This window comes from Aedes albopictus, chromosome 3 (assembly GCF_035046485.1).
Source record: "Aedes albopictus strain Foshan chromosome 3, AalbF5, whole genome shotgun sequence".
Lineage (NCBI taxonomy): Eukaryota > Metazoa > Arthropoda > Insecta > Diptera > Culicidae > Aedes > Aedes albopictus.
The window spans coordinates 84655169-84727257 of record NC_085138.1 but is presented as its reverse complement, the minus strand read 5'-3'; the positions used below and the strand labels follow the sequence as shown (position 1 = coordinate 84727257).

Genomic DNA, 72089 nt, shown 5'->3' with positions numbered 1-72089 from the left:
AGCGGGAATCGAACCCTCATCCACCCGGACTCTAACCGCATGGCTACGAGGTTCAACCAATGACATTCTTGAAGAAACCGAGGAAGAAACTTTGAATAATTTTGGATGGATCTTCAGGAGGAGTCCAGCGAGAATCTCTGAAAGTACAGTGGTTTTTCGGTTTTATCACGATCAAAAAAAATTTTACCGTGATATAAACGAAACCGTGAATTTGGTGAAACGAGAAAAAAATGTAATTTTTTTATTCAAAATTGTTCAGCTGCAAAATATATGAGTCGTAGTTCACATTTTTTAACAGTTTTAGTGGAGTGGGCAATGTTGTATTGGTTTTATGTTGATTTCGGAATGTTTTAGAACAAGTGTGATAAAAACGAAACGAAAATCGTGATAAAATTGAACAGAAAACCGTGAATTTGAGCGAGTAGTGATTAAAACGACTAGTGATAAAACCGAAACGCCACTGTATATCGGAAAACCTTTGCAAGAAATATCGGGACGTACTCAAATATATCTCGTGTGAAAGAATCCTACGGAGAGACAGGAATAAACTTTGGATGAATTTTTGAAGAGTAGGGGAACTTACGTATTATCGGCAGTTTTGTTCTCTTCGTCATGGGGTTTTTTTTGGAACCTGTTGAACTCAGAGTTGACATCAAATCCTTCCCAACCAAGCTGAATATGATCAAGTTTCAGGCAATTTGGCCGGCATAAATCCCTCATGACGAAGAGAACAAACCTGCCGATGATACCCTAAGTCACCCATTATAATTTTTAGAATATTTGGGTTGTTTTATAATTTATTTAAGCTTATAATTCAAAACTTTCAAAATTTCATCTGGAAAAAAACCTGGAAAACTCAGGGAATTTTATTTCGAGTTATGAGTAGACACCCTGTATACCTAAGGTGGCAGCCCCACCTCGGTGGATTGGGGACCTTAGGCCAACAACCTCCTCCTCTCCTCTTCTCTTCTTGGCGTAACGTCCTCACTGGGACAAAGCCTGCTTCTCAGCTTAGTGTTCAATGAGCACTTCCACAGTTATTAACTGAGAGCTTCCTCTGCCAATGACCATTTTGCATGTGTATATCGTGTGGCAGGCACGAAGATACTCTATGCCCAAGGAAGTCAAGGAAATTTCCTTTACGAAAAGATCCTGGACCGACCGGGAATCGAACCCGTCACCCTCAGCATGGTCATGCTGAATACCCGTGCGTTTACCGCCTCGGCTATATGGGCCCTAGGCCAACAACCTACTGTCTCCGAAACCCAAAAAACTTTACTGCAACCGAAAATGAAAGATTAAGAACTGATCCAACGGCAACGACTTTTAGCGCGAAACAACGGACAAGAATTGGAACTTGGAATGTATTAACTCTAGCCCAGCAGGGTAAACTGGTACAACTAGCCAATAAGGCATGCATGCCGTATGAAGCTTGAGATCTTAGGACTGAGCGAAGTCCGTTGGCCGAACTTTGGAGAACACAGATTGGCGTCGGGTCAAATGCTGCTATACACGCTCCTCGCCACCGTGGAGTTGGTTTCCTGCTCAGCGCTCACCATTGGCGTATCTAGGATTTTTCCCTAGGGGGTGCCTGAGGGGTGCCAGTTTCAGTGGCTTCCAGGCTGTTTCGATTCTTTTTTTGAAAAAAGAAATATAGACCCACCCTTAATTTCTTAGTACAATGATATGCTGCGTCGCTTCGGGACAAATTAGACCAAAAATTTACACACGCTATATTTTAAATTTCGGTTTTTTTTTTAATCCGAATCGTTGTACTGACTTAAGACTCTCCCTGCCATGTGAGGTTTGGGAACATGATAACTTGATTACGTATAATACATGGAATTTGTATTTTATGTTTGAACTTTACAATCATCACAAAAGGGGTTGTGGACAGTGAAGAGAATTGTCAGACAAAAGAGGCACAAAACAAGCAACAAAGAAGGTGCGACGATTAGTCTTAATCCCTACTGGTGACAGATAATGACATGATCTCGAAATTTTTTGTTGCAGACAAAACGGAAGCTGATTTTGTTGCGTACTTTTCAACTCGTGAATAATCAATTATTACTAACCCAAAGTCGAAACTGTTTGATGATAGAGCTTCACCAGAGTTGCAGTGTTTACCGACTCGAAGTTACCGTTCGAAAATCGCAATGCAAGGCTTAAAAATCTCTAAACTCGTGGTGTGCGATGTTAATCCCATTATTTTCAAGTTGGGACAAACTTATGCCGCATGGGTTGTTTTGTCGCAACAAATACAGGTTGCGACATTGTCATTATTGTTGCGCGATGGTTGAATTTTGATTCACTGGTTGTGGATTGAATACATTGATTAAGAATACATTTTCGGAGCAATTATCAGAAGTGTAAATCTCGGAAACTATCAAATATCCACAAATTTTCGTGTAACTTGTATTTATCGTGACATCCTCTTTGTTTTATTGCATGATAACAACCCTTATAAAATAGTTTCCAAGAACAATTGTAAGAGTCTCTTTTCCTCACCTGTTGTGAAAATTAAGCCACTGCGTCTAATAAGCTGTACTTTTGTGGCATTGAAATTGAAAAATCAGGATACATATTTGCATTTTTGGTTTGACCACAACATTAATAGCGAACTTCGATTTGCCTCTTCGGTATTCTGATTCTATGCTATACTATAATAAAGAAATTTGTGTTTTCGACAAAACATCGGTAATTCCTCAGGAAATATTCCCGGCAATTTATTTGGAAATTGTTTTGCAATTTATTTGATTTAAGAATTGTTTTAGAAATCTCTTAGTAATTCCTTTGCATTTTGCAAATTTCTTCGGCAATTTCTTTAAGAAATTATTTGGTAATATGTCTGGAATTTGATACTGAACACCTTTTACGCATTCTTTGAAAATTTTATCGGAAATTACTTTGGAAATTTCGTTGACAATTCCACTAGGAGTTTATTTGGCTTTTTTTTTTATTTCATTGACAAATTCTTTGAAATGTTTTCTCGGGAGTTCCTTCACCAATTTTTTGGTAGTCTTTCAAGCGATGGACGCAGTGGCTTATTTTAGCCGACAGGGAAAGAAAAATAAAGCGATGTTTTGTTAATTTCAGCGATTCCATTGATATTTGCTTTTTAAAATTCTCCAATTTCTCTTTAGGCAATGCCTTTGGGAATTCTTTTAGTAAAGTCTTTGGTGATTCATTCGACATTGACTCTGGAAACTTCCTCACATTTTTTTGTGTAGAAATGTCTTCGGCAAGTTATTCTACTTTTTTTTGGATTATCGTCGATTTTTTTGGACTTCCATTATCTATGCTATTAGGTGTTTCTTCACCAAATCCTTCGAAAACTCCTTCGGAAGTTCTTTTATAAATCGCTTCTATAATTTAAATAAAGATTCTTTAGACAATTTCTTCTAGATTTCTTCAGTCATTATGTAAGGAATTCCTGCAGCAGATGATTTCGGAACATCTTCGGCATTTTCGATGTTACTTGCATTGAATATTTATTTGGGAATTTTATCAGCAAATCCTTTAGAAATCTTGGAAACTTCCATTATTACTTTAGAAACTTCTTCGGTTATTCCTTTGGAAATTGATTCGGCAATTTTCTTAAAGTTTTCTTTCGGGAATTTCTTTGAAAAAAATCTGGCGGTTCTTTAAAAAATCTGTCACTGCAATCACTTTTGGAATTATTTCTAAGTTTTCATCAGAAATTCCTTTGATGATTTCGGAATTTTTTTTGAGAATTTCTTCGTTTTTTTGTTACTGTGGAAATTTTTGTAGAATATATTTTGGTAATTTATTTTGAGATTGGATTCGGCCAATTTCTTTAAAAAGCCATCAGGAAATCCTCTGGTAGTTCTTATATGAATTCTTTTGGCAACTTCTTTGAAAACTCTTAGGTAATTTTGATTGATTTTTTTCCGGCAAATTCTTTGGGAATTTTTCAGGAAATTTTTCGTGAATTTCAGAGGATTTTCTTTTAGCAAGTCTAGTTGAGAATTTCTGAATTTCCAGTTCAGCAATTTTTGGAAGCAATAAATTTAAATACAATTCTTTAGTTTATGTATTTATAAATTTAAATACAGTATACAATTGAGAATTTCAGAATTTCCAGTTCAGCATTTTTTGGAAACAATCAATTTAAATACAATTGAATCATAAAGAATTTCTAAAGTAATCACTGAAAAGAAATTGCTAAAATATTTAATTACGGAGGAATAGCCATTGAACTATAGAAAAAAAATCAAAAGAAATTGTTGATTGCATTTCCAAGAAACGTACTTAACTAGCTGAATATCAGCTTAAGAGTGGTTTGTTACTTTCCTATAAAGCTAAAATTTTTGTTGGGCTCCAATGAAACTACCGTAGGAATTTTCAAAAATAAAAAATACAACCATGCCGAAAGAATTCTCAAAGAAATGGCCATACTGCGGTTTAGCAAATACGGAGCCGTGTGTTCCCGAATTTCATCAGAACGCGATTCTTTTTCCACAAATTCAGCTCTTATTTTGTCAATTTTGTCAATTTGTGCCTTCTAATTAATTACAAGTTTTTCCCGTACATTTCTATAGGATTTCACTAAAGATTTCTCTAGTAATACCTTCTAGGATTTCTCTGGAAATTCCAACTGTTCCCAAAATTCGTTTAAGGATTCCTTTAGAGATTTCTATTGGGATTCCTCAGCTAGAATTCTTTGAAGAAGGCCAAGAGGAGTTTCAGGTATAATATCATGATTAATTTCTAGAGTAATCCATGAATTCCTGGATGAGTCTTTAGAAAAATCCCTGGAAGAATTAAAGGCATTTCTGGAAGCATCCTAGGAAAACTGACTTAAAGAATCCCGGCAAGAATTCCAGAAGAAATCTCTAGAGGAGTTCCTGCAGGTATCACGGTAAGAATTTCTGGAGTAGACCTAAGAGGCATTCCTGAAACATTAGAAGCTCCAGGAATCGCTTATGGAATCCTAAGAGGAGCTCCTGGAGAAGTCCAAAAAGAAATATTTGGAAAAATTCCAGATTTTTTTAGGATTTCCAGGAGGACACACCGAAGATACTTCTGCAAGACTCCTAGGAAGATTGTCTTCAATAATCCCAGCAAGTTTTTGATGGAATCCCTGGAGAAATTCTTAGAAGAATCTGTTGAGAATTCTGGGAAGTATTACAGTAAGCATGACTGGAGGAGTCCTAGGAGAAATTGATGGGAGAACCACAGCAGGAAGAGCTTGAGAAATCCAGCTGGAATTCCTGGATGAAGGCCAAGAGGAGTTTCTGTAGGAATCCCATGGGAAATTTATAAGAGAATCCGTGGACAAAATATCTTGGATAAAAAATCCTGGAGGAATCACCGTAGAGTTTCTGAAGAAATCACAGGAAAAATCTCAGGAGGTATTCATGGAAGGATTCTTCTTCTTCTTCTTCTTTATGGCTCTACGTCCCCACTGGGACTTGGCCTGCCTCGCTTCAACTTAGTGTTCTTTGAGCACTTCCACAGTTATTAATTGAAGGGCTTTCTTTGCCTGCCATTGCATGAATTTGTATATTGTGAGGCAAGCACAATGATACACTATGCCCAGGGAGTCGAGAAAATTTTCCCGACCGGAACGGGAATCGAACCCTCCGTCTCCGGATTGGCGATCCATAGCCTTAACCACTAGGCTAACTGGAGACCATGGAAGGATTCTGGGATGTATCACTGTAGAAACCTCATCTGAAATCCTAAGAAAAAATGCTGGAGAAAACTGTACAGGAATTCCTAGAGAAACCCCATTAGGAATGCCGGGGAAAATAAAAAAAATCCTTGGAATACGTAGAGAAGTCCCTGCAAGAACCGGTAGAGGTGTTCTGGAAGAATCTACAGAGAAGGCCCTGAAAGAATCGCAGGAGGATTTTCTGAAAGAATCTCAGGAAGAACTCTAGCCATAATGCTAGGATAAATTCGTATAGGAATCACTAGGAAGAAATTTTGGAGGAATTGATGGAAGAATCACAGGAGGAGTTATTTGAGGTATTCTTGGAGGAAGGCCAAAACGAGTTTCTGCAAGAATTCCATAAGGATTTTCTGGAGAAATGTTTGGATAAAATCTCTGGAGGAATTTCTGGATGAGTCCTTGGAGAAATCTCTGGTGGAACAACCAAAGGAATTTCTGCAAGAGTTCCAGGAAGATTGCTTGGAAAGATCTCAGCAAAATAGCCAGGAGAAAGCTCTAGAAGAATCCGAAGCATAATTTCGGAAGTACCACAGTTAGAATTTCTGGAGGAAGAATAGCTGGATTGTTTGAGCAGTCACAGCTAAAATATCTGGAGGAATTCTTAGAATTCCGGGAGCAATCATAGAAGTAATTTCTAGAGAAATCCTAGAATCAGCAATGCCAGGGGTATCTTAAAAGAAGTTCTTCTAACAAAGAGGAGGAAGACATTGCTGGAAGAATCGCAGCAGGAGTTGCTTGAGGAATCCTACCCACAATTCCCGGAGGAAGGCCAATATAAGCGCCTGGAGAAATTTCTGGAAGAATCTGAAGAATTTCTGGAATGAAATCTCTGAAAGAATTCCTGAAAGAATCGCCGGAGGAATTTCTGAAAGGACCCCAGGAAGTTTGCTTGAATAATTCCACCAGAAATTCTTGAAGAAATCCAAATAGAAATTTTTAGAGGAATCCCTAGAAGAATTCCGAGAAGAATCATAGTAAGAATTTCCAAATAAATTCTAGCAGAATTTGCTGGATCAGTCTCTGTAGAAATTTCTAGAATGTACAACCTCATCAGGACTGCCTGGAGAAAGCCTGAGGAAAGTTTATTGAAGAAATATCGGGAGGAATACATAAAGGAAGCCTGCAAATGTGCCAATAATAAATATTAGAATTATTTTGTAAAGTTTCAAATTTTAGGTGACTGTCCAGGAAAAATTCTAGGGGGTGCCAAATATGTTCTAGGGGGTGCCAGGCACCCCTGGAACCCCCCCTAGCTACGCCAATGGCGCTCACGCCCACGCGGCGCTCATGAAGTGGGAACCTATTAATGAGAGAATAATTGTAGCCAGATTCAGAACACGGGTTCGAAACCTTACCTTGATCCAATGTTACGCGCCAACCGATGCTGCCGAATTGCAAGATTAAGAGAACTTTTACAGTCAACTGAATGCTGTCGTGGACTCCGAAAGGTGATATCAAGATCCTCATGGGCGACTTCAACGCAAAGGTTGGTTCCGACAACTCGGACTATGAGCACGTCATGGGACACCATGGTCTCGGAGAAATGAGCGAAAACGGAGAGCTGTTTGCAGAGTTTTGTGGCAACAATGATATGGTGATTGGGGGATCGCTCTTTCCTCATCGACCAGTGCACAAAGTGACATGGGTTTCCCGTGATGGCGTCACGGAAAATCAAATCGACCACATCTGCATCAGCCGAAAATGGAGACGGAGCCTTCTTAATGTGCGGAACAAACGTAGCGTCCGACCATCATCTCCTAATCGGCGAGATCCGACTGCGCATTGCCAGGATCCAGCGACAAGAGGAGAAAATCGGGCGTCGGTTCAACACACGCCGACTGGAAGACGCTGCAGTGAAAAGGTCCTTCGTCGAGGAGCTAGAGAACCGTGCTGCGAATATTCCAGAAGGTGGAAGCGTATATGATCAATGGAGCGCCATCAAGAACGCCTTCATCGCCACCGGCGAGAATGATTTGGGTGAGCTACGCACCCGAAGAAAGCAATGGATCACAGATGATACCACAGTTGGCCATTGTGGCGGCCATGTTGGGATTCTAACAAGTCTGTCCTTAAAGACACGTCTGGACAGTTACTGACCGACCCGGCTGACCAGTTGAAACGCTAGTTCGAGCACTTTGTAAACCTTTTTCAAGTATCGGCCACGCCATCAACACCCCAACATGATCCGCCAAGGGTTCGACGCATTACCCGTATCAACACCGAAGCTCCATCACTGCAGGAGATAAAAACAGCCATCCGTAGCATGAAATCGAACAGGGCCCCAGGGGTCGATCGCATATCAGCTGAGATGCTCAAAGCTGACCCCGCAGTATCCGCACTAGAGATGGGCAATCAGATCCGGACCCGTTCAAAAGATTCGTATCAGTAAAGTGAGTGAGTGAGCCGTGGATCTTTTACAGACAGAGCCGGGTCACTAGTTTACATGCTTCTGTGAGATAGAGCCTAAAAGAACTGATAGGTTCTCTTTGTTTTGCTCTGGTTCATTTCGAAAATACAGCTCTACGAAATGTAGTTTTTCTCGCGCCAAGCACACGCTATCGACAGCATTGTTCCAGTTCCCTCCCCCTGGCCTTGCAGCCGTAAACAAACGCACACGATCTCTCGCTCTCAGCTCAAGCGGGATAGCAGTCCGGAAAGAGCTGATCCCAACGACCCGAACACGAACACAAACTCACACATCATCATTTCTTTCGTTCGGTTCTTCAGCAGTATCCAGTAATGTTGTGTGGTGCTGGCGCTGGGAGAGAGATAATGCGGATATATGTTATAACGGTTATAAGAGATCAAGAGAATGAGTGTCGCTTGCTGTGTTTGAGAGAATAAACTGGAAGCAAGCAATCCTATTTGGTTCGAAGAAGCTTGGTCATTCTTTCCACAACTGAGCCGCTGATCTGATCAAAAGATCCGGTTCACTAATGTGATGGATCCGATTCGGATCCGATCACTGAAGTGAGTCGTTTTGCCCACCCACTAATCCGCACAACTACTGCATCAATTATTCTGCAACATATGGGAAACCGCGACATTTCCGGCCGACTGGATGCAAGATGTCTTAGTAAAAGTACCCAAAAAGGGTGACCTGACTGAATGCAATAATTGGCGGGGCATCATGTTACTGTATATTGTTCTCAAAGTCCTCTGCAAAGTGATCCTTAACCGGATACAGGAGAAGATTGACGCAACTCTCCGACGGCAGCAAGCAGGATTCCGTGCCGGACGATCCTGTGTGGACCATATTGTCACGCTCCGTATCATTCTGGAGCAAATCAATGAATTCCAAGAGTCTCTATACCTGGTGTTCATTGATTACGACGAGCTTTCGACCGTCTCAATCACGGAAACATGTGGGAAGCCCTCAGGCGCAAGGGTGTCCCTGAGAAAATCATCGGCCTCATTGAAGCACAGTACAGAGCATTTTCGTGCAGAGTACTGCACAACGGTGTTTTGTCCGATCCCATCCGGGTCGTTACTGAAGTGAGGCAAGGATGTATACACGCAGGCAAATAAACCTAAGATTATCATAAGGTCTAACTTGAGACTGACTGAGGCTTACCGATTGCTCAATAGACCCAACGGCTGAACCAAGACTCCCGGATCAACTAGCTCAGTAGCATGAGACCCCTCGAGCTGGGTCTCAGGGCCGGCATGCTACTGGGTAATTCGGAGTAGTACGCGGATCAAGGTGTGCGGAAACTATGGTCTTTCTTTGGCTATGGAAGAGTGTATGTGTTTGGGTAGAAAAAAGGCAAATTTATTAAAAAGCTACTGTGTGGTCTATAATGTTTATTGGGCTATGGCGGTTTGTGGTAGATCAGGATCGTTGGGTACGTACCGGTGATGTGCTGGCGAGCGCTCGCTGATGGCTGCTAATGGCAATGGCGGCTGGCGGTGTCGGTCCCTTTTGTTACGTACCGACTGGAATGGCGGGTCTGGCGGTCTGATTGGCAAGTGGGATGGCGTTCCACTGCTGTAGGGCCACTTTCGTGACCTGGGCTTGGCTACGGCGTCTTCCTTCGTTGGCAAGATCGACGGACCACGGACGAGACCGTATTGGCCACGCCGAGAAGGGTCCTTCTTAACGTTTAGGGCTGTAAGCCCGAGGCACTCTCTATCGGTCGGTTGCTGTGACCCGAGAGTCAGGTCTTTTACGTTTAGGCGTAGATCGGTAAACCGATCTAGGCCGAATCGTGTGGATAGTGAGGTGGCGCTTCAGTGACGGTACCAAAAAGGTAGGTCAAAAAGGTCCTGATAGGTGAGGTAACCAGGAATTAGGCACTAGTGTTACCAAGGCGCTGAACGTAGGCTGCTTTTTCCAACTACGCAGGTTCACAGAACAAAAAACTATCCAAAGCCACTTTTCAAAGAAACTCACTTCTATCACACACGAACGCCGTTTTCAAAGTGATCATGGCGATCGCCTCAAGCCTTAAAATGCCCTCCATTCCATGCTTTCCATCTGTTCCTTCGTCCTTACTCCATGTTGCCTATCCTTGGTAGCAAACAACCACCCATTATGCTACCAGGTTGCCTACATTTGTATTCACAGCTGAGTTTTCGCCCGCCGCCCATTTTGACCACAGTTGATTTAAAATACAATTAACATTCAGATTTCAACATTCGAACAAACTAATACAAAATTACATTTTTTTCATTTAACTAACAAAACCTATTATTAAGACCAAACACTAATCAAACAAACACTACAGTTTCCTTGACAAAATGCACAAAATTAAAATAAATCTGGGGATCTTGTAACTGAACGGTTACACTATCCTCCCGCCACGGTAAATAATTGAAGATCTTCAATTATTTAGTTATTTTTACCTACATAAAACGCTAAGAAACAAATTAAAACTGAAAGACACATGCAATTTTTATTTTATATATTTTTGTTTTTTTTTTAATCGAATCGCGAAGCAGTATAAAATCGATAAAAGTTTATGAGGACATGACACAACAATTTAAAATCAGCTGGCAACTAAAGGTCAAATTCCCCTAAAGAATTTGCCATAATTACTCACGTGTGATTTTAGCCTGTTAGTATACATGAAGATAAGCACGAACACATTTTATGGTTAAATGATCAATCTTACTCTCTTTCATCCAGTCCTACCAACGGTAGGCAATGAAAAGATAGGCTGAATAGTTATTTTGCACACGTTAATTGGACGGACATGATACTTGTAAAACAAATGAACTTTGCTGCCAGACAAGTGAAGCTAAATCGGACGGGACAAAAACATATTAAAAATTGTGGTGATTCTAAAAGGAAAAACATTGAAACTATGTGGACGAACATCGGACTCTACGAACATTGGACACTACCTAATCGTAAGGGTTATTCTCAACATAATTCAGTCGGTTGGCCACCCGACTGGCGCGGAATAATGCTGAGAACGAGCCTACAATAAGTTTGACGGATAACAAAAGGCCGATTCTATTGTTCAGAGTAAGTGCTCTGTCTGACTGTTCGCGATTGACCAATTTTATCTTTTTGACGAATATTCATAATGACTTAATTACTATCTACGACATACGATGAAACATTATATATAAAAATTATTATCTCTCCTTTTTATTTAGGAAAGCATTCCCCCTCTACGTGCTAGCACGGTTCTTTTGTACGGCGCCTTATCAAAAGAACAACTCTCCTTTCTTCCTAAACTATCTCCTAATTTTACTAACTCATATGTGACGTCACGATATCTTACAATGATTCTAATTCAAATTATGATCAATTTTCTTTTTGCAAGCAAACATCGATCAAAAACGGATCCGAGGATCTCAAACAGAGAACTCATGCTCACGTAGGATCTCTCTCGCTCAAGTTTCATCTCACTCCCATCCCATGAGTGCATTTCCCTCGCTTCAATCAGGAGGCGCGAGAGTGGAGCGACTGTAGAGGATGATCTCCAAAAGCATCCGAGAGTGCAATAACCTTTGGTCGGACGATGACCCCGCTCTGTTTACAACCATCTGATGAGGAATGGTTCACGCACCTACAGCGTTGGTAAACCGAAGATGATTTATTATTCTTTGAATATTAGTATGATCTTTGTATCTCTTTTAGGGTTCCACATCACTGCCCGGACGAAGGTCTGCAGCGGAAAACACCCCTAAGATCTTGCCAGCATCATCGGCGACCTCGTATGAGCTGGTCCCTCGCCTCGCCACGATCACGCATGGGATATACATCGGCCCATACTTGGCGTTATAGCGTTCTGCGGCCGAGGATTGTTTAAAGTTACGCTTGTAGACCTTCTGTCCTACAAGGTAAGTTGGGCAAAATTTTCTATGACGCAGATTATACGTTTTCTGACTTTTGTCATGACTCCTTTTTAAGTTATCGGCCACTACCTTGAAGACATTTTCGTTTAATTTTCGCCGCAGTTCATCTCTTTCTTCCATGGGGATATCCTTATCGTCCCTTTCCAGTCGATGCTCATTCCCCATGGTGATCTTTTCATGCCCGTATAGGATCCTGTACGGCGACAAACCAGTTGAACTATGGATGGTGGTATTTACCATCTCCTCTACCTCAGCTATTCTAGTGTCCCATAAGCGCTGATCCTTATCCATGTACGAACGCAAGCAGGCATTTATGGTCCGATTGGTTCTTTCCACGGGATTGGCCTGGCTATGATGACGCGAATTGGGCCAATGCTGTATTCCTCGTCTTGTCAACAACGCCTGAAACTCCTTACCGATGAACGTGGTCGCATTATCGGAAATAACGACTTCCGGAGTTCCGAACCGCCTGAACCAGCAATCTTCAACTAGGCGACACACCTCTTTACTCTCAATCTTTCTTATCGGAATGAGAAGAGTCCATTTAGAGAACAAGTCCATCAGGACCAACAAATGGCTCTTCCCATTTCGACTACGAGGAAGATTTTGAATAAAGTCTAGTGCCAGAATCTGAAACGGTTTGCTGCTCAATCTTTGGTTTCCCATGACAGGCGCTGTTGGCAACGTTGACGGTTTGCATTGCTTGCAAACGTTGCACGACCGTATGTGTTTATTCGCCTGTGAGGCCATTTTTGGCCAATAGTACCGAATTTTCAGTTTTTTAATAAGTTTTTCGAACCCTGGGTGCAACGACTGGTCGTGTTCCTGTTTTATTACTTCTACACGCAAATCCTCCGGCAAACACAGCTTCCATTCAAAGCGGTAATCCATTGTGTCCGTGGGCGACGAAACAAACTTGTACAGTTTTTGCTGTTCAATTTTAAAATCTGGATAGCTATCAGGAGAATCTAACACTTTCTTGTAAATCCTGGTGTACCAATCATCCTTGCTCAAATCTATAGCTTCCACAGCGCGCGAAAGTGCATCCGGAACCACGTTTTCGGATCCTTTCCTATGCTTGACGAGCATGTCATACTGCTGGAGTAACATGCTCCAACGACTTAGCTTGGATGATGGTTTCCACTTGGAATTCATTATGAAGGACAGCGCCGACGAATCCGTGATTAACGTAAATCGTGCCCCCTCGACGTATGGCCTGAATTTTTCGATTGCCTCCAGTGCAGCTACACCTTCTTTTTCTGCTGCCTTCCAGGATCGCTGAGATGTCGTGAGCTTCCGGGAAAAATACGCAATCACATGTTCGCTGCCGTCTACATCCTGTGTAAGGACTCCTGCTATAGCTGTATCACTCGCATCTGTCTGAATGGTGAAGGGTCTTCCAAAATCCGGGCAAGCTAAAATCGGCGCTGTGATAAGTTTTTCCTTCAGGACGATGAATGCATTTTCAGCTTCATCGCTCCACTGAACTATTTTCGGCTTTCCTTTGAACAAATTTGTTAATGGAGCCGTTATTTCACTAAACTCCGAAATAAAGCGCCGATAATAGTTTATCATCCCTAGGAAGCGCCTCAGAGACCTTATGGATGTGGGTCGGTCGAAATTTACAATGGCTTCGATTTTATCTGGATTTGGACGAATTCCGTTTTTCGACAGGACAAATCCCAAGTATGGAAGCTCAGGCACGCAAAACTTTGACTTTTCAATGTTGATTGAGAGATTTGCGGCCTGGAGACGCCTAGCGACTTCCTCAAGACTCCGGAGATGCTCCTCAAACGTGTTGCTTACAATGACGATGTCGTCAAGGTAAACAAACACGTTTGGCTCCAGTTCGCCATAGCCCAGCACTTGGTCCATTAATCGCGATAAAGTAGCTGGACTGTTAACCAATCCAAACGGCAGTCTTGTGAACTGGAACAGTCCCCGTCCAAATATTCGGAATGCCGTATACTTGCGCGATTCGGGATCCAGCGGAATTTGCCAAAACGCCTTGGACAAATCAATCGTTGACAAATATTTTGAAGCTCCCAATCTCCCCAGTATACGGTCCTGGTGTGGCAGGGGGTATGCATCTAAACACATCCGTACTTTTATTCGTCCCTCAGCTCCAGACTCACCTTTCTTTGTCACCGGAACTATTAGCAAAGCCCAATCACTGTTGGATCGTTCCACCACTCCGGACGCCAACCATTTGTCCAATTCCTCATTCACACTCCTCTGGATTTCCGGAGACCATGGGTATGGGTTTAACCGGATTGGGCCTGCATTTTTGTACTGATCTTCGAACTCAATTTTGTGGGAGATCAGCGGAGTTATATCCAACTTATCCCCTTCCTCGAAACCCTTGAACTTCTTTTTCACGTCCTCCAACTTCTGTTTTTCTTCTTCCGTTAATCCTGAATCCTCTTCCAGTTCAGCTCCAATTTCCTCCACAGCAAATCCGTCCTGATTTATTGTTGGTTCTATTCCAAAAACATTCCAAAAATTCATCCCTAATATTAGACGGCGCTTCAGAGTCGGTGCCACAACCGTTGTGACCAGTTGCGTTTTACCATTGAAAGTTAGGGTTCATTCAAATATTACGTAACGCGAAATTTGACAATTTTAGACCCCCTCCCTCCCCCACGTAACAACTTTTGTATGGGGAATTTTTGAATTTTGTATGAAGCGTAACACAACACTAGACCCCCTCCCTCCCCCCTTTGCGTTACGTAATATTTGAACGAACCCTTACCGGCAGATCAACGTATCCCTTCACCTCCAATCTGGAACCCCCAGCAGTGGTCAGCTTCAAATCTGTAGACTGCAGCTTCAGTTTCAAGTCCCGCAGCAATTTGTCGCAGCCAAACCCTAAAACTGTCATCTGCGCTCCGCAATCCAACAAGCCGATTACTGGAATCCCCATAATATCAACTTTAGCAAAGGGACGGTTGTCTCCATCTACTCGAACAATCAACTCTCCAATTTCTCGGGAAGAAGCTACAAACTTAGTTAGAGGCTTTTTAGACCTGCATCGACGACCTCTCACATCGACCGCTTTCCGTTTTTTGCACAAAATGGACAATCTGGTTTCGAGAATCCTTGGAAGCCGCAAGTCGTACAGAACACCTCCTTGGCTTTCAAACAGGCGCTTGAGTGATGATAATTCCCTCGACAGTTGAAACATACCGTCCTCTCCGGAATCCGATACTCTTCAATCCGCTTTTGTAAATGGTCCTTGCTGCTTCCTTCTTTTGGGTCTTCGTTGGACTGCACTTGCTTCGGTTTCGCCGGTGGCTCTCGCTTGGCTCGTTCTGGTGTAGATCTTCTTGGACCCCGATAGTCGTTTTTGGGACCCTGATATCTCGCCGAATTCTGAGTTCTATACGGTTGACTACTTCTAGAACTCGTTTTCTTCCAGTTGTTTCTTGGAGGCCTGTACTCACGTGCGGGACTCGGTCCGTTGATCTCGTGCACTTGTGCTGACCTCGCTCCATGTTCACTCTCCTGCTTGCGGTACAGAAACCAGTTGGCCGAGTCCAACTTCCGCCCCCACACCTTCAACATTCTCAACGTTCGGACTCCTTTAACTAACAAGGAGTTTTTATAGTCCGAACGGAGATTACGAAAGATGATCTCAAATTTTCGCTGATCCGTTGGCGGAGCTGACATCTGCTCAAAAATCTCCTTGATCGCATGATAATAATCCTGGAACTTTTCTCCACGCTTTTGCCTTCTGGATGCTGCCTGCTGCTCGTAGTGGTAGTCCATATCGGGTGGCTGGTATTCCACCTTCAATTCGACCACCAGCTCATTCCAATTGCGAAACTCCCGGTTCCTTCTCCCTTCTATGTACCACGCCCTAGCATCTCCAGAAAACAGATGGATCGCTTCATTGAACAAACTACGCTTGCTAATGTTCTCCGCTTCGGCCATGTACTCCACCTCGGAAACGAACTTGTTCAAACCTCTTCCCTCGTCTTTTCCATCATACTTCAATTTCCAGTCACATACTGGTCTGGGCCTTCGTTTCAACCTTTGTCCGATTCTCTGTTGTTCTTCGTCCTCCGTCTCGGTCTCTGTTTGCTCGCTATCATGATCAGTTTCCCTCTCACTAGCTCTACTAACATCCGATGATTCCGACACAACCCTATTTCGTTTTTTAATCAACTTCAATTTCTCCGCATCTCTCTGTTCATCCTTCTTTTTCGGTTGCTTGCTATTTTCTACTTTCAAATACTGCGGCTTCTCAGCCGTTTTGGTCTGCTTACTCGGTACCTTCATCTTTTCTCTGACTTCCCTACGCTGTCTGGTTTTAGCTCCAAGGTCCAAAGTCTTCAACTTGGAAGTGATCACTTTTTCCACTTGCTGCATGATCCTGTCAAACAGTTCATCAGCGTTGACGACCTTATTATCTTGAACCTTGGGCGTGCTGGACCTCCTACTGTTCAAATTTCTCACGGTAAAATCAAGTTCTTCTGAGTTCTCTTCACTACTTTCTACGTTTTCGCTCTCAGTTCGCGGGTTCGATTCTTCTTCCACTTCCTCCTCACTTTCTTCGCTCACTTCATTCCCAGGTTGATGGGCATTCAAGTCGCTTGGGCGATCAAGCGACCTTTTAGAGTATTCCCCTACAACTTCTGGGTCCCTGCTATTCCCTGCGAAATATTCTCTCAACAGACCAAGGGCGATTTGTTCCAACCCAGCAGTATTGAATACTTTCTTCAAACGCAGCAACCGGAAATACAGATGAACTAGACGCGTTTCTAGCTGTGGAAGTTCTGTTTTCTTCGCCTTCCTGTTTTCTAACGAATCCCTAATCATCGCTAGTTTCTCACCTACCTGACGCGATTCACCTTCACGGGCCTCTTCTACTATTGTCCTCGATACAAAACGGTTCGATTCTCGTTCCTCTTTCATAGCACCACGTAATTTTCTCCGTTTTATATCCCTAGATTCACCACTTGTAAACACCACTTTGCGTAGTGCCAGCTCGTATTCTAACTCATCGTCCAGGAGGTGATTCACATTCATCGAACGATAAATGCTAGCCAATTTAGAATCCATTGTAAGAAAATTCAGTAATCTGTGCAGTTCAATAAAATGTAGTTCAATAAAAATCCAATCAAATTCAGCCAATCAATTCAAAATATTCAATTTAAAACTAGATAATCAATGAGAATTCAAAATAAATAAAATATATACAAAAACTTAAGCTAGAAAATTAGGAATAATGTTAAAGAAGAAATTCAAGTTAAATGCAATAAACGTGCTATATCTTGTGTTGTTTGTATTGTGTATTTCAGTTCATTCAGGACCTTTTGAGAAAGTGTATTTGTTCTAGTGTATGTCCTTTTTGGTTAGTCACCAACACCGATTTCAAATTATGCTCCAGCCTCCGAATTCCATCAACTTTTTACTGCTTTTGTGCTTTCTTCTTCCTTTCTGCACTTCCAACGGAACCGATTGTAGCCAATGTCTTTACGCTTTACTAAGTCACTCGCGAGCTATGATTAGCGGTTTTCAAGTGTCAAAATGCACAATCAACTAATTGATTGTGCACTCACCTGTCGCCCAGTTAAAAAAATCTTCAGATTTTTTTTTTAATTCTACTCGTTCCTCCAATTACCGTTCACGACTTTAACGTTGGTCGCCAATTGAGACTGACTGAGGCTTACCGATTGCTCAATAGACCCAACGGCTGAACCAAGACTCCCGGATCAACTAGCTCAGTAGCATGAGACCCCTCGAGCTGGGTCTCAGGGCCGGCATGCTACTGGGTAATTCGGAGTAGTACGCGGATCAAGGTGTGCGGAAACTATGGTCTTTCTTTGGCTATGGAAGAGTGTATGTGTTTGGGTAGAAAAAAGGCAAATTTATTAAAAAGCTACTGTGTGGTCTATAATGTTTATTGGGCTATGGCGGTTTGTGGTAGATCAGGATCGTTGGGTACGTACCGGTGATGTGCTGGCGAGCGCTCGCTGATGGCTGCTAATGGCAATGGCGGCTGGCGGTGTCGGTCCCTTTTGTTACGTACCGACTGGAATGGCGGGTCTGGCGGTCTGATTGGCAAGTGGGATGGCGTTCCACTGCTGTAGGGCCACTTTCGTGACCTGGGCTTGGCTACGGCGTCTTCCTTCGTTGGCAAGATCGACGGACCACGGACGAGACCGTATTGGCCACGCCGAGAAGGGTCCTTCTTAACGTTTAGGGCTGTAAGCCCGAGGAACTCTCTATCGGTCGGTTGCTGTGACCCGAGAGTCAGGTCTTTTACGTTTAGGCGTAGATCGGTAAACCGATCTAGGCCGAATCGTGTGGATAGTGAGGTGGCGCTTCAGTGACGGTACCAAAAAGGTAGGTCAAAAAGGTCCTGATAGGTGAGGTAACCAGGAATTAGGCACTAGTGTTACCAAGGCGCTGAACGTAGGCTGCTTTTTCCAACTACGCAGGTTCACAGAACAAAAAACTATCCAAAGCCACTTTTCAAAGAAACTCACTTCTATCACACACGAACGCCGTTTTCAAAGTGATCATGGCGATCGCCTCAAGCCTTAAAATGCCCTCCATTCCATGCTTTCCATCTGTTCCTTCGTCCTTACTCCATGTTGCCTATCCTTGGTAGCAAACAACCACCCATTATGCTACCAGGTTGCCTACATTTGTATTCACAGCTGAGTTTTCGCCCGCCGCCCATTTTGACCACAGTTGATTTAAAATACAATTAACATTCAGATTTCAACATTCGAACAAACTAATACAAAATTACATTTTTTTTTCATTTAACTAACAAAACCTATTATTAAGACCAAACACTAATCAAACAAACACTACAGTTTCCTTGACAAAATGCACAAAATTAAAATAAATCTGGGGATCTTGTAACTGAACGGTTACAAACTTATGAAATGCCCTTTAAACAATTCATAATGGCTAGAACGATTTTCATAAGGTCGGTCTATGACGCAGAATCGACTCACAGTTTGGCTTTTATACATATTTAGCAACACGATATTCTCAAGCGTCGAAGCCGCTTGATCTCGATGTTCATGGATCGATTCCAGTCTGCATCATTTTGTGATTTTTCTGCTCTTGTCATAAGTTTATCTTATGTAATAAGCATGTTCAATTTTCATAAGGTATTCTTATGGCATCCATACTTTACAGTTATGGCTAAATTTCATAAGGTATTTTGATGAATTTCGGCAGGTTACTTCGCTGAGTGTACTATCACCGCTACTGTTCCTCATCGTAATCGACGAGATCCTGGTTGGTGCGATTGACCGTGAACCAAATCGTGGATTGCTGTGGCAACCCATTAACATGGAGCACCTAAATGACTTCGAACTGGCTGATGACGTTCCTCTCCTAGTTCAACGGCGCTCTGATATGCAGAGCAAGCTCGATGATCTTGCCAATCGCTCCTCAGCGGCAGGTCTTACCATCAACGTCAACAAGACCAAATCGTTGGATGTAAACACGGTCAATCCTTCCAGCTTTACGGTAGCTGGGAAATCAGTGGAGAATGTTGAAAGCTTCTGTGAAATCTAGACTTAGGGGAAAAGGCTTTCTTCTATAAGCACTAGAATAAACGTCCGAGTTCGTGGTCAGTCAAACTAGTTCTGTTTTATTTAACATACGATCTGTACAAGAGACCTGCTCTTCCGAATGCTCATCTCTCGGTATATACAATAGAAGCAGTGAGAACCCCAACGGGTGGGTTCTGCTATTTTACCGAATAGCAATCTTTCGCTTAGCCATTACAACTCCTTCCCGCTTAAATAAAACATTATCAATCTCAGGATATGCTAAGCATCTATTTTGACTTTAAAAGAATGACTATTTGACAAAAATCTGAAAGCAAACTTTTCTTCGATGTTTGCGTATTGACAAAATTCAAGCTAATCTAAACAGTGGAAATGTAGTTCAAAATTCGATTTTTTTCAACAATTCGAAACCTTTGCATAATTTAATAATATTCGTAATCATCCTTTCTCCTTTTCTTCGTTTTTCTCTTACTACGCCTATGATTCACTTCTTGTTGGCTGATTCGAACATTTCCCTCCAGAACCGGCTCGCCCTCGCCAGCCTGGCTAGCTGTGGCACCAACGTCTTCGGGCTGTCCAGGTTTCTCGCCATCCTGATTAGATAGAGGATTCCACAGGGATTCCTGGCCTCTTTCGAACAGGAGGGAATCGGCCGCAAAGCCGTAGAAGTCCGAATCTGAATCGTCCTCTGCTGCTCTCTTCCGCTTCTTGCCGTGGCGGTCGGCATCGTCATCGCTTTCTTTATCAAAACTGCTGTTGTTGCTACTGCAAAGTTGTGCTGAAGTGCTGGGACTCTCTCCACAAAAAATTAAGCACTGTGATCGTCTTCGGCGAGAGTCCACAGGGATCTTGAGCTGGCGTCTGTGCGCCGAAACGATCCGCCCGCTGAGGTTAATGCTTTGCATCGTCAATCACTTCCTCCCTTGTGACATCGTCTACCATGGCATTGACGCGGTGATTTATCGTTGGTTCCAACAAAGTTCTGCGCCATCCGCCAAAGAAAATGTCCAGCCAGTTGCGACCCATCAGTGGAACGAACTCATTGGCCCCTTGAAGCACAATCAGGTACTGGTCGCTCACGATTCCATTCAGCTTTTTGCACCGACACTTTTGCTTTGCCCAAGATGTTCAATCTATTACCGTCAATCACGTAAAGTTTCCTATTGCTTTTCTCCAACTGGCATTTTTTGAAATTACGCAGAAAAAGAGTTTCGGACATCACACTTTCAGCAGAACCGCAGTCCACTTCCATCGATAGTCGCTGTTTTTCGATCAAGGCTTCAACAAAACAAGGCGCGCTTGCCCTACTTCTTGCAGAGACCATCATACAATGAATGTCTTCATCTTCAGACTCAGACCTGTTCATGTCTTTCTTAAGACGCTTAAAAATGTATGACGAAGTAGTAGGTTTAGAACACGGTTTAGAAGGTATGGGAGAGTCAATAAACTTTACAGATTGCCTAGACTTACGCGGGCTTTTCTTTTTCAAACGGTAACAAAACTTCTTTGTGTGCCCAGATTTATGACAAAAGGAACGCTTGAAAACTTTCTCCGCATCCTCATCCCCATTCCTTCTACCTCCGCTTCTGCTCCTAGAGTTAAAAGATCGGTTACAATCAAAACTCTTACTTCTGCTCCTATAACTTTGCCTAGATGGATTACGCTCAAAACTCCTACTCCTACTCTGGAATCGTTGTCTAGTCGGATTACGCTCCACTCTTCTGCCCAATCTAGCAATGACACTGACTCTCTTTTCCTCGTCACGGTTTACAAAACGCGTACTATTTGAGGATAACTCCTGATTTCCAATCAGCTTTTCGGCCTTAGCCGCGGTCAAATCATCCTCATCGAACAAACGCTTATGTAACTTACGGTCATACGTCCCAATTACCAACGCGTCACGAATCGCGCGTTCTTTAAAATCTCCAAAATTGCATAATTCTGCCATTTGCTTTATGGCAAGTACGAAGTACTCCGACTTCTCGTACTGCCCCTGTCTACGGGTCCAAAACTTGAATGTGTGTATCACATCGGAATCCTTTTTATCGTATCTCTTTTTTAACTCGTCTGTAATTTGTTTATATTTTAAATCTTTGATGTTCTGTCCCGGAAAAAGCAGTTTAAGTTGGCTGTACACTTGTACGCCACAAACGGCCAAAAAGGAAATTTTACATTTATCGGCAGTGTAATTGTTGTGCTCGAACAAAAACTCCAGTTGCTCCAGATATTGGGAGAACGGAATGGTTCCCGGCACATAGGGTTCGGTCGTCGTTGTCAAAGACATCCTGTAATCTTCACCATGCAGCGGTGGTGCACAGTCCACTCCAAGATTCACCAAAAGCAGGCCACAACACTCAGCAAGCATCAACAGCACTCGGGATGCATCCGTTGCAGCAAAGCAACAACAAGCAGCAGTAAAAACAAACTCCTCCAGCAGCAACAGCAGGCACAGCAGGAAATCCACGGTCCAAATGTCAGCGATATGACAGAGGTCAATGATCTTTCACCTCGGAACGCAGCAATCCACCAACAGCCAGCAACAACAGCAACCACTAACTCCGAATGCACTTTGCCCTCGATCGATTCGCCCGCAAAATGCACTTTTCGGCTAGGTTCACTTGCTAGACACAGCCAACTGTCAAGCGCCGGTTCTCACCGCACACAAAAGGCGGAAAAGTGGTATCGACTAGTTTTACCACCACGCGAAAACCACAGTTGATCCCGACAAAAGCGCTGGTATCGGTTGCCAGATTTCTTTGTGCTGTGAATGAAAGAAGATAATGGTGGATATAAGAAAATAGAAAAACTAATAAAAGGATTGTCTAAGATAAAAGCAATAAAAGCTTTTATTTCAAAAGATCAAAAGCACTTTTAAAACAAAGTACCCCGCATAGATAAATACAATTTGTCTTAACATCCAAACAATATATTTCTTCTAACAGATGCTGTTAACCACCCACAAATAGTTGATGTCATGTTGAACAATATGAACCCTAATGATCAGAGTATAAAAAACTGTTTACGTGTTTCATACCACATTGTTACAATATATCGTATTATGCCGACAATGTTGAAATAAGTGAATGAAAACTGCTGTTATATGGTCCAAACAAGAGTTAACATTATGCCACATTGTTCATTTTCATGCTTGCATCTCACACTTACATATGCAAACTTTACCATATTTTACTCATGTTAAACAATTTGACAAATTGTTGCATGCATTAGTATGTATGAGCGAAAACATACTGGCGTCTTGTGTGGCAGTCTGTTTACTGTTTTGTTAAGCGGTGGCAGTTTCGATCGCCAATTACGCGGCTTTTCCTTTTTCAAGTTAAAAAGGATCAATTCAGACTCCTCCATTCTGAAAAGCAGTTTCCAGTGTGACCTAAATCGTTCGCCTTGCAATGCTTGCAAATCAAAATATGCTCCCCCGAATAAACGGCAACTGTGATCACTATCTGCTGGCTGGAGCAAACTTTTCCGACAATCAGCACAAATAAGACTACCGCCTTGGACCACTTGTTGGAGCCGGAACCGGAATTGGTTCCAACATTCATCGGGCTGCCTGTTCTTCGCCAACCGGAACGCCATCAATGACGGAAATTTGACCGGAGATGATTGCCTGCGATGGTGAAAAATCCGGTTAGAAAAGAGAACGAAAGCGGTAACTCAGAATGGTCCTGCTTTCGGCAGAATATGACATGGATTTTTCTAAATGAAGGTAAGCTCGAAATTTACCATATTCACTACTTAAGGAAGGTTATGAAAGTCAATGAAATATTTTATTTATTTTCAGTTAAGATTATTCGTCATCTCGTCTTTGGACTATCGGTGATTTTCAAAGGAAGCGACCAAGACCCGGAACCACTTGAAAAGGCGTGATTTGGGAAGCAAGAGATCTCTGAAAAAAAAACATTCGGAATGCGATTCATGCGAGAGTAATGGCGTAGGCTAGAGTGAGAATATTTTAGATTTCGACAGCACGGACTAGAAGCTAGGAGCAAAATGATGCCTGGAAAGGATTTTTTTTATTTTTTTGTTCAAATACTTAAACGATTTTGAAAAAGTTACATTCACAGTTTCTCAAATACTGTAATCATCTTAATCAAAAGCTTATAAGATCAGAAAATGTCAATTTTCAAAGCATGGTTCTCATAATTAAAACAAATCAAATAACCGTTTGTATAACTTTTATGCTTGATCTAATTTAAAATTTCAAAGCATGGTTCTCATAATTAAAACAAATCAAATAACCGTTTTGTATAACTTTTATGCTTGATCTAATTTAAAAATAATAAAAATATATGATTACTTTACGCTTATGAGAAATATAAAAGTCCATTAATAAATCTTGAATTAATTAAATTTGAAGCAATACAACAACAAAAATTACGTGTAGAAAAATGTTACACCTTTTTCTAATCGTGATTACCTGTTGTATTGTTTCTTATTTAATTAATTCAGCATTTCTTCACTAATATTTTGAATAGAACAGAACAATATGGCAAAGGGTATTTTTTTGGTTGGAATTAATGGTTCAACAATATTTCAACAATTTGGTTTAGAGGAACTGCCGTGGCAAATAAATTATATGTCGACATCTTGTCTTATAGTATTGCTAAATTTTTGTTCGAGAAAAATGCTCATTTTTTATTGTAACCTAACTTAACAGCCTATTCGTCATATTGTCAAATGGCCCATTACAATTTGCCAAGTGGTATACTACAATATGCATACACTATCACGTAATGTGGGTAGCAGATAGCATGTGATATTGTTCAAGCATTGTAACAAATTATTGTGGATAAAATAAGAAATAGTACGCTTACAGTTCACAACTATGCGGGACGTGATTCCTCCATGCACTTGGCGCAAAATTTGCAGCACAGAGAAACAGACGTCACACTCTCATCGCTTCCCATCGATCACCTTTTTAACGGGTAATTTAAATATTCAGTAGTAGATCGATTGTCCACTCGCGGCGCTGGTATCGTTTTAGCTCCTGTTTGACGTTTGCTCACTAACGCTATCTAGTGGCGGCCCGGCCAAGCATAGTACATTTAGCATTGGGTGATTATATTTTCGTGACGATATTTTTTAATTAAGTTTGTTCTAAGTGTTACGTCTGTTTCTCTGTGTTTGCAGGTTTCGCAAAAACAAAGCGGTATTCAACACACAACGTCAATCAACAAAATGGGGAAAATGGTCCACTTTACACCACTCTCGGAAAAAAAAAGAAAACAAGTTTGCACGCGATTTTTACAAATTCTCACTAACGGTGCACTTCCACTAAAAATCAACTTACGCCGCAAAATCACGCCAAAAGCTTTCACCAGCGGTCGTGACAAAAAACGTAAAAATGGCAATTTTCTTCTTCTTCCTCGTCGACACTGTGAAATCTAGACTTAGGGGAAAAGGCTTTCTTCTATAAGCACTAGAATAAACGTCCGAGTTCGTGGGCAGTCAAACTAGTTCTGTTTTATTTAACGATCTGTACAAGAGACCTGCTCTTCCGAATGCTCATCTCTCAGTATATACAATTGACGATCAAACGCAAAGCTAAATTGCGCAGGTGGCGCTTTTCTAAAACAGTGAACTACGAACCCTAGACTGAATTACTAATGATACTAATGGAAGAAAAGTGAAATTATTGCAGATTCTCATAACTTTCCTGCAATGTTTTGACCATAAATATGTTATTTTTGCTCCCCAAGTTGAAAATTTTGCCTTACCTAACCTCACATTTGTTCGCCAATAGAAGCAGTGAGAACCCCAACGGGTGGGTTCTGCTATTTTACCGAACAGCAATCTTTCGCTTAGCCATTACAGCTTCCAATATCTTGGTAGCCAAGATCGTCATAGGTGCACGGATCAAGAAGCCGAGGACTGCTTTTGCCAGTTTAAGAAATGTATGGAAAAACAACCAGATTAGTCGACGCACAAAAATCCGCACCAAAACTCGAACGTGAAATCTGTGCTGCTATATGCCAGTGAAACATGGTGTGTATCAGTGGAGAACACTCAACGGCTGCAGGTCTTCATCAATAGATGCCTGCGATATATAATTCGTGCATGGTGGCCTCACAATTGGATCTCCAACGTGGAGCTCCATCGTCGATGTCATAAAAAGCCGATAGCGACAGAAATTCGGGAGCGAAAGTGAAGGTAGGTCGGCCACACTCTACGCAGGGGCGGAAACGAAATCTGTAAACAAGCGTTAGACTGGAACCCAGCAGGACATCGCAGCAGAGGCAGACCCAGAGGCTCATGGCGGCGCAGCCTCAATAGGTAACGAAATCAAGCAATTCGACAGAAATTTGACCTGGCCACAGGTCAAGGCGATGGCTGGCAATCGCCCAGGATGGAAATCTTTCAATTCGGCCCTCTGCACCACCGTGGGTGCCCAGGACTGAAAGTAAGTAGTAAGTAGTCACCTCAGTTGAATGCACAGTATGCTATAGATCTAAGAAATTCTGAACAGCCTTCAAGTTTACTGTGACAACCTATCCTGGTTTATGATACTATCTGCACTTGTTAGCCGATGCCCGATAGGAAATGCGCAGCCATCAATGTAACAAAATAGGATAGCGACTTGTGAACTTACCATATTCGGGCTTGAGACTAGAGATGAGTGACGTTCGTTACTACATTTGGTATCCTCACAATGTCAGGTTGATGATGTTGGTAACGGCGTGAAGGCTCTTAGATTATAGCTTTCTTTCACTTCTCTACAAATAGACAAAGATCTTAGATTAATTGTTCAAGGTTTTATTTTTCAAATTGAGATAAATTAAATAATATATTATCAACGGTTCTCCTAGATGGTATTGCTCCCATCCATGACTATACTGTGACAAAAATAACAACCCTTTAACCGAAACGTCAACGAAAATTTCTCAGAAAATGCTTTCTTTTGATGTTGAAAAAGAAGGGAGTGATTCCTCATCAGTTATTAAATAAGTAAAATTTCAATTGCTTTGAAACACGATCAACACCGTCAAACGCTCGCACGACAGAGAAAAAGGGGGGAAACCACTATTTCCACTCCTCTAAACAACACTAATTGATCAACCTTATGGCCGAATTGCTGGTAGGCTGGGCAATTATTACTCCTAAAAATGTGCAATTCAACTTAAAAAAAAATGGGCTGACTTTCTTTCCGGGGAAATTTCGACGCTATTTAACGACAGATCGACGGCGACGATCACCACCCCGAGACTAGTTGTTGTGCAAGCTGTGCAGCTTATCGCACGAAGGCGTATTGATGTGCTGGGCTTTGTAGTAGAGATCTCGATCGCCAAAGTTGCGTGCCTTCATAAGCATAGTGTCCTCTGAGAGAGATTGAGAAGTGGAATAGAAAAAGAAGAAATGAGTTTAATAAATTTGAAATGCTATCCGCATTATGATTGTAATCACATGCCAAACAGTACCCAAAATATAACACACACAGTTAAGGAAAAGCCTAGCACACTTACTGTAATTTCGCTCTCGGTAGCACGAGTGTTTCAGATTGTTAAGGTACTCCTCCTCGACGGATGCCTCTAGGCGGCCCACCGATCCTTGGTACTCCGAGTGGAAGTTTTCTTTGACGTAGTACGGGATCTTCAGCTGGTTGGTCTTGCGGGCGACGGAGAATTTTCTGGAAAAGATGTAAGACAACAAATATGATTATTGTCAGGTATTGGCGTATCAAGGCCCTATCTCAATTGAGATATCAAAATAGTTATTTATGTAACGAGTTGCAAAAAGTTGATTTTTTCAGCACGAGTCGTACATTTATCCAACGAGGCTTGCCGAGTTGGATAAATACGAAGAGTGCTGAAAAATTCGAGTTTTGCAACGAGTTCCATACAAAATTTTATGCAATGATATTTTCATTATACAACTCATTTGAGTTGCATAATGAACCAGTTCTGAAAAAATGGCCATTATGATACCAAAATGAGTTATATAAAATAGAAATTATTATACTGAATTGCATAAATAATTTTAAATACGCTATTTCAATGTAGAGTCATTTTTTTTCTGGTCCAATTCACATACATACGTCCATTGGCGTAACTAGAGGGGGGCCTGGGGGCGTTATCCTAGTTTAGACGTTACGCGAAAAAGAAGAGAGGGTTGGAATGAGCAGCCTCAGCAAATTGATACCAACTACCTTTTATAACTAAACGTAACACGATGAAATTGGAAATAATAACATTATATTCTTGAAAAGCATTACTGCATTCTTCAGCATTCACGCTGTTGTATTTTGTACATTACGTTAAAAAAACCTCACCTATCCTATACAAATCAGAAAAAAAAAATCTTGGGTAATTCCCTGGAGAAAATGATTGACGGGTTATTGAAATTTTTGAACGAACCCCTGAATAAATTTTTGAAAAGATCCCGAGAGGAATTTCTGAAGGAATCACTACAGGAATACCCGAAGTAATCCTTAACGGAATTCTTGGAAAACCCCCTAGGGGAATTTCTGTAGGAATCCCTGGAGGAATTTCTGAAAGTATGCCTCGAGGAATCCCTGGATGAATTCTGGACAAATCCCTGGAGGAATTTTTGAAGGAATAATTGAAGGATTTCTTGGAGGCATCCCTGGAGAAATTCCTGGACGAATACCTTGGACAATCCCTGGAAAAATTCTTAGATGAATTTCTGATAAAACCTTTAGAGGAATTCTGGGAGAGATCTCTAGAAAAATTCCCGGAGTAATCCCCTGGAGGAATTCCCGAATGAATTCCTATAATAATCCCTGGAAGAATTCCTGTATTAATCCGTGGAGGAATTCCTGGAGGAATTCATGCAGGAATATCTGGAGAAATCCCTGGAAGAATTCCTGGAGAAATTCTTTGAGGACTCCCTGGAGAAACTCCTGTATGAATTCCTGGAGCAAACCCTGGAAGATATCCTGAAGGAATCCTTGGATGAATTCCTGGAAAATACCCTAGAGGAATTCTAGGAGGACTCTCTAGAGAAATTTCAGAAGAATCCTTTTGGGGAATTCCAGAAGAAATCTTGAGAGATATTTGTACAGAAATTCTTGAAAGAATCCCTTTAGGAATTCTTGGAAAAATCCCTGAAGAAATTTTTTGGAGGAACCTCGGAAGAAATGCCTGACAGAACTACTGGACAAATTTCTGTCGGAAACCCAGGAAGAATTCCTGGATAAATCCCTAAAGGAATTCTTGGGGAAACTCCAGGAGGAATTGCTGTACCAATTTCCGAAGAAATCCCTGAATCAATTGCTGAAGGAATTCCTGAAGGCAATTCTAAAGGAATTGCTGGGCTAATGCTGAATAAACCTCTTGAGGAATTCCTAGAGGAAACCTTAGAGAAATTTCTAGAGAAACTCATGGCAAAATCCCTGGAAGAATCCCTGGAAAAATTTCTAGAAAATCCTCTGGAGGAATGCCTGAAGGAATTTCTTGACAAATTCCTGTCGGAAACCTAGGAAGAATTCCTGGAGAAATCCCTAGAAGAATCCTTGGAGAAACACCTGTGTGATAATTTCCGGGAGAATCCCTTGAGGAGAAATTCTTGGATTAATTCCTGGAGGTAACCATGGAAGAATTTCCGTAGGAATCCCTGGAAAAAAATCCTGGAGGAATTCCTGCATAAATTTCTGAAACAATTTCCAAAGGAATTCTTGGAAGATTTCCAGCAGAAATTGTTGGATGGAATTTCTGAAAAAAAAATCGCGGAGGAATTCCTGGACCAATTTCTGAAGAAATTTCTGTATGAATTCCTAAAGAAATACCTGGGGTAGTTCCTGAAGGCATTCTTGGTGGAATTCCTGGAGAAGTCCATCGAGAAATGCCTGGAAGAATATCTGAAATAATTCCAGGAGAATTGGGGTAATTTCTGAAGGAATCCCTGGAGAACTTTCTGAAGGATTCCTGAAGAAATCCTTGAAGGAATTCCTAAAGGAATCTCAGGAGTTCATGCAGGAATCCGTGGAGGATTTCTTGAAGTAATTCCTGGAATCCGGGAGAAATTCCTGGGGGAATTATTGAAGGAAATTGTGGTAGTAATTTCTGTAAAAAATTCAGGAGGAACTCCAGGATCAATGTCTGGAGGAATTTTTGAAGGAATTCCTGGGGTAATTCTAAAGGAACCTCTTGATGAATTCCTGGTGGAATCTTCAGAGAAATTTCTAGAGAAATTCTTGAAGAATCTCTGTAGGAATCCTTGAAAAAAAAAAACCCTGGAGGAATCTCTGAAGCAATTTTTGGACAAACCTCAGGAGGAATGCCTGGAGCAACTTCTGGACAGCTTTCTGTCGGAAACCCAGGAGGCATTCCTGGAGGAACTTCTGGACAAAATCATGGCGGAATCTTAGGAGGAATTCCTGGAGAAATCCCTAGAAGAATTCTTGGGGCAATTCCGTAGAACTGTTGGGCAGAGGTGGACAAAACACAATGAAAACGAAATAACCAAAGAAGGGAATCGGACTCGGAATGAAACACTTCGTGTGGATGAAACTAGAAAAATACTTCAATCACGTCTGAACGGGCTTAACGTAAGGGACTGAATGAATAATGCTACTCATTGATGCACGCGTGGCACACTGAGAGGAAACAGTATTGCATATTCCCAACAGGAACTATCCCTGGGAGAATTCCTGGATGAATCCTTGAATTAATTCCTGTAGGAATCTCTAGATAAATTTTGGAAGAAATCCCTGGAGAAATTTCTGGAGAAATTCCTAGAGGAAATCCCAGATAAGTATCTGGAGGAATTTCCCGAGGAATTCCAGGGGGAATTGGTAGAGCAATTTCTGAAGGAATTCTTGGAGGAAATACTAGAGGAATCATCTGAGAAATCCCTGGAGGAATCTCTGGAAGAATCCTCATAGGAATCCCTGAAGGAATTCCTGGTGTATTCCTGGGGCAATTTTTGGAGGATCCATGAAAATATTCCTGGCGGAATCTCTAGAGGAGAAATTCTTGATAAAATTTCCGGATGAATCCCTGGAAAATTTCCTGAAGAAATTCTTGAATGGCAAATCCTGGAGGAATTCTTAGTGGAATTCCTGGAGGAGTTCACAGAGAAATGCTTGGATGAAATCCTAAAGGAATGCCTGGAGGAGTACCTTGAATAATTCCTGGATAATTCCTGAATAAATTCCTGGAGGAATTTCCGGGGAAATTTTTGAAGGAATCCCTGGATTCCTGAAGAAATCACCCTTCTTAAGGAATCTTAAGGAGTTTCCGGGAGAAATTGCTGGAGGAACTGCGATAATTATTTTTGAATGAATTCCTGTAGGAGTTCCTGGGATACTTCTGGAGAAATCCCTATAGAAATCCCTGGAAAAACTCCTGGGGGAATGCCTGGAACATGCCGCCTGTAAGAATATCTGGAGGAATCTCTAGAGAAATTGCTTGAGAAATTTCTAGAGGGGTTCCTGGAGGACTCCCTGCAAAAATTCCATGAGCAATCCCTGAATGAATTCCTGGAGAATTCTCTTAATGACTCACTGGAACAATTGCAGGAGGAATCCCTGGTGGAATTCCTGGAGGAGTCTCTAGAGGAATCTCTAGAGGAATGCCTGGACGAATCCCTGTAGATTTTTTTAGAGGAATCCATGCAAGAATTCTCAGAAGAATCCTGGAAGAATTCCTTGAGGAATTTTTGGAGAAATCCCTTGAGCAGTTTCCGGAGGAGTCCCTTGAGGAATTCCCGGAGGAATCCCAGGAAGAATTCCAGAAGAAATACAAAGTTTAATTTCTGAGGGAATTCCAGAAGAAGTTTCTGAGGAAATCTCAGTACTGAAGAAATTGCTGAAATTCCTAAGGAAATCCTGAAATCGTGGATTAATTCCTGGAGGAGTTTCTGAAGGAATCCGAAGAAGAGTTCTTGCAGGCATTTTTAAAATAATCCCGGAGCCGGAAGTTGTTCCTGAAAGAATTGTAGAGGGAATTCGCGGGTGATTCCCTGCAGGAATTCTTGGAGAAATTTCTGAAGAAACCCCATGAGGAATTCCTTAGGGAATCTCAGGAAAGCTTTCTTAGGGAATTCCTGGTAGCATTTTTGTAGGAATCCCTGGAAAAAAAAATCTGAAGAAATCCGTGTCTGTAGTAATTTCTGGGAGAATTTTTGAAGGAATACTTGTATGGACCCCTATAGAATTTTTTGTACAAATGTTTTAAGCAATTCCTGGATTATTTTTAAATAATCGTGTTAAGTACTGTTCCTTTGAATTCCACTAAGAATTTGCATCCTTTGACAGATACGTATTTCGACCTCAACTGTAAGGTAGTCTTCAGTGTCTTGTACTTGACTCGACCTCAAGTCAAGTACAAGACACTTGACTCGAGTCAAGTACAAGACACTGAAGACGACCTTACAGTTGAGGTCGAAATACGTATCTGTCAAAGGATGCAAATTCTTAGTGGAATTCAAAGAAACAGTACTTAATACGATTTTCTTTTTACTCACAGATATTCCCCTAACAAGCCCAGGTTAATCATCAAAATATTTCTAGCTTTTTTTTTCCCCTGTTGGGGTAATTAAGCCACTGCGTCCAATAGGCTGAACTTTTGTGGCATGTCCCGTTTTGATATTCGCATCTAGCCAGCTAATTACCATGTGTCAAGTAATCAGCTACTGCCACGACGCGTCGTCTCCCAGTCAGGTGCAATGGAATTGATGAACTCCAAGACCTTCCCAGGTTTTGCAGACCAGATCTCACCACAACCACTATTTAGAAATCTTTGCCTGCGCGTGTATAAAGCACCACAACTGCAAAGCAGATGTTCCGAGGTTTCACGTTCCGTATTACAGAAACGACAGATATCACTCTGAATATGGCCAATATTTTTCAAGTGATACCTGCTCGGGCAGTGTCCAGTTACTAGGCCAGTGTATGTACATAGAGCTCTCTTGTTGAGCTCTAAGAGCTTTTTGGTTTTATAAGCATTTGGTGTTATAAATCGTTTTGACTGATTGCAATTTTTGACGCCCATCCAATTGGATATCACCCTCTGCTCAGCCCAGCGTTTCAGATCCATTTTAATTGTACAGTTTGATATACCACAGAATGGTTCTGGGCCAGCAAACTGTAAATTGGAACCACTTTTAGCAAGCTCGTCTGCCATTTCATTCCCTTCAATGCCACAGTGACCTGGAACCCAGTTATAAGTTTACTGAATTCCCTTGGCAATGCCTGAAAGAATGCATTCCCAGACAAGCTTTGAAGTACATTCGTAAGCGCACAATGCTTTTAGTGCAGCTTGACTATCTGAGAAAATACAAATATTTGCATATCTGTATTTTCTCTCAAGGCAGACAAAAACCCCACAACAATTGGTGAGATCTTTCCAATATTTTTTATTTATAAATAATTCTACTTCAGTATATTTACTTTATAACTGCATATAAGTTGCAAATTCGCTGTTTTCAACATCATTTCATCTATTGGAAGATGCTTCAGCTCTGGGCTCTTTCTAAGTTGATGAAGGGATTTATAAATGCTTGCAAGGACTTGGCCAGGTGTGTGGAGCTGAGTGAATCTATGACATTGTAGATAGTAGCGACATCAGCAATGTCAATGGAAATATTCAACTTTGCAACTCCATCCAAGATTTGTGCAAGTATTAATGCTATGCTATGCTATGCTATCTGTATTTTCTCTCAAGGCAGATATTTGCGCATTTCAAAATAGCAAGAATCTCTGCTTGAAACACCGTAGGATAGTGTCCCATCGCCACTGAAATTTGTATTCCAGGGCCGTAGATTCCTGCTCCCGTTTTTATTCCAACTTTTGAGCCATCTGTATAGAATTTGATTGACCCTTGACGAACAGTGGGACCTCCAACTTCCCAATCTGCACGAGTTGTTTCGTGCAACTTGTAAGGAACATCATGGTTCTCCACAGGTTTCATCCAGTCTTTAATCATTTTCATTACTGGCCTATTTTGGAAGTATTGTGAAATGCTCAGGTGACCTACAAGATCACCTGGCATAAACTTTTCAACTCGTTCAAATCTCAGCTATTCCTTCTCTGCTTCTAATTGCACGTACTCGTGCAAAGGTAGCAGATTGAGAATCGCATCTAAAGCTTTTGATGGTGTGCTTCGCATCGCTCCTGTAACAGCAATGGACGCAAGACGTTGAATTTTCGCAAGCTTTGATTGCGTGGTAGCCTCTTTTGTTTTTGGCCACCAGCCGAGGCGGTAAACGCACGGGTATTCAGCATGACCATGCTGAGGGTGACGGGTTCGATTCCCGGTCGGTCCAGGATCTTTTCGTAAAGGAAATTTCCTTGACTTCCTTGGGCATAGAGTATCTTCGTGCCTGCCACACGATATACACATGCAAAATGGTCATTGGCAGAGGAAGCTCTCAGTTAATAACTGTGGAAGTGCTCATAGAACACTAAGCTGAGAAGCAGGCTTTGTCCCAATGAGGACGTTACGCCAAGAAGAGAGAGAGAGACAAACGAAGCATACGTCACTTTTGGGCGGATTATGGCAGTATAAATCCACATTATCATTTTTGGTTTCAAGCCCCACTTCCTGCCAATAGTTTTGGAGCATAACCAGAACGCACTTGTTGCCTTACCGATCACGGACTCAATTTGAGCATTCCAGTTCAGTTTAGCATCCAGTATCAAACCTAAGTATTTGACTCGATCACTAGGATGAATTTGTATCCCTCCAAGCCGAAAAGCTTTTAGGTTGATCTTCCTTCTCCTAGTGAAAGGGACAATTACGACTTTTGACGGGTTGATGCTAAGACCCTCCTTAATACACCATGAATGTGTATAGTTTAGAGCCCTTTGCATTCTCTCCGAAACAGTTTCGTCATACATTCCTCTCACTATTATGACTATATCGTCTGCAAAGCCCACAACTTCGAAACCTTTTTCCTTCAAGCTTCTTAGAAGATCGTCTACAACCAAGGCCCACAATAGTGGTGAGAGGACTCCTCCTTGAGGGCAACCTTTCGTTGCCCTTACTGTTATAGAAGAACGAAGAACTTCCCAGCTCAGAGGTGATTTCTCTTTTTGCAAGCACAGTATAAATCCAATGTATGATACCATCAGGGTACCAGATTCCGCTCATCTAAGACCAGTTTCGCAGAAAAACATCAGCTGTTGAATGACTGTTAAGTCAATTTGTTATGTATTTCCATTTTATGTTAGTTCAATCTAAGTACAATCCGATACAAATCAAGACTTATGTAGAACTTTTCATAAAAGTATGATTTTGTTACATTTGGTGTGAGACCAAAGTGGTCCTAATTCCGCTCACGAACAAATTTATACCATCTTTTAAATATACTTTTGCGGAAAAGTGCATTATTTTTCAACTCTATGTTTTTACAATTATTTTTTTCTGTTCCGTAGGAGTGTATAATAAGGGTTAAACACACTGTGTACTAAAATCGGCAGATTTTACGATTTTGACGTATTTTTTGCGTGAGCGGTTATTGGAACACATGAAATTACCTACAGCTTTTTTGGGCCCAATAGCCGCTCAAAAAATTTCATTGTTTTGTTTTTAAAATTTATGTTATCCGGTAAATATTGCATAAAATGGCTTTGCTCTCGTCTAATTTATATTGTCCAAGAATATCAGCGCCGAAAAAAGTGTATTTATGCGTGTAAACTTGATTTTTGCAACAGTGAGCGGCCATTGGGTCATGAGCGGCTACTGGTACACTGACGGTACATTGGTCGAAGTTTTTGTTCTCCATGGCACGCTTCATAGATGAATAGGAGGCATTATCAAATGCCCCTTCTATGTCTAAAAAGGCGCATAGAGCTATTTCTTTTGCGTTTTTTCCACCTTTGTTACTAGCGAATGAAGTGCCGTAACCGTTGACTTACCAGATTGATAAGCAAACTGGAAGTCAGATAGGGGATGGTCTTTTATGTAAGAAGAATTGATAAAATCCTTCAAAACCTTTTCCATAGTCTTTAACAAAACTGAAGAAAGACTAATTGGCCTGTATGCTTTGGGATGCGTCTTGTCTCGCTTCCCCTTTTTTGGTATAAAGATAACTTTTACAAGTCTCCATTTTGATGGAACGTAATTCAATCTTAAACTAGCCTTAAACATCTCAATTAGTGGTGGAACCAACACCGCTTCTCCATTTTGAATCAGTGCTGGAAATATTCCATCAACTCCTGCAGATTTAAAAGGCTGAAATGATCTAATTGCATTTTCCACTCTGGCTTTCGTGAAGATTTCATCAGCTAAATCTGAGGCGGTGTTTATTGTACTAGTTGACTCCGATGAGTTTATACTAGGACATCCTTCACCTTCCTCAGATATAGTATCATTGGTCGGTGGGAGCTTAAGATGGCGTTTCTTAGGCGAAGCATGTTCTAACATCAGTGAGGACTCACCACCTTTGGCATCGCAAGGTGACCGAGCATCATGTGCGCTGCACACGAACTGTTCAAGCGGAGTTTGCCTAGGCGTGGCGGGGGTTCAGCAGTGGGCTCTGCTGGGCCTCTTCAGAAATACCACACATCCGGAAGCATCAACTCTGTTCAAGCGAACCGGCACCGCTTCCAAAGTGCCATAGCCTAGTCAGGGGTGCCTCGGGCACATCAGGAGCGATGTCAGTAAGCTCCTGATTACGATATACTGGCGCGCGACGATACTGGTCAATGAGATGGTACACTCTAAGAGGACCGCGGAGTAGAGGAGTGCTGGTGGTGACGGCATTCTATCCTCTTAGTAGGGCCGGGTGACACTGACCTGAAACGACGGATGGGCTAATGTCGGAGCCGCCTTCCGTCCCATAAAACCTTGGCAAGGCCTTAGAGTACGTTCCCGAACTGTATCCAGCTTAGGAAACTAACTGGGTGGAGGTAGGTTCAGTTGAAGTATCCTGATTTGCGCTGATCCTGGCTCTGAGCTCAGGTCCCATAAAGGCCTGTGCCAACCCGTGGGTGGCCTCCCTGCTTGCATAGATAACCACCGGGATCCTTGGGCGACTACTTCAGTGGCAGTGAGGGATAGCGGCTCTAAGGGGGACCCTTACAGTAGAGATGGAAACGTATTTAATTAGGGAATCTGAGAACGTGGAGGGTGAGGTGATCAACCCGTTCGCGAAAAGCGGACTGGTCAGATCACCAACGCAGGCGTCGAGGGTAGAATCCCCGCAAGTGTCGGAGTACGGCACTCCGAGGGTCGGGTCGGCAATAGAGGACACGCAGATGAGTGGAGCAGAGCTCACGCGTGCGCTGACTCGCAATAGGGATGGACTTCCGAAGCTGCTGGTGGTCTCCGAACAGCTCGACGAGCTGATCGGATACACCAGTGGGCGGAACAACATCAGCAAAGACCTTAAAAAAGGTCTGCTGAGGCTCCGCGATTCGGTCGCCCAGGCCCGGAGGGAGTACGATCTCCTGTTTGATCGTAGTGCGGGTAGAGAGGAGAGGTCCACGCAAACGGACCGCTCCTCCACAGAGAGTGTGTGCAAGGTGCAGCCAGGTGGGGCTGCAGAGAGGGGAAAAATCTCGGCCCAAACCAAACGGCCGAGATCGATGGATGAGGAGCGGCCGGCGAGTGGCAAACGCCCGCGTAGTGCGAGTAACGCCAAGCCGGTCGCGAAACGGGCTCGGGGCAAAGAGCCGAAACCCCGAGGCGAGACTGCTAAGAGCGGTAGCAGTGACCAACCGGTCCAAGGGAAGGTGAACCCTTGGATCACGGTTGGCAAGAGAGGGCGCGTAGAAAGAGAGAGGGTTTTGAGCAAAACCAAGGCGAAGCCGGCGCGTAAGCGTACGAAAGGTGACGCACTGGTGCTCAAAGCAGAGGGCAATAGCTACGCAGATGTGCTGCGGGCTATGCGGAGCGAGGATCGTCTCTCGGGACTAGGTGCGGATGTTAAAAGCATCCGGCGCACTAGGACTGGAGAGATGATGCTAGAGCTGAAGAAGAATGCCGTTAACAAGGGCTCTTCCTACACGGCTCTAGCACAAAAGGTGCTTGGTGAAAAGGTGCGGGTGAGGGCTCTGACGCCGGAGATGACCATCCAGTGCAAGAACTTGGATGAGATCACCACCGCGGAGGAGTTCTCTGCTGTTCTTAAACAGCAGTGTAATGTGGACGCGCCAAGCGCATCGATCCACATCAGGCGAGGCCCAGCAGGTACGCAGATCGCGACGATCAAGCTTCCAGTCGGGGAAGCGAAGAAAGCGACTGCTAAGGGCATGGTTGAAGTCGGATGGTCGGAGTGCCCGCTTAGTGTATGTGAGCCGCCGGAAGTGTGCTTCAGGTGTTTCGGACGAGGCCACAAGTCGTGGGCATGCAAAGGCCCGGATAGGAGCAAGCTCTGCAGGAGATGCGGAGTAGAAGGCCACTTCGTCAGGGAGTGTAAATCGGCGCCAAAGTGTCTGATTTGCACGACGAACAAGGGCCACGTGACGGGTGGGCCTAAGTGCCCAAGCATAAGTGGACGTAACGGCCGAAAATGACGCAAGTCACACAGTTGAACCTGAATCACTGTGAAGCCGCGCAGCAGCTGTTGTGGCAATCCGCCTCGGAGTCGAGTATAGACATCGCGCTTCTTTCGGACCCATATCGCATCCCCCCCAATAACGGGAACTGGGTTGCGGATAAGGCCAAGAAAGCGGCGATCTGTACGACCGGTCGGTACCCGGTCCAGGAGATAATCTCCACGACGTGCGAGGGCTTCGCGATCGCGAAGATCGGCGGAGTCTACTACTGCAGCTGCTATGCCCCACCTAGGTGGCCGATAGGTCAGTTCTCGTCCATGCTAGATTCGCTGTCAAGCGCTCTAGCTGGACTGAGCCCCTTGGTCATCGGTGGGGACTTTAACGCGTGGGCGGTCGAGTGGGGCAGTCGCTCTACGAACGAGAGAGGTTGGGCTCTACTCGAAGCTATGGCGGGATTGAACGTTGAGATCGCGAATGTCGGCAGTGTAAGCACTTTTAGCAGAAACGGTGCGGAGTCCATCATTGATGTGACCTTCTGGAGCCCAGGGCTTAACCCTAGCTCAGACTGGAGAGTTGATAACGGGTACACGCATAGTGATCACCTGGCGATTCGATACAGTATCGAACAGGGCGGTAGACGGCAGCAGTCGAGGATAAGCGACACTCACCGAGGATGGCTAACCTCGAGTTTCGATAAGCCGGCATTTGTGGAGCGGATGCTCATGGAGCAGAATACAGACTACTTGTCTAGCGACGGTCTAGTTGGTACCTTGAGACGAGCGTGTGATGCGGCAATGCCGAGGCGATCCATACCCAGGAACGGACAAAGACCGGTGTACTGGTGGTGTCAAGAAATCGCGGAGCTCCGTGCATCTTGCCACAGGGCAAGGAGAAGGATGCAGAGAGCCCGGACCGATGAGTCGAGAGCGGAGCGAGAGGTGGCATACAGGGCGGCAAAGTTGGCACTGAACAAAGAGATCAAGGCGCGTAAGCGGGCGTGCTTCAACGATCTCTGTCAGACGGCCAACACAACCCCCTGGGGAGATGCATACCGTGTAGTCATGTGCAAAACGAAAGGCACATCTGCACCACCGGAACGCTCTCCCGCGATGCTGCAGAGGATTGTGGAAACGTTGTTCCCGCACCACGAGGTAAGACCATGGGCACCCACACCACACGGTGTGTTAAAACAGGATTATTATCGCATTTTCATGAACCTAAAATATTTTTTCGTTATAAGTTAGCCTTAGCTGTGTAGATTAAGATTCTGGAGGTTAAAAAATCTTTCATCGGGGAAAATGAAAATAAATTCGATTTTAGTATTTTACCACTTTTCTCATATAATATGGTGTATTACGCAAATCTGATGAACCTAAACTTCACAAGAAAAAGTCCACTTTCTAATAATATATTTGAAACTATTTAGAGTGAAACGAATGCAAAGGTCTTAACAACGAGTTTAAATTTGTTTGGCGATCGTTTCATGTGTCCAGCCCACCGCAGTCTACCGAAAGTCATAAATCATAAAACTCTACATTCCCTTAATATGTCTGGTACATAAGTATTCGCAATGGAGGTAAACAAATACTTCCCATTAGTGCGACGCATACATTTGAGGAAGCACCATACACTTTTGACTTATACCATTTGCAGCACATATTCTTAATGTGCTAATTTGCCTGAAATGGCGGGTATTAGTTGAATATACTTTGCATGTCAAACCACATCCACATGGTTATTTGCCAAAAAATATGAGTCGACTATACTGAGCGTGTGTGATTTATTTATAAAAGTTCTGCCTCTGATCTGTTGAGGACTTTTGTCCATACAAAATCTTAAAATTTTCAAAGACTGTGGATTTTGTTCAGTGAATAGTCTCACCGGAGTTATCTCTTTGTTATTTATAAAATGATATCTTTAGGACTAAGTGGGCTGTTGAGTCTCAAATACTAAAATAATACATAAGATTGGCGTTGTCATATTATGTTAATGTATTCAAAAATGATTATTCAACATTTTGTTTAAAATAAGGTACATCGCGGAAAGATGAAACAGCGTGTTAACATGATATTTTATAGCCATGATAAGCAATTTGAATGTCATAACAATTTGTTTTAATCAAACAATCATTTATTCAAGGAAAATTATACAAATTTTATTGAAATCTTTTTCAAAACATCACAAAGTTGTGAATGATATATTATAGTATAAACCTAAAATATATTGGAAACAAATAAATTTGCAAAAAACCTGATGAATTTCAATAATAGTAGTCTCGTGCAGTTTTTTTTTCTATGTTCGTCTGGGTTATCTGTAGATTTTTTTATAAATCAGTTTGGTCTTGATAAAAACTTTATGCATTTTAATGGTTTCAATGTTCTGATTGCATAAAATAAAGTTTCTTTTTTCTCAAGTAAAATTCCTTCTTTTTTGCAAAGTGAGTTTGACAACAGATTCAGTATGGGGAGAAATGTCACTTGTTCTTGAAAAGCGTGATAAAAACGAAACAAAAAAGAAATAGTGATTAAAACGATTAGTCAGAAAACTGAAAAACCATTGCACTGTTCTTACAAAGTGGAAACTATCCATTAGAGTTGAATTACAGAAGTAACCCGTGTACTCTGTACCTTCCAACCATCTTCCATGTATTATAACTATTAAGCAATCAAAATGTATCAATATCATCCATTGATTCCGAAATGAAGCACAGAAGAACTTAAAACAGTTCTTAAAAAGTTGTATTGAAACCTCAAATTGCATCAATATTGCCTCATTTTGCGCATCACTGTTTGTTGGTTTTTTTATACTTTCTGACATTTCCAAAACATTGATGTCTTCTTAATCTTGTTCTACATTTTCAATTTTTATTTTATCTGTAAATTTAGTTAATTTTTTTCTCAGCATAAACAACAATGTAACATGAACATATCTAAAACTAAGTAAAAAGAAAATCGAGTTAAGTACTCTTTCATTTATTTCCACTAAGATTTTGCAATCTTTAGCAGATACGTAGTTCGACCTCAACTGTTAGGTCATATTCAGTGTCTAGTACTTGATTCAATTTTCTTTTTACGTACATGTATTCAACTAACACGCCCAGGTTCATCATCATCATATTTGAAACTGTTTCAACCCAACATTGATCGATTTCACTGTAAAAAAAATGATTACACATGATTACATGCTTAATTTAAAGTACGTGTATCAAGGGCGTATGCCGGAAGAGTAATTAAAAGCTATTCTCTAAGGGCTGATTTCTTCACCTCGGATTAACCGGTAAACCAGGCTTACGTATATAGTTAAACCTGGTTTAACGCTTAAGCCAGGGTGAAGAAATCGGTCCTATCTATGTGTCCAACATGCGAATAAAAGTATTCATATATTGAATTTTCACTTGTTAATGAAACATCGAGCCCTGCAAAATCAGAGCACAATATACTTAATAATTCTTATTATATTCGAAAAGCTATCAGTATTTCTGCTAAACTTGCTCAATAATAACTTAATTGGACAGTTTACATGAATTAAAAAAAATACCGTTATTAAGTCACCATATTTGTTGAATGATTTATGACTTTCGGCAGACTGCAGTGGGCTGGACACATGTAATGAACGCCAAACAAATTTAAACTCGTTGTAAAGACTTTTGCATTTGTTTCTCTCTAAATGGTTTCAAATTTATTATTAGAAAGGTGTATTTTTCTAGCGTAGTTTAGGTACATCAGATTTGCGTGATACACCATATTACATATATAAGAAAAGTGGTAAAATACTAAAATCGAATTTATTTTCATTTTCCCCGATAAAAGATTTTTTTACCTCCAGAATCTTAATCTACACAGGTAAGGCTGACTTATAACGAAAAAATATTTTAGGTTCATGAAAGTGCGATAATAATCGTATTTCAACACACCGTGCACCACAAGACCATCCTGGTCCGAGTGAGGTTCCCCCAGTGACGAATGAGGAGTTAGCCGAAATTGCGAAATCACTTAAGCTGAACAAGGCCCCGGGCCCGGATGGCATTCCGACGGTGGCTATTAAAGCGGCCATCGAGGCTAGCCCTGGCATGGTCAGATCGGCTATGCAGAGATGCTTGGATAGAGGCGAGTTTCCGGAGAGGTGGAAAAGGCAAAAATTGGTTCTACTGCCCAAGCACGGGAAGCCACCAGGCGACCTGTCGGCTTATAGACCAATTTGCCTCTTAGACACGGCCGGGAAACTCCTAGAGCGGATCATTCTGTCAAGGTTATTGGTCTATACCGAGAGGTCGGACAACGCGGGGCTATCAGACAGCCAGTACGGGTTTCGCAAAGGTAGATCGACAAGACAGAGGTGGTGGTGGTGAACAACCGCCAGTCTGCACAGCAGGCAGTGGTCACCACGGGCGGGTGCTCGATCGAGTCCTGTCGCTCACTGAAGCTCCTTGGAGTCATGGTCGACGACAAGTTGAGCTTCAGTAGTCATGTCGAGTATGCTTGTAAGAGGGCGAGTGTAGCGGTTATGGCATTGTCTAGGATGATGTCAAACAGTTCGGCAGTTGTCTCGAGTAAGCGGAAGCTGCTCGCGTCAGTCGCGGTGTCCATACTACGGTATGGCGCCGCCGCATGGTCGAACGCGCTCAAGCTGCAGAGGAATGTTGACCGACTAGAGAGTGTACATAGGCTGATGTGCCTCAGGGTGGCCAGTGCATACCGGACTGTCTCGAAAGACGCGGTATGCGTGCTAGCGGGCATGATGCCGATAGCATTGGTGTTGGCCGAGGATGTTGAGTGCTACGATGAAAGAGGTACGAGAGGTGCGCGACGAAACGCCAGAACTTCATCTATGGTGAAATGGCAAAGAGTCTGAGACTCTTCAACAAAGGGTAGGTGGACACACAGGCTCATACCGAGCGTGTCCCGGTGGACGTGTAGGCCCCATGGCGAAGTGATCTTTCACCTGACACAATTCCTGTCGGGCCATGGGTGCTTTAGGTGGTACCTGCACAGGTTCGGGCATGCAAACTCACCCTCATGCCCGGAGTGTGCAAACAGGGCGGAAACGGCGGAACATGTACTCTTCGAGTGCCCGCGTTTTGCGGAGCAGAGGTCGAGCATGTTAGAGGTATGCGGCAGGGATACTACTCCCGATAACATTATTGAGAGGATGTGTACGGGGGTGGACGAGTGGAATGCCGTGTCGACCACGGTATCCACAATCGTGCTCCACCTCCAGAGGAAATGGCGGGCCGACCAACAGTTAGTCGAGTTGGCCCCCTAGAGATATGCCGAGTGTGATGGCTGACAGATGAGCGAGAGTGCGAAAGCACAGTCCCCCCCCCCCTCCTCTACGAAGTAATCCCTAACGGGCGTGCCGCGGAGCAAGGTCAGGTAGTGCAGAATGTGGTTTTCCTACGGTGTTGCTAACCAACAGGTTTCCTCATTCTATAAAAAAAAAAAGATATAGTATCATTGGAATCCACACTTAACCGAACCTGGAAAATGGGTTTCCATCATTAAATCCAAAGTTTCACGAGGAGTTTTGGTAAAAGCTCCATCGTCGCGCTTCAGGTTTCCCAATTCATTTGAATGATCTTTTGCAAGCGTTTTCTGTAGTCTTGCAACTACAGGAGTGCTGTTTATGTTTTCACATGTCAGCATCCAAGATTTTCTTTTCGATTTTCGTATTTCGTTGTTGTAATCAGTCAGGGCTTTCCTGCACTGAGTCCAATCTCCCGTTTGTTTCGCTCTATTGAACATTTTACGAGAAAATTTTCGAAGGCGATCCAGTTTTAAGTTCCACCATGGCACGTCTCTAGTAGAAGACGATTGTATGGTGGGACAACTTCTGTTAAAGGAATTGATTATACTTTCATTTACCCTTTGAGAAAATGATTCTAACTTTTGGGTTGAATCAATAGTTTCTCCCATTGTAAATGAATGCGTATTCAACAATTCTACATATTGATCCCAGTTTGTCCTCCTGGGATTTCTAAATGCGGTTCTAGAATAATCTCCACCACTCCAATTGAAGATTATGTGTTTATGATCAGATAGAGAAATCTCATCTGACACGTGCCAGTTTGTGATCTTGTCAAAGATTGCAGCATTGCACAGTGTTAGATCCAAGACCTCTTTTCTGATTACATTTGAGAAAGTAGGTTTATCACCATTATTGCAAATGTCTATATTGTTCGAAGACAGATACTCTAATAGTGACTCACCTCGACTGTTAATATCCGTACTACCCCAAACCGTGTGATGTGCATTGGCGTCACAGCCAATGATAAACGGTTTGTTGTTTTCTTTACAGAATTGGACAAATGATGCGATCTCAGGAGGAGGTGCCTCAGGAACATCACCAGGAAAGTAAGCTGAAGCCACAGCGATCTCAGTTTTACCCCTAGTGGTTGGTACCTCTACCATGATCGCAACAATGTCCTTTCTGATAAACTCTGTAATAGGATAGCATTTTAACGTTTTGCGTACTAAAACAGCGGTTCTGGGTGAATCTTGTTGCTCATCATAAAATATTTTACTATTTTGTGTCAGAACTCCAAGAATCTTTCGTTTATTGGACCATGGCTCTTGAATAAGCGCCACTTCCAGTCCTTCTTTTTTAAACCTTCGACTCAACACAGCAGAAGCACCTTTTGCGTGATGAAGGTTTACCTGTACGAACTTAATTCCTGTCATAAAAAAAATTTCATTTACCCACTTTTATTAAGCCTCGGAATTGAGACGTAAGAAAAGTGGCCGATTATCCCGGAGCAGGGTTGACAATCGTCCTTCTCGTCACCACTGCGTGAAGATAACAATAAAACAATCTTCGCCCGAAAGAACAACGGTGACGATTAGCCTTTTCGTCGCCAACTGCGGGCTTCACGACGAAGCTCAATCATAAATAGTCACCCAGCAACTTTTTCGTCGTCCTCTTTGTTCCCTGGAAACCAACGACGACGGACCAAGCGAACGCTAACTGGGAATAGCTTTTATTGGCGTTTTGGCACATACGGTGGTGTGAAACCTCACTAGCTCAGTTGGTAAGAGTGCTGGATTGGCAATCTAGAGGTTCGTTGTTTGATTCCAGGTGCAATTATTTTTTTATTGAAATCTTTTTTTTGTGTGTTGCTGGTGGCAACATTGACTCCGTCGGCTAGACGCACTTGGACGAAGAGCGAAACAAAACGAATGAAGATTTTGTTTTCGTCACGACGCAAGCCCTTCACGACGATTTGCTGGCTTGAATGAGTCATCCGATGTGGAACGAGCAACGATGACGATCTAGTTTTCGTTCTCGTCGTCGACTTTTTTGGTCGTACGGCGACGATTTTCAGCCCTGTCCCGGAGACAAATAAGGTCTACTGCGTCATTGCTCCGTTTAACACAGTAAGGGCAACATACTGTGGAGGGTGCCCTGGTACTCCACAGGCTCCGTTCACGGTTAAGTTTTTATAAGACCCCCCTAACCATTCATTCCTAGGCACGGTACGCTTAACACCATGAATTAGGGGTCGCTTGTTTGGTGGACTTTTACCACCGGATTAGGCAATCCGTAATGATATTCTTAGCCAGTTGAGGGAACTGCTACCGCCACTACACGGCTATCTAGGCTGAACGGGAATAGAAATTAATATTGATGATCAACTTCTTTAGAGCCCGAACAGCCGGCTTAAGCTTGGGCCTCGAAATTTCTCCGATGATTGATCACCTTTAGATGATGATTTTCATACTCACTGGCTTGGTGTCAGACTGTAGATTGGATCCGATATAAAGAACGAAGACATCATTGAAAGACCAATCAGCAAAATTATCGGCAGCAGATTGATAAATGCGGCATAACCCGATTGAGGCTAGAAAAACCGAAATTACGAAAGTCAATAAACGGTTTCAAAGTAAGTTCCCATCCTCGAACACACCTCTCTATACTGTTGCTGGTGTTCGGCCCGATGAAACCGCCGCTGTCGCATATAAACGTGCTGCGTAGGAATATTTCCCCCGAAGAACATATTGAACAACTCCTCGGCTGTGAACTCCGTCTCGAAACCACGCGAATAGGCGTACTCATACTGGGCACGGGTTCGTCTGGTCGTAGTCGGATGCTGTTCGTCGGAACCATACAAATCATACGACTTTCGCTTTTCGACATCGGTAAGGATGGCAACGGCATTTCCAATCGCTTTGAAAGCTTCCGCAGATCCAGGAGCCTTGTTCTTGTCCGGATGCAACTGCAGGGCCATCTTCTTGTAGGCCTTTTTGATGTCCGTATCGGAGGCCTCCTTGGTAACTCCCAGCACTTCGTAGTAGTCCTTACACCTGAAACACAAAGCGGAATCCGTGGTTATCAATGATCTACATTTACACGAACTACGAAGTAATTCGCATACATACTTCTTAATCCGCTTGACCGCCTCCAACTGCTCCGGTGTGTAGTCCGCTTCGGATCCGGATTCAGCCTTCGCCGTGCTGGAAGCGGATGCCGTCGGTCGTTGCCGTAAACCATCATCCGAAGTATTACCGGAAGAGGCCCGTTTCGTGTAAGCTCCGCATTTGATCTTCTCCAGCAGTTCTACAGCACAGACAATGAATATCGATTATAGATGCTTTTTATCTCTACTGCTTTACCTATTACGCATCGCCCTGAATCAAGGCACCTCCTTGCTTACCTTCAGCTCGCTTCGTCGGATGCAAGCTCAGCGACTTGGTCAGCAGCTTCTCGGCCTTTTCAATCTTACCCTCGGACAGGTAGGACACAGCCCGCTCCACGCAGTCCTCGGCCGCTTCCCGGTTCATCGCGTGCTGGTTTATTTTTATCCTTTGCTCTTCTTATGCACGTTCCTGGTCAAAATATAATGACAATAATGAAAAGTGCTGCAAATTTTCCCCCACTCAAGATTTGCTCACCTGATTTGCTGCAGCTCCCGTGAATATAAATCTAACTTTCCTACGTTTATCAAACTTCCACAAATACTACTACCCTGCTAAGCACTAAGCTAGACAAAACGAACCATCAAAATTCACTAATTATTCCATAATTTCCGAACGTAAAGCAATTTTTCACTTTTTTCAAGAACGAGAGCAAAGGAATAAAAACATCACGTCAGTGCTCCGCGATGAGCTGATGGAAAACGTCAACTTCAGCTGCCCAGTGGGCTTGCGCGGCTGTGTTTTGGGCGAGACAACTCAAAAATGCATAACGTGTGTAACGCACTAGGTAACGCAGACTATACGTGTGATTAGGGTGAGCTGCCATGATTTTTTTTAGAACTTTGTTTTGGTACCTAAAACCAATTTCAAAGAGATTTTTAGAAATCACCTTTTGACAACTGGGCAACTGTTTGACAGCTCCGCTCAGTACAAACTGCGCCGAGGGGTGATTCGACAAATCGCTCTCATACGAACTTTAAATTGATTTTTAAATAGATTCCCGGGCGGCAAAGTTCATGAAAATTTGGATTTCGGCTCAGTTTGACATGCAGATTCAGAATATCGAAATATCTCGACATCGTTAAAAAAACCAATTGAAATATTTCTAGGGGTGAATTACATTAGTATGGAATGCTAACAGATTGCAGCGCCACGATGTTGGCACTTGTGTTGCCGTGAAATATTCCTTTCACAAAATTCAGATTGGACTTGGATGTCTGTTCTCTGTGCCCATTATAAACCCATGATCGACCCAATATGGAAGTAATGAACACCCCTACCACAGACAAACAGATGTGTAACACTTCGAACATTTTTCGATTCAAATCATGGTCACGGTAACATCACAGACAAACAGACGTATCATTTGGAACAAAGTGCGATTAAAATCATCGTCACAGAAGCATAATCGCCCAAAGTTAATTACGCTGTGTTCCGCAAACCTACTGAGTAGATTGGCAGTAGTGAGCAAACGTCAAAAAGGAGCAAAAACGATGCGAGCGCCATGAGCGAGAGATTTGTGAACTACAGAATATTTGAACAGTCCGTTGAAAAGGAAAACGATGGGAAGTGGGTAGACTGAGACGTCTGTTTGTCTTTGGTAACATGTTCGCCCAATGCACAGTGGTTCACAAACCAGATTTACGTGGAAAGATGCGTTCAGCTCCTTCAAATGAATTAGTAGACAAATATGGTCATAGTTTTTTTTAAAACAGGTGATATTAAGGGTTGGGGCAAATATAAAAATATCTTTTACCAGCATTCAAAGGAAAAAAATATGGTTATAAATATTTAAAACATATCAAAAAATTAGAGGGGTGTTATTTTTGTAACTCAAGAAAATAGTCGTAGAAAAGTGCCTTTTTTATAAAATCATCAAAATCTTTTTTTCACCATCATCATCCTAATTATCATCATCATCATCATCGTCAATCTTCATCCCATACATTTAATGTCAAATCTGTTTGTCTGTGATTGCTATTTAATATTGTCTACACTGAACGGCGGCTTGCGGTAATGACCAGCATAAAAATGTTTTTAAATTTATCATGGCAAAACATAATCATCGACTCACCAACGCTTCTTGTGTGCGTTTTATTTCTTCTCACATCAACCGGTTCGATAGCCGAGTGGTAGCGTGCGAGCCTGGTGATGTCAAGGTTCTTGGTTCGAATCCGGTTGCCAAAAGAAACTTTTTTTAATTGAAAATCGAGTCCATGGTAAAATTGAAAACATAATTCAGTTGAATTGAAACGAAACTCAGTCTGCACAAATCTGCATAAATTGACCCTCAGAATAGTAATTTTCACCACAAGCCGCCGTTCAGTGTATGATCAGTGAGGTGACCAATACAAATTCACCTCTAGCAAACTGTTTCGTGCAAAATCCAATTCGAATTTAATCCGATCAAAATTCTACGTCAGCTACGCACGATCTGTTTGTCTTTGATTTAGTATATATTTCTATCGTTTCAATTTCAATTCAAATTGCATGGTTTTAAAAGCTAAAACTTCTTAACATCTGCCATCTCGAATTTGTGGCCAACATCTTGGATTTTGGGCCGTTTTCTTGGATTTTGAGCCGCTATCTTGCATAGTATGGTCGTTATTTTTAGACTCCTGACATCTTCTCTATAATAAATATACCCATATTTCATGACTTATGAGCCTAAACTTCCTTAAAACAACCTCCATCTTGGATTTTGGGTCACCATCTCAGATTTTGGGCCGCCACCTTGAATATTCTGGTTCCCATTTTTGGATTCCGGGCATCTTCCCCATACCAAATATACACATGTAGCATGGTTTTAGAGCCTTCAACTCCTTAAAACAGCTGCCTCTTCTAGTTGTGGGTCGCCATCTTGGATTTTAGGGCGCCATATTGGATGGTGATTTCCATTGATGATTTCCGCATAAGTTTACGAAATTCGGCGCAATTTGATGTGTCGCTTGATAGACCAGTTCACCGGTGCTGGTTCGGATCATTAAAATGGTCCTAAATCCAGAACGCCTTGACCGATTCGTACCATTTTCCCTATCGAACAATGCGGCGAAATTCCGGTTCCTTTTAAGCTATAATCCGCTGAAATCAGCCGATGGAAACTGCATTAAAAGAGAGTAAACTTTTTTGCGCACAGACATATATACATACACACATACCGTATGCGTGATAATGTTTGCACCATCGTACAAAAAAGGTACCCATATCACCTGCACACACAATGTCTTGGTTTTTTATTGCATGCACGTAAGCTCTCACTCATATCACAGTAGGTTACGGGTAAAAAAATCCGATTTCTTAAGTTTAAAATTTGCACCATGAAGGGGTGGCAGCGGTAGTCGGGACTTGTCCACGCGCAAATATTAAAAAAGACATTTCAGGAGTGTTCAGAAGAACCGTAAAACGGTCTTAGACCAAAAAAAAGCAAGGGCAACTATTCCCGAAGGTGTCCACTGGTTGTCCAAGGTTAACATGGATTAACCCGTTAACGCCCAAGGTGTCTCACAATTTAAATCTTTAAATAAATTTGTTATTATAGGTCAAGTTCCAATAAAATAAGCATGATTTGACGAAAAAACTGGAATTCTATGGTGTAGTTCAAAAAAAATTCTTCATTGTAGGTCCTCAATATCCGATAATTTTCTCGCGTTCTAGGGTATTGGTTCCCTCATTAAGCATGTGGCTCCCATTTTCATCCCACGAAAAACAAAGGATTGAAGCGCTGTTTGTTTTGTTTCTTATTTTTGTATTTTTTGTTAGAAGTGAGCACCCATGAAAACAAAAAGAACGGAGTCAATCGGTGCCGTAATCGCTTGTTTTCGAATAGGATGAAAATGGGAGCATGAGATTACACTAGTTTACAGCATTTTTGAACTCGATAAGCTGATGATCGTTTTTGGTGTAGAATCATGCCCTGAGTTCAAAAACGCGAAGGAAAAAAATTACAGTAGAGCGGAATTTTTTTCGACTTTCCATACAAGGTTGATGATATGAAATCTATTTTTGTTCTATTTTTAAGCAAAGTCGCTCACTTCACACACCTCATTCTCCGTAATCAATGCTCAGATTGAGCTGAATTTTTTACTGATTCTCGCCTACATATGATATGTCAGAAAAACGTTGAGAAAGAATTTTTAAATTGTTTTTTTTTTATTGAAAAAAATACATTTCTTCATATATTTTTGGAAATTTTGCTTAAATTTAAGGAGATTGTTCCCAAAACTCGCCAATATCTTGAATTTTATCAATCTGACGCAAAACCTGCATTCAGATGATCGAATGGTATTATGTTCAGCTTTTAATTTATGGAAAAAGATTTAAAATTGGTTGAACAAAACGAAAGATATTGCTTTTTTCACTGAAAATTTTCGTTGCTTCGCTGAAGAACTTGACGTTTGCTTCCAGCGAAAGCTTACGCGATACAGCAAATCGCTAAATTTCACACCAACACAGCAAAAAATCCGTCAACAATAACTTAATACACATGCATTTTCTGCGAAAAGCTCTATTTGCATGACAACAATCCACTCCCATAACTAACGAGCGGCCACCGTCAAATATCAGGATTGCCAACTGTCCGGCGACTGCTGTCATGCTTCTTTGTCGCCGAATCTGGCGCTGAGTCTTCGGCGCGGAAACCCAAAGGTGGGAATAAAATTCTGGGGTTTGCGCGCAATATTTGAATTTTATTAAATTCCATATTTTAAAAAGTTGTAAAACTCAATATTGAGCTAAAACTCAAAAACTGTTCTACTTTAAATTTTTTGAAGCACGGTTTCGAAATCAGCGCTAAATTATGCTTCAAAAATTTTGGTCGTTGGCAGAAGTTCACGACTTTCGTTTTATTTTGTAAACTAGTGTTACTGATGGCACACATACCCTATTTCAACACAACTTCTACGTTTTCGTTATATTCTGATTCGTATAGATACAATGCAGCTCTAAACAAGTGAAAGAGATGATAACCACTCAAAAATAGAAGAAAAAGGACTTATAAATTGGGGCAGAAACATAACCCGATAAACGCCTAAAAGTATGCAATGCATGGTTCTTGTAATTTCATGTAGTGTCGACAGTGGTGGAAAGCATCATGCGCTTGACGTGTTTTTTGATTCGCATCAAACACAATCTTTGCTCACGCGCTCGCGAACCCAAAAAGAGAGAACGGTTCACGATTTCCCGAATCGACGAACCAACACAAAACAAATGTCAAACGAGCAGAATCGCAGTTGGTTCGCCAGAAGAATCACAATGTAGAGCACTTGGTTTGTTGTCATTTTTTGTGCACTTAAAGGTAATTAGTTGGGTGTTTTATGATTATACTGGTCAGGTACCATATCAATAAATGATATCGACGAAAAAGTTTACCAACATTTGATTTCATTACAAAAATCTAGATTGAGTTTAAATAAGGGCGAAAGTAACATGAGAGAATTCTCTTCATCGACTCTCTCTTCTGCAAATTAAAGTGACAAGATGCAAATTCAATTAAACTTTTTTACACTTAGACGCTAGATTGCATCGCAACCTAGCGATTTATGACCAAAAAGTTCAACCATACTTGCATCTTGTCACTTTAATTTGAAGAAGAGAGAGTCGATGAAGAGAACTCTCTCATGTCACTTTCGCCCTTATTTAAACTCAATCTAGAAATATCTGCCGCGAACCTCTAAAATAAAAAAGCATCGCGCTTGCAAAAGATGCGATGCACTCGGTGGCGTTCGTGTCGTACGTTCGTGAGCCACAAACGTGCGAACGCAATCGCACAGCAAAGGTTTGCGATGCGATGGCATTTTTTTGTAGCGCGTAAGCACACGTTCGCGATCAATTTCCACCACTGAGTGTCGACTGCAGTGTTCAACATTTCTCAATTTTTTTTACAAATCAAATAAAGAGTGCTCCCTATGTGTAGTTTAACCAAACGTTAAAATACTGTAGAAGTTAGATTTTACACAGATAATGATTTCTAATAAAGTAATTGAGTTTTTCCTTCAGTACCCCACAAACTCTCTTCACGTACCTACTCACCATACGTAAACTTTTCAGAAATTTTGCATGTTTAAAAAAAAATCGTGGTAGGTACTGTTCCTTTTATTTTTTGTATCCTCTGACAGATACGTATTTCGACCACAACTATAAGGTCGTCTTCAATGTCTCGTACTTACAGGTATTCCACTAACACGCCCAGGTTCATCATCATTCCATGTTTTGATTTAAAATTCAACCAGATATAGTCTACACGACTTCTCCACTTATGTTTGTTCTACTTCATGATTTTTTATTCATAAACAATATGTGGGTTTTATGGTTTTATTCTGGGCACTTTCAAAGTTACATCGTAAGCATAATGTGTTTTTCGGCTACATGAAAAATGATAAACCAACCAAAAATTTATTTTCATTCGATCTACCAATTGTTATTTAGAATTACGTACAGAAGTCTGCAAAACATAACGCAGGGGGGATGAGCATTCCCGGTAGAAACCCCTGATGGAATCCCGGGAGGATTTACTGAAGCCATTCTAAGAGGCATATTTGGTGCAATTCTTAAGGAATCTCAGCTGAAAGCTTGATAAGAATCCCTGAAATAATCACAGAAGAAATACCGGGAGGAATTGCTGTATAAATCCCGAACAAGGATCCCGGCTCGTAGGAAGAATTCCATTAGGATTCTCTGAATATGTTTCGACAGAACACTTTGAAAGTATACTAAAGTGAATCTGTGAAGTAATTCCAGCAGAAATCCATAAAAAACGGTGATAAAAATTTCTGAAATAATCCTTTCAGTATTTTCTAAAGCAATTCTGGCAGAAATCTCTGAACTTTTTCCTGAAGGAATCTCGCAAAGAATACCTGATGGAATCGTTAGAGAAATCATGACAGGAATGCCGGTCAGAAACTGAGCAGGTTTTCCTGTAAATACAATAGAAGATATTTTTTCATATTTTTTCGGAAGGAATCCCTTAAGGTAAGGTACCCCGGGGCAAGTGAGAATTTGCCCCCGATTCTCACTTGCCCCGGGGTAGACCTATAGCTAGTATTTTATTATTATTTATTTTTAGGACTAACATTCTTCATGGAAAACACACCTGCGGATACTTTGAATACCAAAAATGTTATTGTTTCAACCATAAAGAGACCATATACGTTATTGTTGTTCATATGTAATTTTCAATTCACTAGGTGAGATTGACGTGCTCTACTACATTCGTCGTTTAAAAATAGATTTGTCATTCTACAAATACTTTTTCGGTTTCAGGATAGTATTTGGAGTTCTTGCAAATGATTTCATGCAAAAAAGCTGTATTGTATTTTTATTTATTACCTTTAGTTTACTGCTCTTACTTGCCCCACTACTGTCTATCCTACCCACTTCCCTGCCGTCTACCGTATCCTCTACCCTAACCTTCTACTCCACTCCTTCATCCAAACCCTCTACCCGACCGTCTGCTCCACCGTTTACCCTACCCACTACCCTACCATCTATCTTAGATATGGTCCGCCATCTTTGATTTCAAAAAAGGGTCATATATCGATTTTTGACTTCTACTCATGAAGCCTAATCAATAGATACCCATATTGCATGGTATCATAGCTGAAACTATCATTCCATGGCCGCCATTTTGTGATGTGGTGCGCCATCTTGGATTTCGAAATATTCAAATATCTATTTTTGATTTCTAGTCATGAAGCCCGATCGATAGATACCCATATTGCATGGTATCATAGATCAAACTACCATTCCGTGGCCGCCATCTTGGATATGGTTCGCCATCTTGGATTTCAAAATGGCGTTGAATATCGATTTTTTACTTCTACTCATCTAGCCCGATCGATAGATACCCATATTGCATAGAATCGTAGCTCAAACTATCATTCCATGGCTACCATCTTGGATATGGTCCACCATCTTGGATTTCGAAATAGTATGAAATGTCGATTTTTTGACTTCTACACATGAAGCCTGATCGATAGATACCCATATTGCCTTGTATCGTAGCTGAAACTATCATTCCATGGCCGCCATCTTGGATATGGTCCGCCATCTTGGATTTCAAAATGGCGTTGAATATCGATTTTTGACTTCTACTCATCTAGCCCGATCGACAGATACCCATATTGCATGGTATCATAGCTGAAACTATCATTCCATGGCCACCATCTTGGATATGGTGCGCCATCTTGGATTTTGAAATAGACTCAAATATCGATTTTTGACTTTTACTCATGAAGCCCGATCGATAGATACCCATATTGCATGGTATCCTAGCTCAATCTACCATTTCGTGGCCGCCATCTTGGATATGGTTTACCATCTTGGATTTCAAAATGGCGTCGGATGTTCATTTTTGAGTTCTACTTATGAAGCCTGATCGATAGTTACCCATATTGCATAGTATCCGAAGCAGCATTGCCGTTAAAAAGCATATATTCTGGAGTTTTGACCGCCATCTTGGAACTTAAGCCGCCATCTTGAATAACAATACCCCTACTACCACCTCCACATCCTAAGAAATGTGCATGCCAAATTTGATTGAAATTTTTTGACGCATTCCAGAGTTATGCCGGAACATTCATACATATATACATACGTACATTCATATCAAATAGACAAACATACATATATATAAACATACAAGCATATAAACATACAATAATACATACATCGACTTTTGTATGTATTGATTAACAACTCTGCCCAAGAAATGCACTATAATTTTTTTACCTTTGTCAAAATTCCAGGGAAATATTTTTTTTTACATTGGAAATGAAGCTCATAGATCGTGACAATATGTAATCTTTGCAGCATTGTTTACGCCACCTAGTGAACCAGTCACAAACTATATTGTCCACTATGAGCAAGGTATGGATGTGGAGAACATCTTCTCTGAAGAAAGTATTTTAAAATTTTGCATAATTCTGGAGATATTAACATCAAAAGGACTGTCCTATTTATAGGACGCTGGGCGTTCGGGGCATCTGTCCTATAAATAGGACGCTGGGCGGATATGGGTTAAGAAGGCTATCGCTGCCATTAAAAAGATCCATATCCTTCGACCATAGAAAAAAAAACTTACATTATTACCAATGGCATTCAGGAGCTACGAGTAGCGCCATATAAGAAAGTCTTGAATTTGCCCGAACGCAACACCCGTTTTTTTTTTCGATTGAGCATGAGCATGAGCATGAGATGACCGTACAATTCGTAGTTGCTACTCTGTTACTGATAAGAACAGTCAACATTGCACAGGGAACCAAATGGATGGGGCCTGGGTGTAGCTTTCCATCCTCAATGTGCAATTTTGAAGGTTCAAAACTTTATATTGTCAGTACCGGCGCCGGCCACGTCCTTACGGTCATCGGGGAAGGGAAGGAATGTTGGTGTGACATCCGTTGCTACTAGAGACCGTGTGTACCTCCGCATCCCCACGGTTGTCACAGGAAGGAAGTTTGTTAGTGGGAAGGGAAGGGATAGAAAGTTGCATAGATCTGGATTCACATTGGTAAGTGATGTGAGCTATGCAACCCTTTATATGATTTAGTCTTCCGCCAGCCGGCTGTCGGAAGAATACAATAGTTTTATTGTATGTTTGTGTATTAAATTTAATTATATACCGGGTATGAATAATTTTTAAACCACGCTTATGTCGGATCAACTCGTAATAACGCACGTTTTAAGCTTATCGTTTCTCAGTCAGAAAATAAACTCTAGATTGAGTTTAAATAAGGGCGAAAGTAACATGAGAGAATTCTCTTCATCGACTCTCTCTTCTGCAAATTAAAGTGACAAGATGCAAATTCAATTAAACTTTTTTACACTTAGACGCTAGATTGCATCGCAACCTAGCGATTTATGACCAAAAAGTTCAACCATACTTGCATCTTGTCACTTTAATTTGAAGAAGAGAGAGTCGATGAAGAGAACTCTCTCATGTCACTTTCGCCCTTATTTAAACTCAATCTAGAACTGTATGCAATTCCGTTTAGTGTTACTGCCAATGCTGAAAAACCGAAGCCCGCGCCGTAGCTTTACGAGAAAACTGGACAACTAAACAACTAGAATCGTTGCTTTTGAGTTTCACCTATGTTCTTGTAATACTTTTTTCGCGTTCCCGTGTTAATAAGATTGCGAATAATAAAACCGTTGTACATATTTATTATCCGCGAATGTTCGCAACGCGCAATATAAGTTGAAGGTGTGATGATCGTAAATGTTCGAAAAAGAAATCGAAATCATGGAACTCGGCACGAATAAATCGACGCGGAAAACGTAATCTACTTCTCACTGTATCGTACGGTAATCTTGACCTTTCTAAAGAAAGAGATACTTCGCCGTTTTGATCGCTGATTGCCTGCTTGTAAATCTGAAATAGAAAAAAGTATTAAATTGTGATACGTTCTCCACTGTTATATTTTTGTAAATTGTTATTTATTTATAAATTAAATTTACCTCCATCCCTCTGAAACAAACGGTATATTAGCAGTGAAAAATAAATAGAATAAAAAATAAATAAATAAATAGCGCAAAAAAGTACACCAAGTCTTGATCCTGGAATGCTCCTGCATTTAAATAAACCAGGCTGGAAAATAGCAAGATCAAAACTTGAAATGGTAGATCTTACACCGTAACGCACCATTCCAAGGTGATCTACCCACGTTACGGGTTATCAACACCCGTTTTTTTTTCGATTTCCGAAAAACTGTCGATCCATACCAAATTCCAGAATCAATAGTTATATTAACTTTTGTTTGTGTGTCAATGTCTACACCATTAGGCAATGTCAAAATAAAAAAAAATAAACTCAAAAATTGTTAATCTTGACTTTGACACTACCACGGACACTTTTCGACATTTGCGCTTGGACAAATCACGAGCTAGGTTGCCACTTAGTCATTATGCAAGTGTTTAACTAAGAAAATCAACACTTTTTCTTCACAGCCTACTATGATATGAGTTATAGCTTAAATGCCTGCAAATAAAACCAATACATTGTATTCATAAGTAAAACTGGAACGTTATTTAACGATGGTGCAAACATTATCACGCATACGGTACAGACATCAACTCTTTTCGTCGAACTCGACTCTCCGAGCCTTCTATCGAAAATTAGTTTTTTGAGTGAACATGTAGCCTTTCAGTACACTTAAGGGTGTGAACCATTTCGCTTATTCGTTTAACTTTTAGTTAAAATTTGACACTTGGATAGTTATTTGCCATCGAAAAGTTAAAAAATAACCACGACGGCGGTCCATTTGAAATTTGACAGACGAGTAGTTATTTGGAACAAAATACAGTACGCAGCCAAATCATTGCGAACAAAAAATTACTATCGAACTGTCAAGACTAACCCTGCTCGGGAGTAGGGTTATTTTCAAAATAACTATCGAAGTGTCAAATTTTAGCTAAAAGTTAAAGAATAAGCGAAATGGTTCACACCCTAAGTTTTCTTTGGTGCTTTTGGATGAGTAGGGGAAAATGAAGAAACAAATAAGATGCACAAATTTGTAAACAGAAGCATAGGCTCTGTAAGAGAGAGACAAAATGTGTTGCCAAATACGTAACATATCTCCCAACCTTTTTGCTCCTAGCATTTAAAGAGCAGTTGAAAAGCATTATGTATGAAGTGAAACCACTTCAAGCAGTTGAAATGCTAATTAACAGCCGAGAGCTTTTGAGCAGCACAGCTTGTGCTAAATCAAGGCAGCGATGCATTCGAACTGCTTATGTAGGGCAGCAAGCAGTTTAAATGCGTAATACGGGCTGATATACGGCTTATTCAAATGCTCAGTGGTTACCCGGGTTTGGCCTAACGACCTCTGATCCTACTTTGAGAAATTTCTACAATCAAACGCTTTGAGTCGAATTGACGCATGAACACAGTGGAAACACGTGTCTGATGAGCAAATTGAGATTTAAATTGCGAAAAGGAATCCACGTGCTCCGGTGGGAATCGAACTAGCGATTTCCAATTCGCTAGACGCGCACTTCGGTTCCTCCAAACTACGGAGCCAGTTGACCATCTCCGTCACCTGATGACGTCGAACTGAACTCGATTCCACTATCGCACATGGTTTACTTTTTCACAATCCAAATCTCTTGATCATCGTAAAACCATTAGGTAAAATGAAATTCAACACTGATTCTTAATTAGGGCCTAACTGACATTTCCGAATTCTCTTCATCGATCCTCTCTTTGTGTTATTACAGAATGTATATTGAGTTTTCTAAACATTTTTTGGTTGAAATGCGAAGAAGACGACTATATCTTGCTATAGAAACAAAAAGAATAATGACTTTGTTTGTTTTGATCAAGTTATTAGCGAAAGAGAGAGTCGACGAAGAGAAATCGATCAAGTCAGTTAGGCCCTTATGAAAAATCATTGTCGAATTATATGTCATAAGTTGCCAAATGATTTGTCATAGATCAATTTCGTAGCAATGCAGATTTCAATATAGCATTATGATTCTGCAAGGCGCCGCACATAAACAATCAGTGTACGATGAAAGTGGTATCGACATTTATTGGATCCACCTGTTGATCTTGTAGTATTTTTACGCGATACATATACATTATACAGACTTGCTTTGCCATCCTTGAATGAATGCTTCATTTCGAGTGCAATAGTGTTCGAATAAATATAGGAATGCTACGAGTTCTTTTCAGTCGGCAAAAATTATGCAATCGTTAATCGATCATTTCAAAATTAAAATAAATAAATAACAAAAAAATAAACTAACCCCATGTTGCATAGATCAAAAACATGTCTAGCACCAGACGACCCTAATCACGCTCGATTGCATTTCCATGGCCACTTGGATGCCTCTTGTGCATTGCACACGAAACCTGCGCTGCTAGTCGTTTCTACGTCCTTCTCGTATACACAACTAGGCCTAGGTAGTAGGCCTTTGCTTCCTACTTCTTCGCCGCCCTTTCCTCCATCCGCGTCGAGGTCCTTTCTAAGGACATTGGCGCCATCACCATATCACAACATCCCCACCAACCAACCAACTTCTGCGCTATCGATCAAACACGTGCTCGCTGCATCCCACCCGTTTCGTGTCGTCGTCGTCGTCGATTGGATATCGAATTAAATATAAATTCCACCATATTTATCAACGCGTGGTCGCGAACAAACACACACCCCGAAAAAAGAGGCCCATTTCGGCGGATTCCGGTACGCGCGCGGGTTGCCTTGTTCCGCCAAGGTGATTTGTCATTCCAGAAGCTGCCGCAGTTGCTGCTGCAAGGATATCGCCGATCGACGACGTCGTCCTTATCGGTTTTGTAGCCGCGGGGCATTTTGGAGGCGCTTAGAGCAGTTCAAACTTTCGGTGCAATCGGTTCGGCAGTTTTCCTACCGTGTAAGGACGTTGTTGTGCGGTGAACGCGAAAGTGTGTGGAAAGTGTTTGATTGATTACTTCCGGGAAGGTACATTACACTCGCTACTCGCTAGTGCTTGTAAATGAACAGTAATTCAAGTTCAGCGTCGTTGTTGTGTCGGGCGTCGGCTTCGGTCTGCTGATGGAGTGATGATTGAAAAGTTCATTCACGGGAAGATTGCACCAGACAGATAGGAAAGTTTTTCATCGATAGGCTTCCTTTAGGCCCTAAAGTTTAGGGTATACCCAATACAGTATACTCTATACAGTGCATAAGGATGGACTGCGTCAAATCCGGAAGAAGGCATCTTTTTTCAACCGTCCATAGAAAGTCCATTGAAAATATTGCACAATGAAATGGCTCGATGAAATTGGAGCCCTTTTTCTTTTGATAAAGGATAACAATGCGCAAAATTATAATTTTAAGGCTTTACGGGGCGTCATCAGAATCATCAATCATTGCTCTCAAACTTTGAAGATGCAAATCTCGAGTTCTACTGCATGAAATGGGCTAGAAAATTGATCGTTTATATGCTTGCATGTGATGAACAATCGATTAAGTTTTCAGTTAGATCAGTCCATTGGAACTGGAGATTTGCATCGTCAAAGTTTTGAGGGAGGACAATGATGATGAAAGAGACGGAAGATAGCAAACTTAACACGGCGTCCCACCTTAAACCTTAAATATTAGTTTTGTTTTTGTTTACTTCAGTAAAGCTAGGAAATTGTATCTACACGGAGAGACGAAACTACCCAAAAGTGAGTTCTTTCCACTCAACTTCGGGGTTGCGTGCGTCAAGCCAATTTTGAGTTGATGGAATCGATGTTTTTGTTGGGTTGTTCCCGCTTTCTTCCATGTGAAAGGAATACCTAATTTTAGGTTTTTTTCACCCAACCAAAATTTTGACTAGGTTGTATTCACTCAAATTTGAGTACTGTGCTAGAAACTCAGTTTTGGCTTGACGCACGGAACTGCAAAAGTTGGGCTGTTTCTCTCTTCACTCTCTGACAACATTAGAAAGAGCGCATGAAAAGGGAGACGAAAAAGAACTCAAAATTGAGTTTAAAAGTACCTAATTTTGAGTTTTTCAGTTTCTCCGTGATAGATCGAAACACGGGCATTCAATGTACTTTAAGGACAAACGTAATGGAAACCCACTTCAACATTGCATCGAAACTTCAGACGCACAAATCTCAAGAAGCAGGCTTCAAACAACAATGTATTTCATTATTCTGTTCTTGCTCACTTGTAATTAGCTTAAAATCAAAAGCTCAGGTGCACTGGTTTTGTTTACGAAGAGATTTGTGCCCTCGAAATCGTGAGTAGGTGACAAAGTCGGCCATTATAGCGGCCATTTTGGGATTCTAACAAGTCTGTCCTTAATCAATAATAGACCGTGGATGGATTCGATTATAAAAAAAATCACCTCGGAAAATCGAGCCATTTTTTTTTCATTTCTTTAGCTTACTTTGCTAGGCCACTTTCATTGGTGTTCCTTCGAAGGATTTCTGCAGTATTTCTTCAGGAACTTCCTTTTTGGGAATTTTTATAGAGGATCTCTTTCCAGGAATTCAATTTTTCGGTTACCTCAAAAAGTTCATCTTGGATTCCTTCAGTAATTTCTGCCAGAAATGCCGCGCCTTGTATGCTTTCTGAGACGAATGTTATGAATTTCTTCAAAGAATTTCTCCAGAAAATTCTTCAAACATTTGGGGGGGGGGGGGGGGTAATTTAAGGGAATTCAGGGGTTGAATCTGTTTACCCTTTATAAGGCAGTGGCAACTATATTGCCATCTACTGTTTGTATTTTTTTCTGTTTCATAACAATTTACTTTTTTTTTTGGTTTACGCAAAATTGGGATTACTAACAACGCCTGGTATTTTTTTGGTACTAAACAAAGCTTTAACAACAATTTGGGAGCCATTTGTAGTCTAAAAAATGGCTAAATTTGACCGCGTGAAGAAAATTAGCTCAAACTTATTGTAAAATAATAGAGTTGGTAAATATTTTAAGAAATAATCAAATTATGGGTTGATTTGAGCTGAACTACACAGTTAAAATTATGGGTTGAGCCCTAATCCACTCTAAAATGTCTTTTCCGGCTTTTTGTCGAAGTCAAAATAAGAAAAGTACCCTAACCGGGCAGTGGCAAGAATATTGCCACCAGCGCTGGTGGCCTAAACGGGCAGTGGCAAATATATTGCCACCTCAAAAGCTCGTTTTTGGGGTAAACGGGCAGTGCCAACTATATTGCCACCTAGATTTTTGAGAGTTTCTTTCAAACAAAAATGGTTTTGTACATGTAATCATGTATATAATCATTTCCATAATAGTATGCGTTGACAACTCTTCTAGTTTTCACGGCCTTATAAAGGGTTAAGAGTTATTTCCTTCAGGAAACAGGAGTTTGGAATCCAGAAATTCGATCCTGAAGAATTCCTGGGTACTCCTGAAGAATTCCCTGTAGAAAAATCGTAAAGGAATTCTTTCAATTCTGAAGGTTTTCCACAAGGAACTCGTAAAGGATTTATTAAAAGAGCTCCTAGAGGATTTCTAGAAGGATCCCAACTAACTTTTATTGTCAACAAAGCATCTTCAATATGGCTTGATGCTGAGTTACTGTGTTTTACATGAATCTGACGAACTTAATCCACATGTACATTTTGTCGTCGCGGTTGAAACCCGAAGTTTCCCCACACGCGACAATCGAGTTTTCTCCAAATCCATACTTGAAACCTAACGTCGAACGTAGTGCGCTGGGCAGTGGACCTGGCCTTCTATCCAGCGCACTGTGCCCGACGTACGTCCGACACACGGTTTAGGAGAAAAGTCGATTTTCGCGTGTCAAAAATTCCGATTTTCAACTGCACGAACAATAAATATACAGTGTATTAAACAATTGTCCGTACAGCAATTTTTGGTCAAAATATTGTTTTATTCAAATGTTTATAACTTTTTCATACGTCAATCAAAAACGCTGAAATTTTGAAGCTACATTGGTAAAATTTTGAGCGAGATCGAATAAATTATCTGAAAGTTATAGAACTTTTAGTAAAACTTAAAGGATTTTTGAACACATGTTTAAATCAATATATCTCAATATGTACTCGATGAAACTTTTTCATTTTTTTGTGTTACAGCTTATACCTAAGGCTTTCATATGCAGCTTCGTTTGAGGTTTTATATTCACTACAAAAAATATGAAAAATCTGTGTATGTTCAGAGTATTATTTGAAAATTCATCACATTTTGATCAATAAAAGTGCCAAGTGTTTTCAACTTTTGTAAACTCTCTTAATGTAATATTGTTATACAGGACCTACTAAACTACATATGAAGAGTAGGTCTTATGCATTTTTCGTTCAGTTAATGCACTTTTATTGGTGGAAAACGTTTGGTAGATTCTATGTGCAAAATATGATAATATTTTAAATATCGTCTACTACATAAACACATTTTTCATATTTTTTGTAGTGAATATAAAACCTCAAATGTAGATGCATATGAAAGCCTTAGGTTTAAGCTGAAACACAAAAAAATGAAAACGTTTCATCAAGTACATATTATAATGTTCATAAAATGTGTTCAAAAATTTTATAAGTTCTACTAAAAGTTCTATAACTTTCAGAAAACTTATTCGATCTTGCTCAAAATTTTAACAAAGGAGCATTAATATATGATTCATGATTAATCAAAACTTCAGCGTTTTTGATTGACGTATGAAAAAGTTATAAACATTTGAATGAAAAATTGTTTTGACCAAAAATTTGCTGTACGGACAATTTTTTGATACACTGTATACTGTGCGAGCAGCTTCTTTGCCACCAAGTCATAGCTCTTTTCTCAACACCTACTTGGGTTATTAGTCCGATCATGGAGGAGTTAAGCACTGGGTTCATGTTTAAACCACAATTGTATCGCCCCAAGCAAACTTTTAACATGGATTGAATTGAAAATAATAAAATCTATCCTTTATCTACGGGAAAATAACGAAATATTGCAACTTTGAGGTTGTTATGAGTATTTTATTCGTTTTTATCTGAAAGAACATTGTGTTCCAAATGTTGCGGTATTTGTTCCTATTGTTGCGGTATCCCACTGAAATCATATGGGATACCGCAACAATAGGAACTCAGCAGCAAACATATTAAGGATTTTTTTTAAATAGTTTTCTGGGCAAATCTTAAGCATAATACATCTATTAAAAATACTTTTTGGTAACATTTCAGTCGAAAAAGTGCTCAATTGCCATTACCGCCACATTAGGTACTACCACAACTAAAGGAACATTTACCCTACTAACTGATTAACATCTTGAGCAGGCTCTTTTTCAGCCTTTTTCATTCATTTATTTAGTTAACATCAAATTCATGATAATACTGAATCAACAATTTGCCGCCATAATACTCGATTTGCAGCTGCAGCTCTCCAACGTCGGTCACGCCCAACACTCGCCAGATCACGCTCCACCTGGTCCGCCCATCGTGCTCTCTGCGCTCCACGCCTTCTTGTACCAACCGGATGGTTAGCAAACACCAACTTTGCAGGGTTGTTGTCCGGCATTCTTGCAACATGCCCTGCCCACCGTATCCTTCCGGCTTTGGCTACCTTCTGGATGCTGGATTCGCCATAAAGTGCAGCGAGCTCGTGGTTCATCCTTCTCCGCCACACACCGTTCTCCTGCACGCCGCCGAAGATCGTCCTTAGCACCCGCCGCTCGAAAACTCCGAGTGCTTGCATGTCCTCCTCGAGCATCGTCCACGTCTCGTGCCCGTAGAGAACCACCGGTCTTATTAACGTCTTGTACATGGTACATTTGGTGCGGGGGTGAATCTTTTTTGACCGCAGTTTCTTCTGGAGCCCATAATAGGCACGACTTCCACTGATGATGCGCCTTCGTATTTCACGGCTCACGTTATTGTCAGCCGTTAGTAAGGAACCGAGGTAGACGAATTCTTCTACCACCTCGAAAGTATCCCCGTCTATCGTAACATTGCTGCCAAGGCTTGTCCTGTCTCGCTCAGTCCCACCTACCAGCATGTACTTTGTCTTAGCCGCATTCACCACCAGTCCGACCTTTGCTGCTTCACGTTTCAGGCGGGTGTACTGTTCTGCCACCGTTCCAAATGTCCTAGCAATAATATCCATGTCATCCGCAAAACATACAAATTGGCTGGATTTCGTGAAGATCGTACCCCGGCTGTTGAGCCCGGCTCGTCGCATAACACCTTCCAGGGCGATGTTGAATAGTAGGCAGGAAAGTCCATCACCTTGTCGTAGTCCCCGTCGAGATTCAAATGAACTGGATAGTTCACCCGAAATCCTTACGCTGTTCTGCACACCGTCCATCGTTGCTCTTATCAGTCTAGTCAGCTTCCCGGGAAAGCTGTTCTCGTCCATAATTTTCCATAGCTCTGTGCGGTTGATACTGTCGTATGCCGCTTTGAAGTCGATGAACAGGTGATGCGTTGGGACCTGGTATTCATGGCATTTCTGGAGGATTTGCCGTACGGTGAAGATCTGGTCCGTTGTCGACCGGCCGTCGATGAAACCGGCTTGGTAACTTCCCACGAACTCATTTACTTTAGGTGAAAGACGACGGAAGATGATCTGGGATAGCACTTTGTAGGCGGCATTCAAAATGGTGATCGCTCGAAAGTTCTCACACATTAACTTGTCGCCTTTCTTGTGGATGGGACAGATTATCCCTTCCTTCCACTCCTCCGGTAGCTGTTCGGTTTCCCAGATCTTGACAACTAACTGGTGCAGACAGGTGGCCAACTTTTCCGGGCCCATCTTGATGAGTTCCGCTGCGATACCGTCCTTACCAGCCGCTTTGTTGTTTTGGAGCTGGTGGATGGCATCCTTAACTTCCCTCAGCGTGGGAGTTGGTTCGTTCCCGTCCTCTGCTGCACCAACATAGTCATTTTCTCCGCTGCCTTGGTCCTCCGTGCCTACATTCTCTTCGCCATTCAGGTGCTCGTCGAAGTGCTGCTTCCACCTTTCGATCACCTCACGTTTGTCCGTCAGGAGGCTCCCGTCCTTATCCCTGCAAATTTCGGCTTGCGGCACGTAGCCTTTGCGGGATGCGTTGAGCTTCTGGTAGAACTTACGTGTTTCCTGTGAACGGCACAGCAGTTCCATTTCCTCGCACTCCGCTTCCTCCAGGCGGCGCTTTTTCTCCCGGAAGAGACGGGTCTGCTGCTTCCGCTTCTGTCTGTATCGCTCCACATTCTGTCGGGTTCCATGCTGCAGCATTACCGCCCGCGCTTCATCCTTCTCCTCCAGAACCGTTCTGCACTCCTCGTCGAACCAATCGTTTCGTCGACTCCGTTCTACGTACCCGATAGTGCTCTCAGCTGCGTTGTTGATGGCTGCTTTGATTGTACTCCAGCAGTCCTCTAGAGGGGCCACATCGAGCACACCCTCGTCCGGCAACGCTGCCTCGAGATTCTGCGCGTATGCGGTGGCGACATTCGGTTGCTTCAGTCGCTCTAGATCGTACCGGGGCGGCCGCCGGTAATGTACGTTGTTAATAACGGAGAGTTTTGGGCGCAGTTTAACCATCACCAGGTAGTGATCGGAGTCGATATTAGCGCCACGATAGGTCCTGACGTCGATAATGTCGGAGAAGTGCCGTCCATCAATCAGAACGTGGTCGATTTGCGATTCCGTTTGTTGTGGTGATCTCCAGGTGTAACGATAAGGGAGGCTGTGCTGGAAGAAGGTGACTGTGGTCGTCGCCATTGGTATCGGTTCGCATTCTTCTCTTGTTGATTTTCCGGTGCTAGTCTTTTTTACGGCTGGCTCGCAGGGCCTGACACCAACCCACTAACCCAGGGAGCTGGGCTTACCTTCCCGGAAGCTACGGGTTCTGCATTGGCATTTCCTCCAACTACAGTGCTAAATAGCTAGGCTCGAGCGCCAGTCTTCGCCGGGGGTGGTGTTTTTAATGGGCGCCCAGGAGATAATATTTTACCTGAGCTTCCACCCCCTTTCAGCCTTTTTACAGTTGTTTAATAAGAGTTATACGACATCCCCGAATTATTCGATTAAATATAACTATCTTATGGATACCGTGACGTAATACATGTGAAACTGGAATTGTCGCATTTAAAATTGAATAACTTAAGAGTTTGCCGCTACTTGGAATCGATCTCCCTATTCCCGTATGCACTGGTCCCGATGATGTCCTCGCTACCATACTGCTATACATATAAATAGCATAGAAAATGTTTTACTCCAGACAAGGCCATAATTGTGCCACAAGAAACCTTACCCAACTTCATCTTGATGCAAAAGCTTGTAAAACTTAAAACGAAATAATGTTTACGTTGAAAAAGCTGTGTGGTTGCACTAAGTAACAGGTTCTTAATCACAGCTTCTAGCTGAAAGAGTGTTCTTTAAACAGCTACGAAGCGCTACTGTTTTGTGTATTTGGCAAATTACAAAACATACTGTATTAAAGCAGTTCTTTTATTGGCTGGGACTCTTATTCGACTCGCACATCTTCCGGCAAATCTTCCGGAGTTGGATTGAAGTGCAATGAAAGCAGTTCACAGCACAGAGATGGATAGCTGTAAAGTATTTGTGTAGTAGCTATTTATCCCGCCTAAAGTTTATTTTGACAATAATGTTTATATCCGACAAGCCGTGTTGGTATACCAACTGTATATTTATTACAGCTTCTAGCTGTAATGATATCGCATAACGGCCTCCAAAGTGCTGCTGGTTTGTAGATTTGTCAGTGTTACAAATTGTAGGGGAACAGAGCCCAAAATGCCAAGATGGGGTAAAATGGCCCAACTCATCATTCCTTAATGACTTGATCATTACCATAGGTGAGTGGTGTCAAGATATGTTTGCATTAAACATTCTTCTAGAAGGTTGGCCGCCAAACCCATGGAAAATCTTTTGATTACCCAATGAAAATTGGCATCTTCCGGTTTTTCGTGCTTGCAATTAAGGTTTTTGTGTGATTTTATTACCAGCCGTGTGTTTCCAAGGAGATTGAGGCACACATGGAGACGCATGGTTGTTGATGTCTACGCTATCCATATTAGGGGTCATTCAAAAATTACGACCATCGTTTAGCGGGGAGACAGGTGACACCCCATGTATTGTGTATACGAAAAAACGGGACAGAGGGGGGAAAGGTAGTCGGTAATGCCCGAAAACTGATGGACGTAATTTTTTTAATGTTTCCATGAAGTGGTTGGCATCTTACCCTTTGGCAGATGGACTTTTGGCACCACTTCCGTTTTATGAACCAGTTTTTAAAATCGCTGAAAATCGATGAAAATGCAATAGTGAATTTTTTTTTGCTGAAGTTTCGAGCAAATATTATCTAGTTGCTGTTACCACTTCGGAAGCCTACCCGGATAAAAAAATTACCATTTATTACATGGTAAATATTATTAACATACGACTGGTTTTATTGTTCACAATAAAACACATAGTAGATACATTGTTACTTTTTACAATAGAAATCAAGCCCATATAGTTCGTACAATAAGTGAACATTAGCTTTATTGATGACTAATTGATTCGATTGTTTTTCAATAGTTCTATAATAATTTAAAGTTACTATCAGTAAAATAATTTAAGTTTTCATATAGTTGCAAAAGTTCCTGCAAAGTTCTCATGGACTTTTTATTAAAAAGAGTTTATTTTTCAATTACACTTAAAAACAATTCGTAACAAATAAATGACAATAAATATTAATGTTGCTTGGATCATGTTTGTATAATCAAATACAAAATCACTTGACATATTTTTTATAGTTCTCGTTTTAAATTTGAGTAAGTAGATGTTTTGGTTATCGAATGTTATTCGCTACAACTTCAACGACTGACAGACGTCAAGCCGTGTTGGCAGAGGAAGCTCTCAATGAATAACTGAGGAAGTACTTATGGAAAACTAGCTGAAAATCAGGTTTTAGCCAAGTGAGGACGTTACGACAAGAAAAAGATCAACAATGATTTTTCTAATGTTTTCCAATAAATTAAAGGAATCTAGTAAATAATAAACTACCATTGATAACAATACAAATACAATTTGTTTAATGGGGTCAATTAAACCGATGGTCAAATAAACATGCAATAATATTTGTTGTTATGTAAACAGATTTCGCCTTTGAAAAACCAAAGAATTCATATTTCTCGGTAACATTTTTCTTCAGCATTTACAGATACTAATGGCCACATGAATTGTGAACGATTTATGGTATGGATCATACGAACTGAGGTCTGACTTGTGATATTTGGCAGTTATTTGAAAAGATTGAAGATAGCTATCTAGATCCTATCAACAGCTGCCAAGCAATACATATCAGACAGACATCAGAGTGGTTGATTCTTATCCTAAAATGTGCATATCATTCTGGCGGCCGTTAGTGCTCGTAAATGCTGGATATAAATGTTACCGGGAAATATAAATTGTATTGATTTTCAAAAGCGAAAACTGTTTACAAATAACAACAAATATTATTGTATTTTTTTTTGTAACAACGATTCATTTGACGCCATTCAATTAATTGTATTTGTATTGTAAGAACAATGAAAAAACATTAAGATATATTGTTTTCTTTTGAAAATTGCCCTAAAATGTCTCATAAAAACACAATACATTCTATTGTTTTTCGCGAAAAAGTGTATGAAAGTTTTCTCAAAATTTTATGGTTAAGATACATAACGACCACCATTTTTTATTGTAAAAGTGCCATTTACCATTCGCCGAATGGTATAGAACAACAGGGATGATGGTGAGTGTGCAGTGTAAATTACAATACGTTTAATGGTGAATATTTTTCGAAAAAATGGTATTGTAACAATAAACTTTATCGTATTTTTAAGATATTTTTTATCAGGGTGAAGACGTTGTCCGTGAAATACGTGAAAAATCTACGTAGAATTTTCGGAAGAATTTTCGTTACAATTTAGAAAATACCAAAGGAATTTCAGAAAAAAAAATACTTGAATAATTCCAGAAAAAAATATCAAATTATTTCCTACAGGAATTGCCGGATGAATTTCTAAAGAAATTGTTTGAGAAATTGCGTTCTTTAAGGGTATTCAGATTGTTGCGTCATCATACTGCATGGTAAAACGGAACACAGAATCCACCCATAAAAGCAAATAAAGTTATCAATAGCGTGCTTTTCAATGCCTATAGAGTTACTGAAAAAAAATCGATATTTATCAACTTGTTGCATAAATGACTATTAGAAAAAGGCATTTCACTCCTGTACACTGTTTGAGTTCCATTTTGGCCCCATATTACCTGTACAGAATTTCTGCTCGATTGGAGAAACTATATTTTAGCGCCAACCGTTTTCAGTTTTTATACGATTTACTATTGGGAAAACCAACTTTTCAAAGAAGAATCGCCACAGGTTGCCCCTTAGCCCCTAAAAATAAATCGATTAATGATTTCTGTTAGAAACTTTACGAAGAACCAACCCTCCGAAGACCGCAAAGCGATCTGAGGCCTAATAACTTTTTCCACGAACGTCGCATCGCTTTGTGGTCTTCAGAGGTCTGATTCCTCGTGAAGTTTTCTACAGAAATCATTCATCGACTTATTTTTAGGGATCAAAGAGTTTCCCCAAGCGATTTTTCTTCAAAGAAGTAAATTTCCCCCATAGTAAATTGTATTAAAAACTAAGAATGGCGGGTGCTAAAATATAGTTTTTCCGATCGATCCGAAACTGTGCACAGTTGATATGGGACCAAAATGGAAAGTATACAGGAGTTAGAGTTTTTTTCTTTTTTTTATGTTTTCCCATATAAACCGTGTCTCCGGCTAATGACTATATCAATAGTAAAGTAAATTTTTATTTTTTCAATTGGGTATTTTTCCAGTTATTTAAGTTTCATTTTCTCTTCATCGATCTTATGGAGCTGATTTTTACAATGGTCAAAAACCGTTATTCACTCTCGTGGCCAGATTTGTGCAATATCAACTATTCGCCATACATTGTCACATTAAACCCTCGTGAAAACTAAACGCGTCAGCGAAAGTTTCATGACAACCAGCTATAAATTTTGCTCTGAAGACGAACAATCAAAGCTTTGAGTTGATCAAACATGCCTGCTTTCGTCGACAAGAAACGTTACGTGACATGAACAAAATGCAAACACATAATCGAATCTGAACCAGTCCTCTCCCTCTTCCAGGGTTTATTTAGTGAGTGATTAGCGAGCAAACTTTTCAAAAAGTGAAACCGTGAAACAATGACAAGTGCAATAATATGGATGGGAGCAATTCGAGCAAGGAATACAGGGGCTAAAATGCTGCCATAAATCATCAGTGTTCTTGTATACCGTTGAGAGCCACAACGCGTGCGAAAGAAGAAAATGGGAGATTTTGGTTCCGGTAAGTACACTAATTTGAAATTTGGTCATTTGTTTTGATTTCTTCAATTGTCATTTATGACAATCGTTAGTGAGGTAGACTCAGATTCATAAAAAAACGTTTGAATCATAGGTATTCCCGGTATAAACACTATTATTTAATGAGAGATTTATTTATGTTTATTTTTTGTTCATATGTTAACAAACTGTACAACGAAATGTTTTTCAAGATTTTCTCCAGTAATTTCATCAGGAGTTTCTCCAGATGTTTGGTTAATTTTTCATTTCATTTACTATGTTGTTTCTTCGAGATTCGTGAAGAAAATTTAAGATATTTGTTCTATGATTTATTTTGTGATTGCTACAGAATTATATTCACGTTTTAAGTTGTATTGTGTGTATGGGTCTTTTGACCATATTACTGTTTGGTGTATTTTGAAACACATAGTGAAGGTTGTATTATAACGTTGTAAGTGAAACCCGTAAAATCGTAAAGTGAATGACAGAGGTGACATTTTTTTGATTTTAGATCGGTCCCTTGAAATAGTTGAATGAAAATTCCATTTACGTGCTACCTGGTTGATGCTGTTGCTGATAAACTTATGTCGTACACTCCCATTAGGATGACAGCTTACCTGCAGTACTGCACACGGTCTTATTTTGTCACGTCATTGACGATTGCGTAAAACCACCGCATATCGTTCGAATCCATGCTTTGCTGTGCTTTAGTATGTTTAATTCAATGATATTATTCACCATTATATCAACTAAATAACTAGAGCTTACACGTGATGCACAACCAAAGTTCAGCAGCTGTTCAGTAAATCAATCCTACTTAAACCTTTCTACACCACGATTCCTTTTCAAAACCTCCCGATTTCTAAAAACCGAGAAATATCCCATCTCCAGCAGCATAACGATAAAACTTCCCGCCATCGCAGCAAGCAACCCGTAGAATAACATCAGCAAACGGTCCAA

The 72089-nt window shown here is 41.3% G+C and overlaps 4 protein-coding genes across 4 annotated transcripts in view; 1 reads left to right on the top strand and 3 right to left on the bottom strand.

The window, feature by feature from the left end:
- Window positions 1-15049: 15049 nt before the first annotated feature.
- LOC134290266 (trichohyalin-like) lies at window positions 15050-17071 on the bottom strand. Its single transcript, XM_062857364.1, has one exon. The coding sequence runs from the start codon at window positions 17069-17071 to the stop codon at window positions 15050-15052; it is 2022 nt and encodes a 673-aa protein (XP_062713348.1).
- A 9232-nt stretch (window positions 17072-26303) lies between these two features.
- LOC134291921 (dnaJ homolog subfamily B member 14) lies at window positions 26304-47076 on the bottom strand. The gene is made up of 7 exons (XM_062860371.1): window positions 46852-47076; window positions 46614-46785; window positions 46339-46516; window positions 45867-46263; window positions 45685-45800; window positions 27027-27190; window positions 26304-26882 (listed from the first exon to the last, which is right to left on the bottom strand). Exons 2-7 carry the CDS (start codon window positions 46738-46740, stop codon window positions 26770-26772), a joined length of 1095 nt encoding a protein of 364 aa, XP_062716355.1. The 5' UTR covers window positions 46741-46785; window positions 46852-47076; the 3' UTR covers window positions 26304-26769.
- A 21465-nt stretch (window positions 47077-68541) lies between these two features.
- Window positions 68542-72089, top strand: part of LOC134292029 (cytosolic carboxypeptidase 6-like) — a 60489-nt gene continuing 56941 nt past the window's right edge. Inside the window, exon 1 of the mRNA XM_062860688.1 lies at window positions 68542-71133. Coding sequence (XP_062716672.1) covers window positions 71115-71133 — 19 coding nt within the window. The 5' untranslated portion in view covers window positions 68542-71114. The remainder of the gene's footprint in view (window positions 71134-72089) is intronic.
- The window catches only part of LOC134291511 (ionotropic receptor 75a-like), a 2909-nt gene continuing 2005 nt past the window's right edge, over window positions 71186-72089 (bottom strand). The window contains exon 6 of the mRNA XM_062859334.1: window positions 71186-72089. This exon is cut by the window's right edge and continues 375 nt beyond it. Within this exon, the coding sequence (XP_062715318.1) occupies window positions 71943-72089 (147 nt within the window). The 3' untranslated portion in view covers window positions 71186-71942.

What these genes read in the sequence shown, in the direction of transcription:
- LOC134290266 (XM_062857364.1), bottom strand. Translation starts at nt 17,071, where the DNA reads ATGGATTCTAAATTGGCTAGCATTTATCGTTCGATGAATGTGAATCAC.
- LOC134291921 (XM_062860371.1), bottom strand. Translation starts at nt 46,740, where the DNA reads ATGAACCGGGAAGCGGCCGAGGACTGCGTGGAGCGGGCTGTGTCCTAC. An exon ending in ACCAGCAACAGTATAGAGAG is followed by an intron (nt 45,801 to 45,866) that starts GTGTGTTCGAGG and finishes CGGTTTTTCTAG; the next exon opens with CCTCAATCGGGTTATGCCGC. An exon ending in CTACCGAGAGCGAAATTACA is followed by an intron (nt 26,883 to 27,026) that starts GTAAGTGTGCTA and finishes AATCTCTCTCAG; the next exon opens with AGGACACTATGCTTATGAAG.